Source organism: Rana temporaria, chromosome 13 (assembly GCF_905171775.1).
Source record: "Rana temporaria chromosome 13, aRanTem1.1, whole genome shotgun sequence".
In the NCBI taxonomy this organism is placed as follows: domain Eukaryota; kingdom Metazoa; phylum Chordata; class Amphibia; order Anura; family Ranidae; genus Rana; species Rana temporaria.
The window spans coordinates 116,637,422-116,687,978 of record NC_053501.1 but is presented as its reverse complement, the minus strand read 5'-3'; the positions used below and the strand labels follow the sequence as shown (position 1 = coordinate 116,687,978).

Below are 50,557 nucleotides of genomic sequence, written 5' to 3'. Positions count from 1 at the left end.
GTATTATTATAATCACATTTTTAACATTAATATATTATCACATTAATTACATTATTTATTATACTACATTTTATATTATCTATTGTATCACATTTATTACTTTAGTATATTACAATTATTATACATGACATTTTAACATTATTTATCGTGTTACATTTATTACAATATTATTTATTATTATTTGTTGTATCACGTGCAATACATTATAATACAATATATCACATTTATTACAATGTTTCTCACGTTTTACATTATTATTTAGTGTATCACATTTATTACGTTGTTTTATACAATGTAGTTTTAACCACTTCAATACCGGGCATTCTCACCCCCTTCCTGTCCAGGGAAAAAAAAAAAAAAAAAACGCTGATTGCCGCCATTACTAGTAATAACAATAAAAATTCCATAAACCTATCTCCTATTTTGTAGACATGATAACCTTTGCACAAACCAATCAATATACACTTATATTGATGAAGAAATTCGATATATTTTTTTTAATTATTGGATGTATTTTATAGCAGAAAGCAAAATTGTCGCTCTTTTTTTGTTTATAGCGCAAAAAATAAATACCACCAAAAAGAAAGCTCAATTTTTTTTTTTCACAAAAAGGGACATCAATTTTATTTGGGCACAGCTCGGCACGATCGTGTGCAATTGCAATGAATGGCCTGGTCATGAAGGGGGGGGGGGGTAAAGCTTCTGGAGCTGAAGGGGAAAATGGTCAGGTTGTTTTTGCCTTCTTGGTTACTGTGTGAACGATGATTTGTCACTGGAATCTGACTGAATGAGTATCTGTATAATTGTTGGATGTGATACCATAAAAAATCATAAACCCCCCCCCCCCCCAAAAAAAAAAAAAAAAAAAAAAAAGAAGATTATATATATATATATATATATATATATATAAAAAACTTCAATAAATCACATGGTCAGGCAGCTTGTGAAACAGACTTTTATTTCCAATGTGGAACAGATAGGACAGCGTTATATTCAGAAGACGGTGGGTGATGAACAAGCTCCTCCTCCTACTCCTCCCCCGCTCAGGGTCTGGCCTTTGTGCTGTTAATATAAGACTCCAGTATAAAGATGGTGTCATCCACCTGAATCTCACTGGCGTCCAACCTGGAGAGGGAGACAAAACAAATCAAAATAAATAAATATGGATGCCTTCGGCCTCATTCACACTGGCGTACTACAGTGCATGCCCACACGAGGGCAGTGTTTACCCGCATTAGGGATGGACAGGTGTTCCATGCAGGCAATTTATTTCTTATACACTTAGAATTTATTTTTCTATATATCTATCAAGTTCTATTGGCATGTTTTTAAAAGTATTTTCTTTTAGCTTCATCTATAATATAATTATATATATATACACAATTATTAGGATGTGCACCCGCCTATGGGGTGTGTGTCTATATATATTATATTGAAAAGTTGTTCCAACTTTATCAGGCCCTTTCTTTTTCTCTATTCCTCCTCTCTCCCTCTCCTTCTTTCTCTCCTTTATCTCTCTCTCTCTCTCTCTTCCTCCTCCCTCTTATTCCCCCCTCTCTTCCTCCCTCTCTCTATTCCTCCTCTCTCTCTTCCCCCTTCACCCCATCTTCCTCCTTCTCATTCATCTCTCTCTGTCTTTCTCCTTCTCTCTCACTCTCTCTTCCTCCTCTCTCTCTCTCCCTCCTCCTTCTCTCTCTCCTCCTCCTTTTCTCCCTCTTCCTCATTTTCTCTCTCTCTCTTCCTCCTCCTTCTCTCTTCCTCCTCCTTCTCTCTTCCTCCTCCTTCTCTCTTCCTCCTTCGCTCTCTCTCTTCCTCCTCTCTCTCTTCCTCCTCCTCCTTTTCTCCCTCTTCCTCCTCATTTTCTCTCTCTCTTCCTCCTCCTTCTCTCTCTCTCTCTCTCTTCCTCCTCTCTCTCTTCCTTCTCCTCTCTCTTCCTTCTCCTCTCTCTTCCTCCTTCCCTCTCTCTTCTCCCCCTTCCTCCTCATTTTCTCTCTCTCTCTTCCTCCTCCTCTCTTCCTCCTTCTCCTCTCTCTCTATTCCTCCTTCTCCTCTCTCTCTTCTTCCTTCTCCTCTCTCTCTTCTTCCTTCTCCTCTCTCTCTTCTTCCTTCCCCTCTCTCTCTTCTTCCTTCCCCTCTCTCTTCTTCCTTCTCCTCTCTCTCCCTCTTCCTCCTCATTTTCTCTCTCTCTCTTCCTCCTCCTCTCTTCCTCCTTCTCCTCTCTCTCTATTCCTCCTTCTCCTCTCTCTCTTCTTCCTTCTCCTCTCTCTCTTCTTCCTTCTCCTCTCTCTCTTCTTCCTTCCCTCTCTCTCTTCTTCCTTCCCCTCTCTCTTCTTCCTTCTCCTCTCTCTCCCTCTTCCTCCTCATTTTCTCTCTCTCTCTTCCTCCTCCTCTCTTCCTCCTTCTCCTCTCTCTCTATTCCTCCTTCTCCTCTCTCTCTTCTTCCTTCTCCTCTCTCTCTTCTTCCTTCTCCTCTCTCTCTTCTTCCTTCCCCTCTCTCTCTTCTTCCTTCCCCTCTCTCTTCTTCCTTCTCCTCTCTCTCCCTCTTCCTCCTCATTTTCTCTCTCTCTCTCTCTTCCTCCTCCTCCTCTCTTCTTCCTCCTCCTCCTCCTCTCTCTCTTCCTCCTCTCTCTCTTCTTCCTCCTCCTCTCTCTCTCTTCCTTCTCCTCTCTCTCTCTTCTTCCTTCTCCTCTCTCTCTCTCTCTTCTTCCTTCTCCTCTCTTCTTCCTTCTCCTCTCTCTCTCTCTTCTTCCTTCTCCTCTCTCTCTCTTCCTCCCTCTCTCTCTCTCTCCCTCTTCCTCCCTCTCTCTCCCTCTTCCTCCCTCTCTCTCCCTCCCTCTCTTCCTCCCTCTCTTCCTCCTTCTCCTATCTCTCTCTTCTTCCTTCTCCTCATTTTCTCTCTCTCTCTCTTCCTCCTCCTTCTCTCTTCCTTCTCTCTCTCTTCCTCTCTTCCATCTCCTCTCTTCTTCCTTCTCCTCTCTCTCTCTTGTTCCTTCTCATCTCTCTCTCTCTTCTTCCTTCTCTCTCTCTTACTCCTCTCTCTTCCCTCTCTCTTCCTCCTTCCCTCTCTCTTCCTCCTTCCTTCCCTCCCTCTTCCTCCTCCTCTCCCTCTCTTCCTCCTCTCCCTCTCTTCCTCCTCTCCCTCCTCCTCTCTCCCTCCTCCTCCTCCTCTCTCTCTTCCTCCCCCTCTCTCTCTTCCTCCCCCTCTCTCCCTCCTCCTTCTCTCTCTCCTCCTCCTTTTCTCCCTCTTCCTCATTTTCTCTCTCTCTCTTCTTCCTTCTCCTCTCTCTCTCTCTTCTTCCTTCTCCTCTCTCCCTCTTCCTCCCTCTCTCTCTCTCCCTCTCTCTCCCTCTTCCTCCCTCTCTTCCTCCTTCTCCTATCTCTCTCTTCTTCCTTCTCCTCTCTCTCCCTCTTCCTCATTTTCTCTCTCTCTCTCTCTCTCTCTCTCTCTCTCTTCCTCCTCCTTCTCTCTTCCCTCTCTCTCTCTTCCATCTCCTCTCTTCTTCCTTCTCCTCTCTCTCTCTTGTTCCTTCTCATCTCTCTCTCTCCTTCCTTCTCTCTCTCTTACTCCTCTCTCTCTTCCCTCTCTCTTCCTCCTTCCCTCTCTTCCTCATTCCCTCTCTCTTCCTCCTTCCTTCCCTCCCTCTTCCTCCTCCTCTCCCTCTCTTCCTCCTCTCCCTCTTCCTCCTCTCCCTCCTCCTCTCTCTCTTCCTCCCCCTCTCTCTCTTCCTCCTCCTCTCCCTCTCTCTTCCTTCTCCTCCTCTCCCTCTCTCTTCCTTCTCCTCCTCTCCCTCTCTCTTCCTTCTCCTCCTCTCCCTCTCTCTTCCTTCTCCTCCTCTCCCTCTCTCTCTCTCTTCCTCCTCCTCCTCTCCCTCTCTCTCTTCCTCTCTCTCTTCCTCCCCCTCTCCCTCTCTCTCTTCCTCCTCCTCTCCCTCTTCCTCCTCCTCTCCCTCTCCCTCTTCCTCCTCCTCTCCCTCTTCCTCCTCCTCTCCCTCTCCCTCCTCCTCCTCCTCTCCCTCCTCCTCCTCCTCTCCCTCCTCCTCCTCCTCTCCCTCTTCCTCCTCCTCTCCCTCTTCCTCCTCCTCTCCCTCTCTCTTCCCCTCATGATCTTCAGGAGCTAATTTACTGACCTATTAGCTCTGAAGAAGAGGGGGGGAGGGGGGCTGTTCCCCAAAAACACATGGAAGCTCCTGCAAGCTTTGTCACTCCGATAAAGTTCTATGATACACAAGGCGACATGACCATCTGTTACCCGGGGGCTCCTCGATACTGATGTCACCCGGGGGCTCCTCGATACTGATGTCACCCGGGGGCTCCTCGATACTGATGTCACCCGGGGGCCACACATAATATATGTAACTAGGGAAAACTGTAAAGGGCTACATAGATATAAAGAGAAGAGGAGAGGAGATTGGTGGGCACACTGCTAGAGAATAGCAGGACTCTACGTTTCATTGGTGACATTACTGGCTTCTTGGGTGGGAGGGGCCACAACAGGTACTAAAGGGCCGCGGGTCGGGGGCCCCAGGACCCTAGAGGGTCTTACTTGTTGACGTTGCGTTTGAGGCTCTCCAGCTGCTGTCGTTCGGGCGCTGTGATCATCTCCTCGATCTCCTGGAGTTGGGCCTCCTCGGCCCCCGTGGCCTGCATGGAAGCGATGATCGCCTCGATCCTCTGAGACTTCTCCAGCAGGCGCCTAAAAACCACCAAAACAAACATTTTTAATTCATTTTTTATTTTATTTGCCGCAGTCTTTTTTTTTCCTGTGCAATACAGCCAGGGCTACCAATAGGAAGGGGGCGGGGGCATTCTCACACCAGGCTGGGGTCCCATTGGGTCAGCGGGGTCGTCTGACCCCAGAAATGGCTACCTGTGTGTGTGTCCCCACCTGCTACTGACCCCTCTAGTACAGTAAAGTATTAAAGGCTCTGTTGTCAGAGGACGGGGGAGGGGAATGGAGGGGGGGGGAGAGAGGGAGGGGCTGTGTGGGGTCCCACAAATCAAGCTGCAGTAGCAACTATAATGTTTTAATGCCCTTCTGTAGTAAGTAGTCAGTCCTACGGGTGACATTATGAGGCAGCAGCCACAGCCAGAGCTCTTTGCTATTGGCTGAAAACACAGCAACAGCCACGCCCACGGGCATGTTGAACTGGACAGAACCCTGGGACATGTAGTCTCCACGTCACCCCTGCTCCTTGCCCATTGCCATTCCACAGGAAGGAGAAGAATGGGACTGGAGAGGTCACTCGAGGAGGAGAAAAAAAAAAAAATAATAATAATAATAATAATAATAATTAAAAAAAAAGCACAAGGGACATAATCTTAAGTTGCTATGATGTGTCCCTTATGGTGATGCCCCTTCTACTAAATTAAATCTTCCTCCGTCCATGCCCACCCAACCCCCACCATTGTAATCATCTGGCATGCTGGAGGTTAATAGAACTAAGGGGGCTGTCATTAGTAGAGCCCGACTAAGCCCACCCTTGAAAATGATTCAATTTGAAGCCCAACTTTAACCAAAACCTTTCATTCTCGATGGATCAGTCGGTCAAGGGGCAGAGCCTCTGTCAGGTTTTTATTGCGGTCTGTGTCCCCATTGACTGTCACTTCCTGCCAGGACAGGAAGTGATTGACCAATTTTCCTTTCACTTCCTGCCAGGAGAGGAAGTGATTGACCAGTTTTCCTATCACTTCCTGTCCTGGCAGGAAGTGACAGTCAACGGGGGACACAGATACAGCGAAACCTCGGATTGCGAGTAACGCGATTAACGCAATTAGAGCAATATATATGTTGTCTCGCCAACACGAGCAGGATTCAAGCCACGGCGGTGTGCAGTACCGCGTTTGGCCTGAGGTGCCAGGGTGGAGCTGTTCGGAAATACTCGGTTCTCGAGCCTTTCCGAGTTCAGCTGCGCCGTCCCCGAGAATTTTCGAGGCTCTCCGGCGCCCCCCCCTCACCTCTGGCCACATGCGGTATTGCATGCCATGCGGAACGAATTATCTTGGTTTCCATTGACTTCTATGGGGAAACTCGCTTTGATATGCAAGTGCTTTGGATTACGAGCATTCCCCTGGAACCGATCATGCTCGTAATCCGAGGTTCCGCTGTAAAGCCATTACAAAAGGAAAAGAGATCCAGGAACGTACTTGTTTTCTTTGGTCTCGGACTGTCTTCTCTCAATCAGGTTGGCGACCGTCTGTATGGAAAAGACAAGATAGTGTGCATTTAACATATTTTATGTGTTATTTATACTACAACCCCCCTCCCCCCCCCTCGGAAGTTCACTGGCCCTTCTATTGTTAGAGACACTGGGAAGAGCGGCTGACGCTCGCGGCACGGATACCTTGTAGCATCGGTGTAGTAGCATGCGCGCGGTGGGTAACGGCTTCACTGTGTACAGGTAGAATGTTCTGGAGGGGGCGTGGTCAGGGGTTTTGGGGATTTCCTGTACAATGCAAGAAAAAAAAAAAAGAATACGTAATTAGTGCGATGATTGAATCAAATGAAAAATCATGCATTGGTTGTCAATGTGCCAACCCCTCCCCCAAAATCCCATCCTTAAATAATGGTCAATGGAGATCCCCCAGTAACATCCCTTTTTTATACTGGTGGTCAGCGAGGAGCCCCAGTAATAATCCCTTACATTGGTGGTCAACAGAAAGCACCAGTGGCATCCTCTCCTACATTGGTGGTCAGCGAGGAGCCCCAGTAACATCTCCTCTTAAATTTGGTGGTCGGTGAGGAGCTCCCATTATAGTGCCACTATGATGTCACAATTCTCCTTTTTGGAGAGTTTCCCTCTTGCCTCCAGTTTCTTCAGGCCACAGAGTGAAGGGAAATCTCTCCAAGGGCTTTAGATATACCATGTTTAGGCAAAGCTATGGTGAGCTCCAGTAACATCTCTTCTTACATTGGTGGTCAGTGAGGAGCTCCAGTAACATCTCCTCTTACATTGGTGGTCAGTGAGGAGCTCCCATTATAGTGCCACTATGATGTCACAATTGTTCTCCTTTTTTAGGGAGTTTCCCTCTTGCCTCCAGTTTCTTCAGGCTAGGAAGTGAAGGGAAATCTCTCTGAAGGGCTTTAGATATACCATGTTTAGGCAAAGCTATGGTGAGCTCCAGTAACCCCTCCTCTTACATTGGTGGTCAGTGAGGGGCCCAGTAACATCTCCTCTTACATTGGTGGTCAGCGAGGAGCCCCAGTAACATCTCCCCTTACATTGGTTGTCAGTGGAGCCCCAGTACCATCTTCTCTTACATTGGTGGTCAGTGGGGAGCCCCAGTAACATCTCCTCTTACATTGGTGGTCAGTGGGGAGCTCCAGTAACATCTCCTCTTACATTGGAGGTCAGTGAGGAGCCCAAGTAACATCTCCTCTTACATTGGTGGTCAGTGAGGAGCTCCAGTAACATCTCCTCTTACATTGGTGGTCAGTGAGGAGCTCCAGTAACATCTCCTCTTACATTGGTGGTCAGTGGAGCCCCAGTAACATCTCCTCTTACATTGGTGGTCAGTGAGGGGGCCCCAGTAACATCCCCTCTTACATTGGTGGTCAGTGAGGAGCCCCAGTAACATCTCCTCTTAAATTTGGTGATCGGTGAGGAGCTCCCATTATAGTGCCACTATGATGTCACAATTGTTCGCCTTTTTTAGGGAGTTTCCCTCTTGCCTCCAGTTTCTTCAGGCTAGGAAGTGAAGGGACATCTCTCTGAAGGGCTTTAGATATACCATGTTTAGGCAAAGCTATGGTGAGCTCCAGTAACCTCTTCTCTTACATTGGTGGTCAGTGAGTAGCTCCAGTAACATCCCTTGTTATACTGGTGGTCAGTGGGGAGCCCCAGTAACATCTCCTCTTACATTGGTGGTCAGTGAGGAGCCCCAGTAACATCTCCCTTTAAATTGGTTGTCAGTGAGAAGCCCCGGTAACATCTCCTCTTACATTGGTGGTCAGTGGGGAGCCCCAGTAACAACTCCTCTTACATTGGTGGTCAACAGAAAGCACCAGTGGCATCCTCTCCTACATTGGTGGTCAGCGAGGAGCCCCAGTAACATCTCCTCTTAGATTTGGTGGCCAGTGAGGAGCCCCCATTATAGTGCCACTATGATGTCACAATTGTTCTCCTTGTTGGAGAGTTTCCCTCTTGCCTCCAGTTTCTTCAGGCCAGGAAGTGAAGGGAAATCTCTCCAAGGGCTTTAGATATACCATGTTTAGGCAAAGCTATGGTGAGCTCCAGTAACATCTCCTCTTACATTGGTGGTCGAAACGTTAGCTTTTGTTCCAATCTTTTTGCTGCGGCATGTTCATTTTGTGATCGATTTTAATTAAAAGAACATTTTTGGAGTGATGCTGTCCAAGTTTCCTTCGTATCTTTGCATTACTTTGGTGGTCAGTGAGGAGCCCCAGTAACATCTCCTCTTACATTGGAGGTCAGTGGAGCCCCAGTAACATCTCCTCTTACATTGGTGGTCAGTGAGGAGCCCCAGTAACATCTCCTCTTACATTGGAGGTCAGTGGAGCCCCAGTAACATCTCTTCTTACATTGGAGGTCAGTGAGGAACTCCAGTAACATCTCCTCTTAGATTTGGTGACCAGTGAGAAGCCCCCATTATAGTGCCACTATGATGTCACAATTGTTCGCCTCTTGGCTCCAGTTTCTTCAGGCCAGGAAGTGAAGGGAAATCTCTCCAAGGGCTTTAGATATACCATGTTTAGGCAAAACTATGGTGAGCTCCAGCAACATCTCTTCTTACATTGGTGGTCAGTGAGGAGCTCCTGACCTCCTCTTACATTGGAGGTCAGTGAGGGGGCCCAGTAACATCTCCTCTTACATTGGTGGTCAGTGGGGAGCCCCAGTAACATCTCTTCTTATACTGGTGGTCAGCTCCAGTAACATCTCCTTTTACATTGGTGGTCACTGGGGGAGCCCCCAGTAAGATCCCTTGTTATACTGGTGGTCAGTTAGGAGCCCCAGTAACACCCCCCCTTACATTAGTGGTCAGTGGAGCCCCAGTAACATCTCCTCTTAAATTTGGTGGTCGGTGAGGAGCTCCCATTATGATGTCACAATTGTTCTCCTTTTTGGGGAGTTTCCCTCTTGCCTCCAGTTTCTTCAGGCCAGGAAGTGAAGGGAAATCTCTCTGAAGGGCTTTAGATATACCATGTTTAGGCAAAGCTATAGTGAGCTCCAGTAACATCTCCTCTTACAGTGGTGGTCAGTGGAGCCTCAGTAACATCCAATCTTACGTTGATGGTCAGGGAGGAGCCCCAGGAACATCTCCTCTTACATTGGTGGTCAGTGAGGAGCCCCAATAACATCTCTTCTTATACTGGTATTCAGCTCCAGTAACATCTCCTTTTACATTGGTGGTCACTGGGGCGCCCCCAGTAAGATCCCTGGTTATACTGGTGGTCAGTGAGGAGCCCCAGTAACATCTCCTCTTACATTTGTGGTCAGTGAGGAGCTCCAGTGACATCTCCTCTTAAATTTGGTGGTCTGTGAGGAGCTCCCATTATAGTGCCACTATGATGTCACAATTGTTCTCCCCTTTTGGAGAGTTTCCCTCTTGCCTCCAGTTTCTTCAGGCCAGGAAGTGAAGGGAAATGTCTCCAAGGGCTTTAGATATACCATGTTTAGGCAAAGCTATGGTGAGCTCCAGTAACATCTCTTCTTACATTGGTGGTCAGCGAGGAGCCCCAGTAACATCTCCTCTTAGATTTGGTGGTTAGTGAGGATCCCCCATTATAGTGCCACTATGATGTCACAATTGTGGAGCGTTTCCCTCTTGCCTCCAGTTTCTTCAGGCCAAGTAGTGAAGGGAAATCTCTCCAAGGGCTTTAGATATACCATGTTTAGGCAAAGCTATGGTGAGCTCCAGTAACCTCTTCTCTTACATTGGTGGTCAGTGAGTACCTCCAACCAACATGCAAAACCAGGCAGGGAGGCAATTCTACCCATTCTGGTACCTGCTGATCCACCAATTGCATCCATCCCAGCTGATTGTATGTGACGCCATATACAAAGACTTGGGATGGAGGGGAGTGGGACCAGTGTGCCAGGACCGGTGGCCATGTCTCGCTGCAGAGGGTTGACCTGGCAGGGGAGCGAGCGATTTACCAGTCACAAGGCTTTTTCGATCGACCTGTTGCCACCCCCCCTGGGCTACAGAGAGGACAAATAACCACTGACCTGCAGGCTGATGAGGTTGACGGACAGCATCTTGTACAGCATGTCCTTGGCTTCCTTGGCCGGGATCATGGCGAAATCCTCCACCTGTTTCTGCTCCAGGTGCCTCTTCCTCAGCAGGAGACGGAATATCCGGGCACATCGCGAGCCGAACCTCCACAAAAGCAAGCCACAGAGGAAGAGAGACCGTCAAACCAACTGAGCAGGAGGAGGAGGTCACTGAAAACTGTCTACTCTACAGCTAAAGACCAAATAGGGGATTAAAAGCATTAAACATGCTAATGACAGAAATAAAACCTTGGCTTAGATCAGGGGGGGGTTTCAAACCTGGCGTCCCTCCAGCTGTTGCAGAACTACAAGTCCCACGAGGCATTGCAAGGCCGACAGTTACAAGCATGACTCCTCCCCACAGGCAGAGGCATGATGGGACTTGTAGTTCCGCAACAGCTGGAGGGTGGCTAGTTTGAGACCCCCCTGGCTTAGATCGATCCTTACAATACTTTGATCGAATTGAAATACGAACTTTACTTTCTTCTGTTCTCCGAGTCTTTCTCGCCACGTATGTTCAATGTTACAGCGTTTATTTTTTTTTAAACAAATACAAAAAACTATTTTCAAGCTTAAAATTTACCAAACGAGCGTCCAGCCGAATTATCCTGTCTAACAATATGCGTTAATAACAGGGGGGGGGGGGTCTAGTCTGCACACATGTGCAAATACAATGCGTAAGCTGAAGGCCCCATCAAGGCACCCTGTGATCTGTAGTCCCCCCCCCCCTACTCCAAACACACACCTTTCCACTTTCATTACAAAAAAAAAAAAATATTCTTTCCAATGTTTTTTACTGGAATGCGGGCAGATCATGGCTGGCGAGGTAGAAAAGAAAGAAAAAGGAGAAAAAAAAACAAACCACAACAAGGAAGGAGAGACAGAAAGAGAGAGAGAGAGAGAGAGAGAGAGAGAGAGAGAGAGAGAGAGAGAGAGAGAGAGAGAGAGAGAGAGAGAGAGAGAAAAAGGAGAGACGAGAGAGAGACAGAGCGAGAGAGAGAGAGAGAGAGAGAGAAAAGGGAGAGAGAGAGAGAGACAGACAGACACAGAGAGACAGAACGAGAGAGAGAGAGAGAGAGAGAGAGAGAGACAGAACGAGAGAGAGAGAGAGAGAGAACGAGAGAGAGAGAGAGAACGAGATAGAGAGAGAGAACGAGAGAGAGAGAGAGAACGAGAGAGAGAGAACGAGAGAACGAGAGAGAGAAAGAGAGAACGAGAGAGAGAGAGAGAGAGAGAACGAGAGAGAGAACGAGAGAGAGAACGAGAGAGAGAACGAGAGAGAGAACGAGAGAGAGAACGAGAGAGAGAGATAGACAGAACGAGAGACAGAACGAGAGACAGAACGAGACAGAGCGAGAGAGAGACAGAGCGAGAGAGAGACACAGAGCGAGAGAGAGACAGAGCGAGAGAGAGACAGAGCGAGAGAGAGACAGAGCGAGAGAGAGACAGAGCGAGAGAGAGACAGAGCGAGAGAGAGACAGAGCGAGAGAGAGACAGAGCGAGAGAGAGACAGAGCGAGCAACAGAGACAGAGAGAGAGACACACAGACACAGAGCGAGAGAGAGACACAGAGCGAGAGAGAGACACAGAGCGAGAGAGCGAGAGAGAGAGACACAGAGCGAGAGAGCGAGACACAGAGCGACAGAGCGAGAGAGAGAGACACAGAGCGACAGAGCGAGAGAGAGAGACACAGAGCGACAGAGCGAGAGAGAGACACAGAGCGACAGAGAGACACAGAGCGACAGAGAGACACAGAGCGACAGAGAGACACAGAGCGACAGAGAGACACAGAGCGACAGAGAGACACAGAGCGACAGAGAGACACAGAGCGACAGAGAGACACAGAGCGACAGAGAGACACAGAGCGAGAGAGAGACACACAGAGCGACAGAGCGAGACATACACACACACACACACACACACACACACACACACACACAGAGCGTGACAGACAGAGGGAAAAAAAAAAAAAAAGAGTAAAAAAGAGAAAGAAAGAAAAAGAAAAAAAAAGGGTGAAGAGGGAGGCGGGTGTTTTTGTTTCCCTGGTAACGCTCACCTTTCCTGTACAATGGACTCCAGGTTGGCGGTGGCCAGCGTTGCTACAGCTTTGTGTAGATCTTATAGTGGAAAGTTAAGCGGAAAAAAAATACCTAAAACCAATATACAGTATATACACACACACACATACTAAAAAAGGATACTGATGAGGAACATCCCTCCTCCGCTGTCCCCGGACCTCCCAACAAACTCCAACTGTAATGAGAAGCGGAGACAGAATTCAGAATTCTAACACACCGATCTGACGGGACACGCCCCTCTACCTGTGAAGATAAGCCCCACCCCCAGAATGCTCTCTGCTCACCGGGTCGTCTGCCAGCAGTGTCAGGTACTGGTCCAGAACTTGCTTGGAGATATTGTACCCCTGTGGGAAGGATCTGAAGATCTGCAAAGAAAACAGACAACAAAAATGATCTGTCACCCTTAAGGCTGGGACACCTCCCACTGTCACCCTTAAGGCCAGGACACCTCCCACTGTCACCCTTAAGGCCGGGGAGACCTCCCACTGTCACCCTTAAGGCCGGGAGACCTTCCACTGTCACCCTTAAGGCCGGGACACCTCCCGCTGTCGCCCTTAAGGCCGGAAGACCTCCCACTGTCACCCTTAAGGCTGGGACACCTCCCACTGTCACCCTTAAGGCTGGGACACCTCCCACTGTCACGCTTAAGGACGGGAGACCTCCCACTGTCACCCTTAAGGGCGGGACACCTCCCACTGTCACGCTTAAGGACGGGAGACCTCCCACTGTCACCCTTAAGGCCGGGACACCTCCCACTGTCACCCTTAAGGCCGGGACACCTCCCACTGTCACCCTTAAGGCCGGGGACACCTCCCACTGTCACCCTTAAGGCCGGGACACCTCCCACTGTCACCCTTAAGGCCGGGACACCTCACACCGTCACCCTTAAGGTCGGGACACCTCCCACTGTCACCCTTAAGGCCGGGACACCTCCCACTGTCACCCTTAAGGCCGGGGACACCTCCCACTGTCACCCTTAAGGCCGGGGACACCTCCCACTGTCACCCTTAAGGCCGGGGACACCTCCCACTGTCACCCTTAAGGCCGGGGACACCTCCCACTGTCACCCTTAAGGCCGGGGACACCTCCCACTGTCACCCTTAAGGCCGGGGACACCTCCCACTGTCACCCTTAAGGACGGGACACCTCCCACTGTCACCCTTAAGGCCGGGACAACTCCCACTGTCACCCTTAAGGCCGGGGACACCTCCCACTGTCACCCTTAAGGCCGGGGACACCTCCCACTGTCACCCTTAAGGCCGGGGACACCTCCCACTGTCACCCTTAAGGCCGGGGACACCTCCCACTGTCACCCTTAAGGCCGGGACACCTCCCACTGTCACCCTTAAGGCCGGGACACCTCCCACTGTCACCCTTAAGGCTGGGACACCTCCCACTGTCACCCTTAAGGCTGGGACACCTCCCACTGTCACCCTTAAGGCCGGGGACACCTCCCACTGTCACCCTTAAGGCCGGAAGACCTCCCACTGTCACCCTTAAGGCCAGGACACCTCCCACTGTCACCCTTAAGGCCGGAAGACCTCCCACTGTCACCCTTAAGGCCGGGACACCTCCCGCTGTCGCCCTTAAGGCCGGAAGATCTCCCACTGTCACCCTTAAGGCTGGGACACCTCCCACTGTCACCCTTAAGGCCGGGACACCTCCCACTGTCACCCTTAAGGCTGGGACACCTCCCACTGTCACCCTTAAGGCCGGGGACACCTCCCACTGTCACCCTTAAGGCCGGGGACACCTCCCACTGTCACCCTTAAGGCCGGGGACACCTCCCACTGTCACCCTTAAGGCCGGGGACACCTCCCACTGTCACCCTTAAGGCCGGGGACACCTCCCACTGTCACCCTTAAGGCCGGGGACACCTCCCACTGTCACCCTTAAGGCCGGGGACACCTCCCACTGTCACCCTTAAGGCCGGGGACACCTCCCACTGTCACCCTTAAGGCCGGGGACACCTCCCACTGTCACCCTTAAGGTCGGAAGACCTCCCACTGTCAACCTTACTCCAGGGAGACCTCCCACTGCCGCCTCTAAGGCAGGGTGACAACACAGAAGAAGACAGGGACAAGCGTTGTCACCCTGTAACAGGAAGTAGAAGAGGTGAGACAGCGCTGCATGCTTCTCTAAAATCCAGAGCCCCAAGTATTGGGAGCTCCGGCTGAAAGGTCCCCGATAACCTCCATAGCTACACAACAGCTCAGAGAAAAAAATCTGGCACCCCAGTGAGGCTGGGTTCACACTACGGTTTTCCCGTCCGTCAGCCGCATACGATTTCAGTATTGAAAACGTACGGGCCCGGACGGGAAAACGTAGAGATAGACAATGCATTGCAAATCGTATGCACTCGGATGCATCCGGGTGCGTACGATTTGCTGGCAAAACGTTTTTTAAACGTACGCAAAACCGTGTTCAACCACGGTTTTGCGGTCGTTTTTAAAACAGTATGGCAAACGCATACGTTTTCCTTTAACATTAATGTTAATGGAAAACGCACATATGTGCGGTGCCATACGTTCCCGTCCGTTTCAGCCGCATACGGTTTTTCATATAAATCGTATGCGGCTGACGGACGGGAAAACCGTAGTGTGAACCCAGCCTAAGTCAGCATATACAGCCATCCTTTGTTACAAAATAGTGGCAGACAGCTGAATAGAATCCTACGCGTTTCGTCCACTAGGCCGCAACATGTTTTTTAGGTCGGCTGTATTCCACTATTTTGTAATAAAGGATGACCGTATATCCTCCAGAGCTACACAGTCCAGAGAAGAAGCAGGTACCACAGTAAGTCAACACATGCCATCATCCTTTATTACAAAATAATGGCAATGCAGCCAAATACGGCCTTTAGGACGAAACACGTTGTTTTTTTTAGGTCGGCTGTATTCCACCATTTTGTAATAAAGGATGGCTGTATATCCTCCAGAGCTACACAGTCCACAGAAGAAGCCGGCACCCCAGTAAATCAACACATACCATCGTCCTTTATTACAAAATAGTGGCAAGGCGGCCAAAGACGGCCTTCAGGACGAAACGCGTTTTTTTCCCCCAGCTGTATTCCACCGTTTTGTAGTAAAAGACTGTATATTTTGACGTACTGGGGTGCCGGCTTCTTCTGTGGTCTGTAGATCAGGAAGTGCCTGAACACGGAGCACCTATGGCTGTATACAGTCCTAAGCCTATGATCCTGGCGCACTGGGCGGGGCATTACCTCATTGGAGGAGAGCGGCTGGGTGTGAGCGGCGTTGGAGGAGGTGGTCACTTCGCTCATCCTCAGCATGGTCCTCACGATCTCGCTGCTGGTCTGCAATGGAAGAAGAGAAGCTTGTAACGACCACACATGGCACTGCGGTACAATCTGATTGGACAATCTCCTTTAGATCTACCAACAGCTTTGCAGTACGAGACGTTGCCTGATTGGATACACATTGAGGCCCAGATTCTCAAAGACTTACGACGGCGTATCTCCAGATACGCCGTCGTAAGTCCGAATGGCCGCCGTCGTATCTACGCGCCTGATTCATAGAATCAATTACGCATAAATTCTGCCAAGATACGAGCGGCGTAAGTCTCCTACGCCGTCGTATCTTGGGGTGCAGGTTTACGCTGGCCGCTAGGTGGCGCTTCCGTTGATTTCAGCGTTGAATATGTAAATGATCAGATACGCCGATTCACGAACGTACGTACGCCCGTCGCAATTAGTTACGCCGTTTACGTAAGACATACGCCGGCGTAAAGTTAAAGCTGCTCTCTAGGTTAGCGCAGCCCATGCAAGGTATGGACGTCGGAACAAGCGTATCTTTTTACGTCGTTTACGTAAGTCGTACGCGAATAGGGCTGTGCGTAAGTTACGTTCACGTCGTAGGCATTGAGCCGGCGTATCTAAGGCATTCTATCCGACGCATGCGCACTGGGATACGTCCACGGACGGCGCATGCGCCGTTCGTTCGAAGCGTCATTTACGTGGGGTCAAGATTAATTTACATAAGACACGCCCACCTCTTCATCGTTTGAATTACGCGCGCTTACGCCGGCACATTTACGCTACGCTGCCGTAACTTAGGACGCAAGTGCTTTGTGAATACTGCACTTGCCTCTCTAAGTTGCGGCGGCGTAGCGTAAATACGATACGCTACGCCCGCTCGATGCAACGCCGCCCTACGTGAATCTGGGCCTGAATGTCTTGCATCTCATATTGCATAGTTTTGGGTCAATGTAAAGACGATCGGTGTGGTCAGCTTATAGGGAGATTGTACCTGATCCATCTTATTGGAGACGGCGCTGATAATCGCCTGGTCCCGGAAGTGCTGGTGGAAGCGCTCGGTGTTTATCTGCCAGTAAATCCCGTCATCCTGGCTGGTCTGCAAGAAGAGGACAGGGAGTCACGCCACGGCCTCGTTAACATTCGGCTTTCATTACATTACCTTATTCTACACTGTGCTTCTCTATGCAATGCAGGCAGATCATGGCTGGTGGGAGGGGCTGTACATAGCTTCCCTGATAACATCACAGTACCCGGCCTCAGTACTCCTCCCAAGAGCCCTCAGTCCTGATGTAAGCAGTGGGAGGAGTTTATATAAAAATCTCTTAATGGGTGGGTGTCAGTCTGGAGGAGTGGGCGTTCCTAGGCAGGCTGTATAGGCAACTCCCACATGTGATGCTGAGCCTTCATGATTGAAAGAACTGAAATCCAGTGAATGAAAGGGGCGGGGTTAGGTACAGTCAGTCTGTGGAACTGAGTCTGGGGCACGAGTCCCTTATGCCCCCCCAGCTCTGATGAAAGGGGCAGGCCAGGGACAGTCAATATGGGGCACATTCCCCTTCAAACCCCCCCCATTCCAGCTCTGAAAAAAGGGGCGGGGTCAAAGACAGGCAATCTGTGGCCCTGAATCTAGAGCACATGCCCCTTTACATTCCAGCTCTGATGAAAGGGGCGGTGCCAGGGGGATCTGGCACCGCCCCTGAGGGAATCTGGGGCACCTTCCCCTCATGCTCCCCCTTCCCACAGCTCTGATAAATGGGGCTGGGCCAGGAATAGTCAGCCTGTGGCACTCCCATCCCTAATGAAAGGGGTGGTGCCAGTCAATCTGGGGCACGTGCCCCTCATTCTCCCCCTTCTTACAGCTCTGATGAAAGGGGCAGGGCCAGGAATAGTCAGCCTGTGGCACTGGGTCTGGGGCACATGCCCCTTCTGCCCCTCCCATCCCAGCTCTGATGAAAGGAGTGGTGCTAGGGGGACAGTCAATATGGGGCACATGCCCCCCCCCCTTTGTACCACCTCTGATGAAAGGGGCGGGCCAGGGACAGACAGGCTGTGGCCCCAAATCTGGAGCACATTCCCCTTCTGCCCCCTCCCATCCCTAATTAAAGTGGCAGTGCTAAGGGGACAGTCAATCTAAAGGCACATGCCCCTTATTATCCCCCTTGTCACAGCTCTGATGAAAGGGGCGGGCCAGGGTCAACCTGTGGTACTGAGTCTGGGGCACGAGTTCCTCTTGCCCCCCCCTTATACCAGCTTTGATGAAAGGGGTGGGGCCAGGGTCAATATGGGGCACATTCCCCTTCTGACCCGCCCATCCCAGCTCTGATGAAAGGGGCGGCTCAAGGGACAGTCAGGCTGTGGCCCTGAATCTGGAGCACATGCCCCTTCTGCCCCCTCCCATCCCAGCTCTAATGAAAGGGGCGGTGCCAGGGGGACAGTCAATCTGGAGCATGTGGCCCTCATGCGCCCCCTTCTTACAGCTCTGATGAAAGGGGCAGGGCCAGGAATAGTCAGCCTGTGGCACATGTCCCTTCTGCCCCTCCCATCCTAGCTCTGATGAAAGGGGCGGGGTCAGGCTGTGGCTCTGAATCTGGAGCAAATGCGCCTTCTGCCCCCTCCCATTCCAGCTCTCATGAAAGGGGCGGTGCCCGGGGGACAGCTAATCTGGGGCATGTGCCCCTCATACCCCCTCCCCCTTGTCACAGCTCTGATGAAAAGGGTGAGGCCAGGTATAGTCAGCCTGTGGCACTGGGTCTGGGGCACATGACCCTTCTGTCCCTCCCATCCCAGCTCTGATGAAAGGGGCCGTGCTAGGGGGACAGTCAATCTGGGGCACTTTCCCCTCATGCTCCCTCCTTGTACCATCTCTGATGAAAGTGGCGGGCCAGGGACAGTCAGTCTGGGGCGGGCCCCTTCTGCCCGTCTCATCCTAGCTCTATTGAAAGGGGCAGGGCCAGGGAAAGTCAGCCTGTGGCACCGAGTCTGGGGCACATGCCCCTTCTGTCCCCTCTCCCATCCCAGCTCTGATGAAAGGGATGGGGACAGGGAAAGTCAGTGTGTGGCACAGAGTCTGGGGCACGTGCCCCTTCTGCTGCCCATCCCCCCTCCCTTGTCGCAGCTCTGATGAAGGGGGTGGGGCCAAAGACACTGAGTCTGTGGCACATGTCCCTTCTGCCCCCCCCCCCCCCACCCCCATCCCAGCTCTAATGAAAGGGGTGGCCCATGGACAGTCAGTCTGTGGCACCGAGTCTGGGGCACGTGCCCCTCCTGCCCCCTCTCCCATCCCATCTCTGATTAGAGAGGTGGGGTCAGGGACAAACAGGCTGCTAAGGAAAGGGGCTGGAGGACAGGAAATGAGGCGGGCTCTGACGTGCTGCAGCTTCTAACGCACATTGTGAGAAGCTCGCAGCGTGCGGTGAAAATCAGAGGGAGACATTTCAGTTCAGGAGAGGAGCGGGTACACCTGGGAGGTCAGAGGTCAGGTATAATAAAAGAGCCAATACGAATTAACGATCGATATAAAAAAAAAATTGCGTTCAATCAATTGTGACAGACTGCGTTGTGACCCGTGGAGGAGGCAAGTCACTCACGTCCGGCTCTTTCTTCGGTCTCTTGCTCTGGCTGGCACCTTCGTCCTCATCGGAGGATCTCCGCCGCTTCCCCCGACCTGCAGGAACCAATCAGAGTCCATTATACTCAGATAAGAGGAACGCCAAGGATTGATCAGAGCTTGTCTTACCGACCAGGACGACCCGGGGGACGCAGAACATCTCCTTCTCATTCATCACAAGGGAAGGGATGGGCGGCCGGCGGCCTTCTGTGCCTTCTTTCTCCTCGACCACCGGGCAGCGCTGTACAAAGTGTGTGTCTGCCAGCTGGGTGAAGGTGGTCGAGACGTCGCTGTACTCCATACTCTTCCCATCTGCAGGACAAGGGGACATATTGTATATGAGAAGGCAGCCTATCCAATCACTAGAGAGCATGAGAAGGCAGCCTATCCAATCACTAGAGAGCATGAGAAGGCAGCCTATCCAATCACTAGAGAGCATGAGAATGCAGCCTATCCAATCACTAGAGAGCATAAGAATGCAGCTTATCCAATCACTAGAGAGCATAAGAATGCAGCCTATCCAATCACTAGAGAGCGGTGACATCACTGAGAATGCAGCCTATCCAATCACTAGAGAGCATGAGAATGCAGCCTATCCAATCACTAGAGAGCGGTGACATCACTGAGAATGCAGCCTATCCAATCACTAGAGAGCGATGAGAATGCAGCCTATCCAATCACTAGAGAGCGGTGAGAATGCAGCCTATCCAATCACTAGAGAGCGGTGAGAATGCAGCCTATCCAATCACTAGAGAGCGGTGAGAATGCAGCCTATCCAATCACTAGAGAGCGGTGAGAATGCAGCCTATCCAATCACTAGAGAGCGGTGAGAAGGCAGCCTATCCAATCACTAGAGAGCGGTGAGAATGCAGTCTATCCAATCACTAGAGAGCATGAGAATGCAGCCTATCCAATCACTAGAGAGCATAAGAATGCAGCCTATCCAATCATTAGAGAGCGGTGACATCACTGAGAATTTTGCCTATCCAATCACTAGAGAGCGGTGAGAATGCAGCCTATCCAATCACTAGAGAGTGGTGAGAATGCAGCCTATCCAATCACTAGAGAGCGGTGAGAATGCAGCCTATCCAATCACTAGAGAGCGGTGAGAATGCAGCCTATCCAATCACTAGAGAGCATAAGAATGCAGCCTATCCAATCACTAGAGAGCGGTGACATCACTGAGAATGCAGCCTATCCAATCACTAGAGAGCGGTGACATCACTGAGAGAGCAGCCTATCCAATCACTAGAGAGCGGTGACATCACTGAGAGAGCAGCCTATCCAATCACTAGAGAGCGGTGACATCACTGAGAATGCAGCCTATCCAATCACTATAGAGAGGTGACATCACTGAGAATGCAGCCTATCCAATCACTAGAGAGCGGTGACATCACTGAGAATGCAGCCTATCCAATCACTAGAGAGCGATGACATCACGACTTTTCCCACCATTTTTATCTTTACCCTCCATAGTCTCGGTCAGGCGGTCGGCGACTTTCTTCACCACGGCGGTGAGGGTCATCTTGCCGTTCAGCAGCAGCTCCTCCACGATCAGCTCTCCGGTGTCACCGTACAAAGTCTTCGCCGTGTATATATAGCGAGGAGAGCGCAGCATGCGCAGGCAGGACTCACACTGCGCCGCGTACTCCACAAATCCACGCTTGTGCATCTGATAGGTCACCAGATTGTGCTGGATGAGGACACACAGCGCTTTCTTCACCTGAGGGGGACATTAGAGTGTAAGCTCCTCTGGTGGGGAGGAGGATTGGTATACCAGATCCAGGGGGGTGTCGGGGGGTCAGTATACCTGATCCAGGGGGGTGTCGGTATACCTGATCCAAGGGGGGGGTGTCGGTATACCTGATCCAGGGGGGGGGGGGGTCAGTATACCTGATCCAAGGGGGGGGTGTCGGTATACCTGATCCAGGGGGGGGGGTCAGTATACCTGATCCAGGTGGGTGTCGGGGGAGGGTCAGTATACCTGATCCAGGTGGGTGTCGGGGGGGGGGGGGGGTCAGTATACCTGATCCAGGTGGGTGTCGGGGGGGGGGGGGGGTCAGTATACCTGATCCAGGTGGGTGTCGGGGGGGGGGGGGGGGTTAGTATACCTGATCCAGGGGGTGTCGGGGGGGGGTCAGTATACCTGATCCAGGGGGGTGTCGGGGGGTCAGTATACCTGATCCAGAGGGGTGTCGGGGGGATGAGTATACCTGATCCAGGGGGGTGTCGGGGGGGGTCAGTATACCTGATGCAGGGGGGTGTCGGGGGGGGGGGGGGGGTCAGTATACCTGATCCAGGGGGGTGTCGGGGGGGGTGAGTATACCTGATCCAGGGGGGTGTCGGGGGGGGGGGGTGAGTATACCTGATTCAGGGGGGTGTCGGGGGGGGGGGGGGGTGTGTCAGTATACCTGATCCAGGGGGGTGTCGGGGGGTCAGTATACCTGATCCAGGGGGGTGTCGGGGGGTCAGTATACCTGATCCAGGGGGGTGTCGGGGGGTCAGTATACCTGATCCAGGGGGGTGTCGGGGGGGGTCAGTATACCTGATCCAGGGGGGTGTCGGGGGGGGGTGGGGTCAGTATACCTGATCCAGGGGGGTGTCGGGGGGATGAGTATACCTGATCCAGGGGGGTGTCGGGGGGGGGGGGGTCAGTATACCTGATCCAGGGGGGTGTCGGGGGGGTGAGTATACCTGATCCAGGGGGGGTGTCGGGGTGGGGGTGAGTATACCTGATCCAGGGGGGTGTCGGGGGGGTGAGTATACCTGATCCAGGGGGGTGTCGGGGGGGGGAGTATACCTGATCCAGGGGGGTGTCGGGGGGGGGGGGGGTCAGTATACCTGATCCAGGGGGGTGTCGGGGGGGTGAGTATACCTGATCCAGGGGGGTGTCGGGGGGGTGTCAGTATACCTGATCCAGGGGGGTGTCGGGGGGGGGGGGGTGAGTATACCTGATCCAGGGGGGGGGGCGAGTATACCTGATCCAGGGGGGTGTCGGGGGGGTTAGTATACCTGATCCAGGGGGGTGTCGGGGGGGGGGTGAGTATACCTGATCCAGGGGGGGGGGGTGAGTATACCTGATCCAGGGGGGTGTCGGGGGGTGAGTATACCTGATCCAGGGGGGTGTCGGGGGGGTTAGTATACCTGATCCAGGGGGGTGTTGGGGGGGGTGAGTATACCTGATCCAGGGGGGTGTCGGGGGGGTGAGTATACCTGATCCAGGGGGGTGTCGGGGGGGTCAGTATACCTGATCCAGGGGGGTGTCGGGGGGGTCAGTATACCTGATCCAGGGGGGTCAGTATACCTGATCCAGGGGGGTGTCGGGGGGGTCAGTATACCTGATCCAGGGGGGTGTCGGGGGGTCAGTATACCTGATCCAGGGGGGTGTCGGGGGGTCAGTATACCTGATCCAGGGGGGTGAGTATACCTGATCCAGGGGGGTGTCGGGGGGGTGAGTATACCTGATCCAGGGGGGTGTCGGGGGGGTTAGTATACCTGATCCAAGGGGGTGTCGGGGGGGGGGAGTACACCTGATCCAGGGGGGTGTCGGGGTGGGGGTGAGTATACCTGATCCAGGGGGGTGTCGGGGGGATGAGTATACCTGATCCAGGGGGGTGTCGGGGGGATGAGTATACCTGATCCAGGGGGGGGGGGGGGTCGGTATACCTGATCCAGGGGGGTGTCGGGGGGGGTGAGTATACCTGATCCAGGGGGGTGTCGGGGGGGTGTCAGTATACCTGATCCAGGGGGGTGTCGGGGGGGTCAGTATACCTGATCCGGGGGGGGGGGGAGTATACCTGATCCAGGGGGGTGTCGGGGGGTCAGTATACCTGATCCAGGGGGGTGGGGGTGAGTATACCTGATCCAGGGGGGTGTCGGGGGGATGAGTATACCTGATCCAGGGGGGTGTCGGGGGGATGAGTATACCTGATCCAGGGGGGGGGGGGGGTCGGTATACCTGATCCAGGGGGGTGTCGGGGGGGTGAGTATACCTGATCCAGGGGGGTGTCGGGGGGGTTAGTATACCTGATCCAAGGGGGTGTCGGGGGGATGAGTATACCTGATCCAGGGGGGTGTCGGGGGGATGAGTATACCTGATCCAGGGGGGGGGGGGGTCGGTATACCTGATCCAGGGGGGTGTCGGGGGGGGTGAGTATACCTGATCCAGGGGGGTGTCGGGGGGGGGCAGTATACCTGATCCAGGGGGGTGTCGGGGGGGTCAGTATACCTGATCCGGGGGGGGGGGGTGAGTATACCTGATCCAGGGGGGTGTCGGGGGGTGAGTATACCTGATCCAGGGGGGTGTCGGGGTGGGGGTGAGTATACCTGATCCAGGGGGGTGTCGGGGGGATGAGTATACCTGATCCAGGGGGGTGTCGGGGGGATGAGTATACCTGATCCAGGGGGGGGGGGGGGGTCGGTATACCTGATCCAGGGGGGTGTCGGGGGGGGGTGAGTATACCTGATCCAGGGGGGTGTCGGGGGGGGTCAGTATACCTGATCCAGGGGGGTGTCGGGGGGGGGTCAGTATACCTGATCCAGGGGGGTGTCGGGGGGGTCAGTATACCTGATCCGGGGGGGGGGTGAGTATACCTGATCCAGGGGGGTGTCGGGGGGTGAGTATACCTGATCCAGGGGGGGTGTCGGGGTGGGGGTGAGTATACCTGATCCAGGGGGGTGTCGGGGGGATGAGTATACCTGATCCAGGGGGGTGTCGGGGGGATGAGTATACCTGATCCAGGGGGGGGGGGTCGGTATACCTGATCCAGGGGGGTGTCGGGGGGGGTGAGTATACCTGATCCAGGGGGGTGTCGGGGGGGGTCAGTATACCTGATCCAGGGGGGTGTCGGGGGGGGGCAGTATACCTGATCCAGGGGGGTGTCGGGGGGGGTCAGTATACCTGATCCAGGGGGCAGTATACCTGATCCAGGGGGGTGTCGGGGGGGTCAGTATACCTGATCCAGGGGGGTGTCGGGGTCAGTATACCTGATCCAGGGGGGTGTCGGGGTCAGTATACCTGATCCAGGGGGGTGTCGGGGTCAGTATACCTGATCCAGGGGGGTGTCGGGGGGTCAGTATACCTGATCCAGGGGGGTGTCGGGGGGGTATACCTGATCCAGGGGGGTGTCGGGGTGTCAGTATACCTGATCCAGGGGGGTGTCGGGGGGGGGTGAGTATACCTGATCCAGGGGGGTGTCGGGGTGTCAGTATACCTGATCCAGGGGGGTGTCGGGGGGGGGGGGAGTATACCTGATCCAGGGGGTGTCGGGGGGTGAGTATACCTGATCCAGGGGGGTGTCGGGGGGGGGTGAGTATACCTGATCCAGGGGGGTGTCGGGGGGGATGAGTATACCTGATCCAGGGGGGTGTCGGGGGGGGTGAGTATACCTGATCCAGGGGGGTGTCGGGGGGGGGTGATTATACCTGATCCAGGGGGGTGTCGGGGGGGGTGAGTATACCTGATCCAGGGGGGTGAGTATACCTGATCCAGGGGGGTGTCGGGGGGTCAGTATACCTGATCCAGGGGGGTGTCGGGGGGTCAGTATACCTGATCCAGGGGGGTGTCGGGGGGTCAGTATACCTGATCCAGGGGGGTGTCGGGGGGTCAGTATACCTGATCCAGGGGGGTGTCGGGGGGTCAGTATACCTGATCCAGGGGAGTGTCGGGGGGTCAGTATACCTGATCCAGGGGGGTGTCGGGGGGTCAGTATACCTGATCCAGGGGGGTGTCGGGGGGGGTGAGTATACCTGATCCAGGGGGGTGTCGGGGGGGGTGAGTATACCTGATCCAGGGGGGTGTCGGGGTGTCAGTATACCTGATCCAGGGGGGTGTCGGGGGGGGGGGGTGAGTACACCTGATCCAGGGGGGTGTCGGGGGGATGAGTATACCTGATCCAGGGGGGTGTCGGGGGGATGAGTATACCTGATCCAGGGGGGGGTCGGTATACCTGATCCAGGGGGGTGTCGGGGGGGGTCAGTATACCTGATCCAGGGGGGTGTCGGGGGGGGTCAGTATACCTGATCCAGGGGGGTGTCGGGGGGGTCAGTATACCTGATCCGGGGGGGGGGGTGAGTATACCTGATCCAGGGGGGTGTCGGGGGGGGTGAGTATACCTGATCCAGGGGGGTGTCGGGGGGATGAGTATACCTGATCCAGGGGGGTGTCGGGGGGTCAGTATACCTGATCCAGGGGGGTGTCGGGGGGTGAGTATACCTGATCCAGGGGGGGGGGGGTCGGTATACCTGATCCAGGGGGGTGTCGGGGGGGTGAGTATACCTGATCCAGGGGGGTGTCGGGGGGTCAGTATACCTGATCCAGGGGGGTGTCGGGGGGGGTCAGTATACCTGATCCAGGGGGGTGTCGGGGGGGGGGTGAGTATACCTGATCCAGGGGGCAGTATACCTGATCCAGGGGGGTGTCGGGGGGGTCAGTATACCTGATCCAGGGGGGTGTCGGGGGGTGAGTATACCTGATCCAGGGGGGTGTCGGGGGGTGTCAGTATACCTGATCCAGGGGGGTGTCGGGGGGGGGTCAGTATACCTGATCCAGGGGGGTGTTGGGGGGTCAGTATACCTGATCCAGGGGGGTGTCGGGGGGGTCAGTATACCTGATCCAGGGGGGTGTCGGGGGGTGAGTATACCTGATCCAGGGGGGTGTCGGGGGGGGGGGGTCAGTATACCTGATCCAGGGGGGTGTCGGGGGGTCAGTATACCTGATCCAGGGGGGTGTCGGGGGGGTCGGTATACCTGATCCAGGGGGGTGTCGGGGGGTGTCAGTATACCTGATCCAGGGGGGTGTCAGGGGGGTGAGTATACCTGATCCAGGGGGGTGTCGGGGGGTCAGTATACCTGATCCAGGGGGGTGTCGGGGGGGTCGGTATACCTGATCCAGGGGGGTGTCGGGGGGTGTCAGTATACCTGATCCAGGGGGGTGTCGGGGGGGGTCAGTATACCTGATCCAGGGGGGTGTCAGGGGGGTGAGTATACCTGATCCAGGGGGGTGTCGGGGGGGTCAGTATACCTGATCCAGGGGGGTGTCGGGGGGGGTCAGTATACCTGATCCAGGGGGGTGTCGGGGGGGGTCAGTATACCTGATCCAGGGGGGTGTCGGGGGGGGGTCAGTATACCTGATCCAGGGGGGTGTCGGGGGGTGTCAGTATACCTGATCCAGGGGGGTGTCGGGGGGTGTCAGTATACCTGATCCAGGGGGGTGTCGGGGGGGGTCAGTATACCTGATCCAGGGGGGTGTCGGGGGGGTCAGTATACCTGATCCAGGGGGGTGTCGGGGGGGTCAGTATACCTGATCCAGGGGGGTGTCGGGGGGGTCAGTATACCTGATCCAGGGGGGTGTCGGGGGTCAGTATACCTGATCCAGGGGGGTGTCGGGGGTCAGTATACCTGATCCAGGGGGGTGTCGGGGGGGGATGAGTATACCTGATCCAGGGGGGTGTCGGGGGATGAGTATACCTGATCCAGGGGGGTGTCGGGGGGGTGAGTATACCTGATCCAGGGGGGTGTCGGGGGGGTCAGTATACCTGATCCAGGGGGGTGTCGGGGGGGGGGGAGTATACCTGATCCAGGGGGGTGTCGGGGGGGGGGGCAGTATACCTGATCCAGGGGGGTGTCGGGGGGGGGTCAGTATACCTGATCCAGGGGGGGGGCGGGGGGGGGTCAGTATACCTGATCCAGGGGGGTGTCGGGGGGGTGAGTATACCTGATCCAGGGGGGTGTCGGGGGTCAGTATACCTGATCCAGGGGGGTGTCGGGGGGGGGGGGGGTCAGTATACCTGATCCAGGGGGGTGTCGGGGGATGAGTATACCTGATCCAGGGGGGTGTCGGGGGGGTGAGTATACCTGATCCAGGGGGGTGTCGGGGGGTGTCAGTATACCTGATCCAGGGGGGTGTCGGGGGGGTCAGTATACCTGATCCAGGGGGGTGTCGGGGGTCAGTATACCTGATCCAGGGGGGTGTCGGGGGGGGATGAGTATACCTGATCCAGGGGGGTGTCGGGGGATGAGTATACCTGATCCAGGGGGGTGTCGGGGGGGTGAGTATACCTGATCCAGGGGGGTGTCGGGGGGGTCAGTATACCTGATCCAGGGGGGTGTCGGGGGGGGGTCAGTATACCTGATCCAGGGGGGTGTCGGGGGGGGGTCAGTATACCTGATCCAGGGGGGTGTCGGGGGGGGGTCAGTATACCTGATCCAGGGGGGTGTCGGGGGGGGGGCAGTATACCTGATCCAGGGGGGTGTCGGGGGGGGGAGTATACCTGATCCAGGGGGGTGTCGGGGGTCAGTATACCTGATCCAGGGGGGTGTCGGGGGGGGGGGGGGTCAGTATACCTGATCCAGGGGGGTGTCGGGGGATGAGTATACCTGATCCAGGGGGGTGTCGGGGGGGTGAGTATACCTGATCCAGGGGGGTGTCGGGGGGTGTCAGTATACCTGATCCAGGGGGGTGTCAGGGGGGTCAGTATACCTGATCCAGGGGGGTGTCGGGGGGGGGATGAGTATACCTGATCCAGGGGGGGTGTCGGGGGGGGGGGTGAGTATACCTGATCCAGGGGGGTCAGTATACCTGATCCAGGGGGGTGTCAGTATACCTGATCCAGGGGGGTGTCAGGGGGGTCAGTATACCTGATCCAGGGGGGTGTCGGGGGGGGATGAGTATACCTGATCCAGGGGGGGTGTCGGGGGGGGGGATGAGTATACCTGATCCAGGGGGGTCAGTATACCTGATCCAGGGGGGTGTCGGGGGGTGTCAGTATACCTGATCCAGGGGGGTGTCGGGGGGGGTCAGTATACCTGATCCAGGGGGGTGTCAGGGGGGTGAGTATACCTGATCCAGGGGGGTGTCGGGGTGGGGGTGAGTATACCTGATCCAGGGGGTTGTCGGGGGGGTGAGTATACCTGATCCAGGGGGGTGTCGGGGGGTCAGTATACCTGATCCAGGGGGGTGTCGGGGGGGGTGAGTATACCTGATCCAGGGGGGTGTCGGGGGGGGGTCAGTATACCTGATCCAGGGGGGTGTCGGGGGGTCAGTATACCTGATCCAGGGGGGTGTCGGTATCCTTAGCGATGACTCTCAGCGGTTGGCAGCCGGTATGGATCAGGAAGGTTCCCACGCGGGAGACGATCTCCCCGAAGTGTTCCTGCAGGAGAAGGGAGATGAGCTGCAACTCGGCCTGTGTCATGGCTGCCGGGAGTCTAGGAAAGAACATGAGGACTATGAAGGAATGCAGTCACAGAGGGGGGGGGGCTGTACAATAATGTATGGAGAGGAAGGCATTCACCATGGGAACGTGTTCCATGCACCCTGTTCATTCTGTGTCCTTTTCTATTAAGGAACAGATTAGCAAATGTCCCTACAATTCTCCCTAGGAGGGAGGGGGGGTCGTATACCTGATCAGGGGGGGGGGTCGTATACCTGATCGGGGGGGGGGTCGGTATACCTGATCGGGGGCTTCCCATCGCTTCCTGTCCTGATGACACCCTTTTGGGGGAGAAGAGAGGTTGTCACCAAGACAATAAGTCACACCCTCCCTCCCCCCACTATAATAAAAAGGTGTTATTGTTTTAAAGAGATTTGCCATAACTTCCTGTCCAGACAGGAAGTGATGAGAAGTCTCCCCAATGGGGACACAGATGGAAATATCCCCTCCTCCGCCCAAAGGGAAATGTTTTGCGGCTTTATCTCCCTCTATTCTCTGTACAGACAGATAAGGGGGTCCCCCTGACCTCCCCCCCGCTGCTTCTGACAGGAACTGCTGGGATTTGTTGTCCTCCACTCACCTGAGCCAGCGGCATGTGTCTCTGTTATTCTTGTTAATAAAGTTTACTGAAGCATCTCGCTGGTGATTTTCGTGGCTAGAGCGGCGCTGCGCTCTCGTTAGTGTTGGGAGGACCGTGCCGTTTCGCTGGTCTTTTTGGGGGGACAGAGAGCGCGTATCGTGGGAGGCGCTCTATCTCGGGATCTCGCTGGTGTTGGCGGAGTGACATCACTCGTTGGTCTCGGGCTGGCTAGAGCGGCGCTGTGAAGGTGGGCGATCTATCCTGTGTCTCGGTGGTGTTGGCGGAGTGAGGTGACGGGGAGAAGAAATGGCGGAGGCGGCGGCGGTGTCTCAGCATCGCTTCTTCTGTCATCACTGTAAGGGGGAGGTCAGCCCCAAACTGCCGGTGAGTGATGAGCTACTGGGGGGGATGGGGACACCGGGACACCGGGGGGGGGGCCCTTCCTGTCTGACTGACAAGTCCCCCGGTACTGTGTGTTGTCATTCACATTATGGGGCCCCATAGGGGGCTGTCAGGTATGGGGGTGGGGCTCATGTCATTGTCTGCTCTGATGGAGAGGCTGGGGCCCCTGGCAGGGTCATGTCTGATATGGGGCCCCTGGCAGGGTCATGTCTGATATGGGGCCCCTGGCAGGGTCATGTCTGATATGGGGCCCCTGGCAGGGTCATGTCTGATATGGGGCCCCTGGCAGGGTCATGTCTGATATGGGGCCCCTGGCAGGGTCATGTCTGATATGGGGCCCCTGGCAGGGTCACATCATATCACATCTGAAGTGTGGGTGGCCCCTGGCGGGTTCACATCTTATGTGGGGGTCCCCTGGGGGGTGGTGGTGCCTGAAGTGGGGGGGCCCCCGGCGGGCTGGTGTCTGGTAATGGGGGGCCCCCTTAGCGGGGTGGTGCCTGAAAAGGGGGGGCCCCCTGGCGAGGCGGTACATGGTGTGGGGGCCCCCGTTGGGCTCGTGTCTGTTATAGGGGCTTTGGAAGAGTAATGGGGGGGGGGGTGCCCCCTGGCGAGGTGGTGCCTGAAGTGGGGGGCCCCTGGCAAGGTGGTGCCTGAAATGGGGGGGCCCCGGCGGGCTCGTCTGGTATAGGGGCCTTGGAAGAGTAATGGGGGGGCCCCCCTGGCGAGGTGGTGCCTGAAGTTGGGGGCCCCTCTGGCGAGGTGGTGCATGGTGTGGGGGCCCCCGGTGGGCTGGTGTCTGGTATAGGGGCCCCAGGAAGAGTAATGAGGGGGGGGGCCCTGGCAGGGTCTGTTTGATGTTGGGGGTCCATTGGCAGGGTAATGACTCCTCCTCCCTCCCTGGCCATTCCCGGGGCCCTCCATGTGTGTGATCTGTCATTGTGGGGCCCCCTGGAGTCATGGCTGTCAGCACTGGTGATTGTGGCCCCTGATGTGTCGCCGGGCTCCTATATTGGGGGTCCGGGTATCACCTGGATGAGAGCCCTATCCCTCCATCCTGTGTCATGGTGGATGTGGCCCCCCCAATGAAAGAATCCTTTGATATGACATCAGGGGCCCCTGAGCTCCCTTCCGCCCTCCTTGTAAGGGTACTGTGGCCCCTGATATGTGCAATTAAGGGCCCCGCCGAGTATAAGTGTAATGGTTACTTGGGCCCCCGTCGTGACCTCTTCTTCTTTCTGTGGCCCCGAAGATGACAAACTTCTACACCTGAACCCTGTGATTGGGGGAGGGGCTGTCCTGTGTCCTCTGCAGTGTTATCTACAGAACACCTACTGTAGGTAATGAGGAGAGGGGGAGGTGTCCTATAGTCCTGTCCCCGGGTGACAACACTACCCCCCCCCCCCCCCCCCCATATAATGTAGTAAGGGAGTGTAGTCACCGGAGATTAGGGAGATGTTTCTGGCGGGATCACCAGGTGAATGTAAATAAAGAAGAAAACAAATGCAGCCGACATTTCTCGGGTAAGCTGCAAAAATAAGACGTTCCCGGCTAAGCCAGCCAATCGGGTTACAGTGGGGGCGTGGTCTGAGAGTGACCGGTCCTCAGCTTTGTCAGCCGTGGTGGGTAGTGAAACTGCACAGACATTACGGGGGGGGGGGGGGGTGAGCCTATAGTTCTTGCTGAGGGGGGAGTGGCCTCAGAAGAAGATGTAGGGCAGCAGTGTGGCCTGAGGGGGAGGGGGGAGTCTTGGCTGAGAAAATATAAAGTGAAGGGCAGTGGTATGGCCCAGGGTTTAGAAGGGGGGTGATCTGCGGTTCCTGAAGATGAGAAGGGGGGGCAGCGGTGTAGGCCCATGGGGGGGGGGGTCATGCATTGCTCGGGGATGAGGAAGGGGGTTCATGGTTGAGGAGAGGTGGTGAGTTGGATAGGCTGGAGATGAGGGGAGGGATGGGCTGTGTGGCCCGGGATGAGGAGAGGGGGGCGAGTTGCGTGGCCCGGGGATGAGGTGAGGGGGGAGAGTTGCGTGGCCCATGGGAATGAGGAGAGGGGTGAGCTGCGTGGCTCGGCGAGGGGGGTGAGTTGGATAGGCCAGAGATGAGGAGAGAGGGGAGGGATGAGTTGCGTGGCCCGGGGATGAGGAGAGAAGGGAGGGATGAGTTGCGTGGCCCGGGGGTGAAGAGAGAGGGGAGGGATGAGTTGCGTGGCCCGGGGATGAGGAGAGGGGGGTGAGTTGGGTCACCCGGGGATGAGGAGAGGGGGGTGAGTTGGGTCACCCGGGGATGAGGAGAGGGGGGTGAGTTGGGTCACCCGGGGATGAGGAGAGGGGGGTGAGTTGGGTCACCCGGGGATGAGGAGAGAGGGGCGAGTTGCGTGGCCCGGGGATGAGGAGAGGGGGGCGAGTTGCGTGGCCCGGGGATGAGGAGAGGGGGGCGAGTTGCGTGGCCCGGGGATGAGGAGAGGGGGGCGAGTTGCGTGGCCCGGGGATGAGGAGAGGGGGGTGAGTTGCGTGGCCCGGGGATGAGGAGAGGGGGGCGAGTTGCGTGGCCCGGGGATGAGGAGAGGGGGGCGAGTTGCGTGGCCCGGGGATGAGGAGAGGGGAGCGAGTTGCGTGGCCCGGGGATGAGGAGAGGGGAGCGAGTTGCGTGGCACGGGGATGAGGAGAGGGGCGTGAGTTGCGTGGCCCGGGGATGAGGAGAGGGGGGCGAGTTGCGTGGCCCGGGGATGAGGAGAGGGGGGCGAGTTGGGTCACCCGGGGATGAGGAGAGAGGGGCGAGTTGCGTGGCCCGGGGATGAGGAGAGGGGGGCGAGTTGCGTGGCCCGGGGATGAGGAGAGGGGGGCGAGTTGCGTGGCCCGGGGATGAGGAGAGGGGGGTGAGTTGCGTGGCCCGGGGATGAGGAGAGGGGGGCGAGTTGCGTGGCCCGGGGATGAGGAGAGGGGAGCGAGTTGCGTGGCACAGGGATGAGGAGAGGGGCGTGAGTTGCGTGGCCCGGGGATGAGGAGAGGGGGGCGAGTTGCGTGGCCCGGGGATGAGGAGAGGGGGGGTGAGTTGCGTGGCCCGGGGATGAGTTGCGTGGCCCGGGGATGAGGAGAGGGGGGCGAGTTGCGTGGCCCGGGGATGAGTTGGGTGGCCCGGGGATGAGGAGAGGGGGGTGAGTTGCGTGGCCCGGGGATGAGGAGAGGGGAGTGAGCTACGTGGCCCGGGGATGAGGAGAGGGGAGCGAGTTGCGTGGCCCGGGGATGAGGAGAGGGGGGCGAGTTGCGTGGCCCGGGGATTAGGAGAGGGGGGTGAGTTGCGTGGCCCGGGGATGAGGAGAGGGGCGAGTTGCGTGGCCCGGGGATTAGGAGAGGGGGGTGAGTTGGGTGGCCCGGGGATGAGGAGAGGGGGGACGAGTTGTGTGGCCCCGGAGATGAGGAGAGGGGGGGCGAGTTGGGTGGCCTGGGGATGAGGGGAGTGAGTTGCGTGGCCCGGGGATGAGGAGAGGGGGGTGAGTTGCGTGGCCCGGAGATGAGGAGAGGGGGGGTGAGTTGCGTGGCCCGGGGATGAGGAGAAGGGGGCGAGTTGCGTGGCCCGGGGATGAGGAGAGGGGGGGGGCGAGTTGCGTGGCCCGGGGATGAGGAGAGGGGGGTGAGTTGCGTGGCCCGGGGATGAGGAGAGGGGGGTGAGTTGCGTGGCCCGGGGATGAGGAGAGGGGGGTGAGTTGCGTGGCCCGGGGATGAGGAGAGGGGGGTGAGTTGCGTGGCCCGGGGATGAGGAGAGGGGGGTGAGTTGCGTGGCCCGGGGATGAGGAGAGGGGCGAGTTGCGTGGCCCGGGGATTAGGAGAGGGGGGTGAGTTGCGTGGCCCGGGGATGAGGAGAGGGGCGAGTTGCGTGGCCCGGGGATTAGGAGAGGGGGGGGAGTTGCGTGGCCCGGGGATGAGGAGAGGGGGGTGAGTTGCGTGGCCCGGGGATGAGTTGCGTGGCCCGGGGATGAGGAGAGGGGGGTGAGTTGGGTGGCCCGGGGATGAGGAGAGGGGGGTGAGTTGCGTGGCCCGGGGATGAGGAGAGGGGGGCGAGTTGCGCGGCCCGGGGATGAGGAGAGGGGGGCGAGTTGCGTGGCCCGGGGATGAGGAGAGGGGGGCGAGTTGCGTGGCCCGGGGATGAGGAGAGGGGGGCGAGTTGGGTGGCCCGGGGATGAGGAGAGGGGGGCGAGTTGGGTGGCCCGGGGATGAGGGGAGGGGAGCGAGTTTTGTGGCCCGTGGATGAGGAGAGGGGAGCGAGTTGCGTGGCCCGGGGATGAGGAGAGGGGGGCGAGTTGTGTGGCCCGGGATGAGGAGAGGGGGGTGAGTTGCGCGGCCCGGGGATGAGGAGAGGGGGGCGAGTTGCGCGGCCCGGGGATGAGGAGAGGGGGGCGAGTTGCGTGGCCCGGGGATGAGGAGAGGGGGGCGAGTTGCGTGGCCCGGGGATGAGGAGAGGGGGGCGAGTTGCGTGGCCCGGGGATGAGGAGAGGGGGGCGAGTTGGGTGGCCCGGGGATGAGGAGAGGGGGGCGAGTTGCGTGGCCCGGGGATGAGGGGAGGGGAGCGAGTTTTGTGGCCCGTGGATGAGGAGAGGGGAGCGAGTTGCGTGGCCCGGGGATGAGGAGAGGGGGGCGAGTTGCGTGGCCCCGGGGATGAGGAGAGGGGGGCGAGTTGCGTGGCCCCGGGGATGAGGAGAGGGGGGCGAGTTGGGTGGCCCGGGGATGAGGAGAGGGGGGCGAGTTGCGTGGCCCGGGGATGAGGAGAGGGGGGCGAGTTGTGTGGCCCGGGATGAGGAGAGGGGGGTGAGTTGCGTGGCCCGGGGATGAGGAGAGGGGGGTGAGTTGCGTGGCACGGGGATGAGGAGAGGGGGGTGAGTTGCGTGGCACGGGGATGAGGAGAGGGGGGGGTGAGTTGCGTGGCCCGGGGTTGAAGAGGGGAGCGAGTTGCGTGGCCCGGGGATGAGGAGAGGGGGGTGAGTTGCGTGGCCCGGGGATGAGGAGAGGGGGGTGAGTTGCGTGGCCCGGGGATGAGGAGGGGGGGTGAGTGGCGTGGCCCGGGGATGAGGAGGGGGGGTGAGTGGCGTGGCCCGGGGATGAGGAGAGGGGGGCGAGTTGCGTGGCCCGGGGATGAGGAGGGGGGGTGAGTGGCGTGGCCCGGGGATGAGGAGGGGGGGTGAGTGGCGTGGCCCGGGATGAGGAGGGGGGGTGAGTGGCGTGGCCCGGGGATGAGGAGGGGGGTGAGTGGCGTGGCCCGGGGATGAGGAGGGGGGGTGAGTGGCGTGGCCCGGGGATGAGGAGGGGGGGTGAGTGGCGTGGCCCGGGGATGAGGGGGGGTAGGTGGGATGGCCCGGAGGTGATCTTTTTATTCCATGTGTTGATTTTCGGTTGGGGGGGGGGGGGGAGAGTCTGTGGAGCGTCACGTTGGGGGGGGGGGGGGAGAGAGTCTGTGGGGGGGGTGAAGTCTGTGGAGCGTCACGTTGGGGGGGGGGGGGGGGGTATAAATCCCTCGCTGAGCGCCAGCCGGGAGCGTTGGCAGAGGTGTCGGGAGCCACTTAAAATAACTCCGGAGAGACGTTGGCACGTCTTGTGACTCCTCTAATCCACATTCCCTTTCACTTTCCACCTCCCTCAGGCCTCGGAGCCGCTCCTCGGAGCCGGCGGGTCACATCATCGCAGGAGGAGATCAGTCATCTCCTGAAATAAGCACTGTCTGTGCTGCTCCCTGTCACTCCGACTTTCACTTTCACAGCCAATGTAATGGGATCAGAGGCAGCGACCTCCTTCCCGGGTTCAGGGAGGATGAACACAACGGGAGCAACAATGTATCGTTCTACAAAGAATGATCGGAATCTGTCTGTACATACAACGCCACAGCATAGGTCGGCATTTCCCAATCGCGTTACTGAGTAAAAAAATATTTGTAGATAAAAAAAAGTACAATCTACACGGTGAGAGAAGACGGGGCCTTGTGAGTGTTTCACCTCGTTAGAGACTGCGGAGGTCTGTAGTTGGTTATACTCGTCTTGTGGATCAGGAATCTCCAAACTTTCTATACAAGGGGCCCGGTTATCGTCCTTCGGACCTCGGGGGGGCCCCGACCAGAAAATGTCCCGGCATCAGTGGTAATCAATGGCCCATCTCTGGTGTCTGAGGAATAGTGCCCCTTTATTGGTGTCATTGGGAGGAATCGTGCCCCTTTTATTGAGGGGTATTGTGCCCCTTCATTGGTGACATTGGAAGGAATAGTCCTCCCTTATTGGTGTCTTTGGGGGGAATTGTGCCCCATCATTGGGAGGAATTGTGCCCCATTGTTGGTGTCTTTGGGGGGAATTGTGCCCCATCATTGGGAGGAATTGTGCCCCTTTATTGGTGTCCTTAGGGTAATTGTGCCCCATCATTTGGAGGAATTGTTGGTGTCATTGGGAGGCATTGTGCCCCGCTGTTGGTGTCATTGGGAGGCATTGTGCCCCGCTGTTGGTGTCATTGGGAGGCATTGTGCCCCCTTGTTGGTGTATTTGGGGGTAATTGTGCCCCATCATTGGGATGAATTGTGCCCCTTTATTGATGTCATTGGGGGTAATTGTGCCACATCATTGGGTGAAATTGTGCCCCCTTATTGGTGTCTTTAGGGTAATTGTGCCTCATTATTGGGAGAAATTGTGCCCCCTAATTGGTGTCATTGGGCCCAACTGTTGGTGTCTTAGGGAGGAATTGTGCCCCTTCGTTGGTATCATTGGGAGGAATTGTGTCCCTTTTATTGAGGGGTATTGTGCCCCTTCATTGGTGACATTGGATGGAATAGTTCCCCCTTATTGGTGTCTTTAGGGTAATTGTGCCCCATCATTGGGAGGAATTGTGCCCCTTTATTGATGTCATTGGGGGTAATTGTGCCTCATCATTGGGTGGAATTGTTGGTGTCTTGGGGAGGAATTGTGCCCCTTCGTTGGTATCATTGGGAGGAATCGGGCCCCTCCATTGGTGTCTTTGGGCCCCATTGTTGGTGTCATTGGGGGTAACTGGGCCCTTTTTATTGAGAGGAATTGTGTCCCTTTATTGGTGACATTGGGCCCCATTCTTGGTGTCTTGGGGAGGAATCGTGCCCCCTTATTGGGGGGAATTGTGCCCCTTTGTTGGTATCATTGGGAGGAATTGGGCCCCATTGTTGGGGTAATTTAGCCACATCATTGGGAGGTATTATGCCCCTTCATTGGTGTCATCGGGCCCCATTCTGGGTGTCTTCGGGAGGAATTGTGCCTCTTCATTGGTATCATTTGGAGGAATCGGGCCCCTCCATTGGTGTCATTGGGCCCCATTGTTGGTGTAATTGGGGGTAATTGGGCCCCTTTTATTGAGAGGAATTGTGCCCCCCTATTGATGTCATTGGGGGTAATTCTGCCCCATTGTTGGTGTCAGTGGATGAAATGGGGCCCCAAAGGCTGCTTAACAGCAAGTAAGGGGCCACATTGTGCCCCTGGACCCCAGTTTGGAGAGGGGTGAGGCGTCATGAATGCGCACATTGTAGAGGTTTATAGGACTTCTTTATTATGCGAGTTTAATTACTTCCCTTATTCTAGAGCCGGTGATGTCATCATTGGGTCTCTGTGCTTCTCTATGCAATGCAGGCAGATCATGGCTGGTGGGAGGGGCCTGTGAGGGGGGGCCTCTACATACCTTCCTGAAGAAATCTCGGCGCCCGGCCTCGGTACTCGGCAAATATCAGAATGTCTTCCTAGGTGGGTGTCTTCTGCGTGTCCGTCATCGCGGCGGCGGCTCCCTCCCCTCCCCCGGAGGTGCGCTCTGCCTTTTCAGGTGTTTATGGCGTTTACAGAGGCGGGATTTACATAATCCTCGGGGTTGTTGTTGTGTTTACGTCCCTGAGCGAGGAGCGCCGCCGCCGCAGGCTGTTGTCGTCTTCACAGAAAACAAATATGGCGTCCTTCGTCTTTTCAGGGACCGATCACGCGCGTCTGTCTGTGTGTGTGTGCTGGCTTTTTTGTAAATGTGAAAAGGTGTAAAAAAATTTAAAAAAAAAAAAGTTTTTAAATATTGCTGAATAAAAGAGAGAAATAAAGAAAAAATTAAATCTCAGCAGGAAAATAAGAGGGGGAGGGGCAAGGAGAAAAAGGAGTTCATTGGGGCGGATCAGAGTAAGCGAAGGGTTAATGAGGAAAACTTTATTGAGAAAAAACAAACTGATTAGTGCAGATCCGTGGTCATCTCTTAGATCTGCAGATGAATGAACAGAAAGATACAAAAGTAAAGATGTGTTGCATTGTATCTTTCTATTCACTTGAACTCCGCCCCCTTCATGACCAGGCAAGATTTTGCTGTTCAGCACCCTGCTGATGAGGCGATGCTAATTATGCGCTGCTGAGGCTTCCCTCGCGGGCACTGAGGCTGCTCTGGCATGCGCTGCTGAGGCGGCACTGATGAGGCTTCCCTGGCGGGCACTGATGAGGCTTCCCTGGCGGGCACTGATGAGGCTTCCCTGGCGGGCACTGATGAGGCTTCTCTGGCGTGTGCTGATGAGGGGGCGCTGCTGAGGCTTCCCTGGCGGGCGCTGCTGAGGCTTCCCTGGCGGGCGCTGCTGAGGCTTCCCTGGCGGGCGCTGCTGGGGGGGCTGATGAGGGGGCGCTGCTGAGGCTTCCCTGGCGGGCTCTGCGGGGGCTTCGCTGGCGGGCGCTGCTGGGGCTTCGCTGGCGGGCGCTGCTGGGGCTTCCCTGGCGGGCGCTGCGGGGGCTTCCCTGGCGGGCGCTGCGGGGGCTTCCCTGGCGGGTGCTGATGATTCTTCCCTGGTCTGTGCTGATGAGGCTACCCTGGTCGTGCTGCTCTGGCATGCGCTGATGAGGCTACCCCGGTCGTGCTGCTCTGGTGTGTGCTGATGAGGCTTCCCTGGCGTGCGCTGCTGAGGTGGCACTGACTCTGGCGGGCGCCGATGTTAAATGCGGATTTCAATAGATGCCCTTCCAGAACTGGACAGCCGTGCTGTAGCGGTCTTTCGGATAATGCGCGGTTGGCGTTTGATTAATAAAAAAATAAGCAAAATAAATCCTGACATAAATTGTAGTTGAGGGGAGAAGGGGAATAAGGAGTTAATTGGGGCTCATTAGAGAAAGTGAGGAAATACCAGAGAGAGAAAACACAACTCGGGTTACGTTTCCTGACCTGTGCAGATCCAAGTTCATCTCTTTGATCTGCAGATGAATGAACAGAAAGATACAAAAGTAACAATATGTAACATTGTATCTTTCTGTATTCACCTGGAGAAGTGTTTATAAACAATGATTGAGACCCAAATTTCTGCACCCAGTTGAAGCCGAACCAAAGGCCCCTCCCCCCCTCATGTATTTCTTGTTCTGTGATCGCACTGTCCCCCTGTATATTGTACTGCGCTACACAGATTGCTGGCGCTCTGTGAGTCCCGTATAATGAGATCACAAGGCCGGGAGCTCCTCTGATATTCAATGACGTTGTTTCTCATGTCCTTCATTCTTGCTGTGTACACCGTGTCCCCGGCGCCCCTCCTCCGGCTGTCCCCCCCCCCGGCTGACATAGATTCCCAGCGTTTGGCTTCAAGGTGACTCCGCAGAAAGGCCGATCGACACATCCTCCGTTTATAGTGTGCAGGTGATCGTCCTCTGCGTGTCTCTCATCCCCCTCCCCCCCTGTATGAATTGTGGTCATAATATCCCAAATACAGCATGTTGGGGAACTACAAGTCCCAGAAATCGGTAGTTCATCAGCGATCACACTGAACGGGTCCCCCAGCAGCAACAACTAGAAGGGAATCCTGGGACTTGTAGTCCTTCCTTGGCATTCAGAAAGAGAGACTGGGACTTGTAGTTCTTCGTTGGCATCCAGAAAGAGAGGCTGGGACTTGTAGTCCTTCGTTGGCATCCAGAAAGAGAGGCTGGGACTTGTAGTCCTTCGTTGGCATCCAGAAAGAGAGGCTGGGACTTGTAGTCCTTCGTTGGCATCCAGAAAGAGAGGCTGGGACTTGTAGTCCTTCGTTGGCATCCAGAAAGTGGGTCTGGGACTTGTAGTTTCTACTTGTATAGATTGGGACTTTGAGTTCATCACTGGCACTCAGAGAGGCTGGGACTTGTAGTCCTTCATTGGTATCCATAAAGAGAGGCTGGGACTTGTAGTCCTTTGTTGGCATACAGAAAGAGAGGCTGGGACTTGTAGTACTTGGCATCTAAAAAGAGAGGCTGGGACTTGTAGTCCTTCACTGGCATCCAGAAAGAGAGGCTGGGACTTGTAGTCCTTCACTGGCATCCAGAAAGAGAGGCTGGGACTTGTAGTCCTTCCTTGGCATCCAGAAAGAGAGGCTGGGACTTGTAGTCCTTCGTTGGCATCCAGAAAGAGAGGCTGGGACTTGTAGTCCTTCCTTGGCATCCAGAAAGAGAGGCTGGGACTTGTAGTCCTTCGTTGGCATCCAGAAAGAGAGGCTGGGACTTGTAGTCCTTCGTTGGCATCCAGAAAGAGAGGCTGGGACTTGTAGTCCTTTGTTGGCATCCAGAAAGAGAGGCTGGGACTTGTAGTCCTTCACTAGTGTCCTTTCATTCATTGGACTCCAGTTCTTTCAGTCATGGATGCTGGGACTTGTAGTTCTTCTCTGGAAAGGCCTGGAAGTACTTTCCTTTCCCATGATGCACCTGGAAGGTATTTCCCGGCTCGGTCTTCCCTTATCTATAAGATGCTGAAGGAGGTTCTGCGCCGCTCACTAATATTCCGACCTCTGTCCGGGTACCGGAAGCGCGGCGTCACGTAATAATCTACGCTTTATGTGCGGATAACTTTTATGGGTGTAAAATTTCCCCATCGGCCCCGGTACAGGTCGGCCAATGTCCTCCTATCTCCCTCTGCGCCGGGCGCTTGGCGTTCTTCTATTTTCGCTCCGTGACTCCTCACTGCAGCGAAGAAATGACGCGGCGCTTCTGAGGGAAGACGGTCCGTTGGGAGATCTAAAAATACCTCCCGCTTCTTCCTATCTGTGCGGAGAAGCCGCTGCTTCCTTTGTCGGGCCTGTCAGCCGTCACCTGCTCCCGCCTGGAGATCCCCGGAGCTTCTGGCGTACAAACTTCCGATATTTCACAGCGCTTATCGCCGCCGCCGCCGCCTGTCCTCAGATGAATACCGCTCCCCGTCTTCTGTCTACTCTGACAGCCCGGAGCCGCTTTCATCTCCTTATTATACACACGCCGGGGTCTGCGCTCTTCCTTCTATCCGCGCCGGGGTCTGCGCTCTTCATTATACACACGCCGGGGTCTGCGCTCTTCATTGTATCCGCGCCGGGGTCTGCGCTCTTCATTATACACACGCCGGGGTCTGCGCTCTTCATTGTATCCGCGCCGGGGTCTGCGCTCTTCATTCTATCCGCGCCGGGGTCTGCGCTCTTCATTCTATCCGCGCCGGGGTCTGCGCTATTCATTCTATCCGCGCCGGGGTCTGCGCTCTTCATTCTATCCGCGCCGGGGTCTGCGCTCTTCATTCTATCCGCGCCGGGGGTCTGCGCTCTTCATTCTATCCGCGCCGGGGGTCTGCGCTCTTCATTCTATCCGCGCCGGGGTCTGCGCTCTTCATTCTATCCGCGCCGGGGTCTGCGCTCTTCATTCTATCCGCGCCGGGGTCTGCGCTCTTCATTCTATCCGCGCCGGGGGTCTGCGCTCTTCATTCTATCCGCGCCGGGGGTCTGCGCTCTTCATTCTATCCGCGCCGGGGGTCTGCGCTCTTCATTCTATACGCGCCGGGGGTCTGCGCTCTTCATTCTATACGCGCCGGGGGGGTCTGCGCTCTTCCTTGTATACGCTCACCGGGGGGGGGGCCTGCGCTCTTCCTTGTATACGCTCACCGGGGGGGGGTCTGCGCTCTTCCTTGTATACGCTCACCGGGGGGGTCTGCGCTCTTCCTTGTATACGCTCGCCGGGGGGGTCTGCGCTCTTCCTTGTATACGCTCGCCGGGGGGTCTGCGCTCTTCCTTGTATACGCTCGCCGGGGGGTCTGCGCTCTTCCTTGTATACGCTCGCCGGGGGGTCTGCGCTCTTCCTTGTATACGATCACTGGGGGGTCTGCGCTCTTCCTTGTATACGATCACTGGGGGGGGTGTGTCTGCGCTCTTCCTTATAATGTATCTGGATGTTGTGATTTTGATTGGATAGTGAATGAGCAGCGGCACGCTGTTGAGGTCAGCTCTCTGCTCCTTCTGTCAATCAAGGAAGACAAAATATAAGCAGATTAAAGTTGATCTTTAAATGTTACAAATCAGAGTTCAGAGAGGGAAGACGTGTGACCTCCGACCTTCACCAACTGACAACGTTTCTCTTCTCTCCTGGAACATCGGTGTGATGTTTGGTAACTTCCTCCTCCTGAGTCACGGCGCTCCGTTTCCACCGAGTCTGATTTATGTTGTTTGTGCTGCTTCCCCTTTTTTTGTTTGTTGTCTTTGGATAGAAAACAGAAAATCGTCTTCTCTGTGATTCCGGGTCTCCAGACTTGTGCGGGCTGCAAACCCCCCATCCCCCCCCCCCCTTACATCAGGATTCCTACTAGAGTCCCCCTTACATCAGGTCTCCTGTCCCCCTTTCTTATGGACCCTCATCAGGGGTCCCCCTTTATATCGGATTTCCCATCAGAGTCCTCTCGCCGCCTTTGCATCAGGGTCCCCGTCTCTCATGGAGAGAGGGATCGAGGGATCAACCCTTTGCATCAGGTTTCCCCTTCGACCCCCCCCCCCTTTTTGCATCAGGTTTCCCCTTCGTTCCCCCTTTTTGCATCAGGTTTCCCCTTCGTTCCCCCTTTTTGCATCAGGTTTCCCCTTCGTTCCCCCTTTTTGCATCAGGTTTCCCCTTCGACCACCCCCCCTTTTTGCATCAGGTTTCTTCTTCGACCCCCCCCCCTTTTTTGAATCAGGTTTCTCCTTCGACCCCCCCCCCCCTTTTTTGCATCAGGTTTCCCCTTCGACCCCCCCACCTTTTTTTTTAATTGGGTTTCCCCTTTCGACCTCCCCCTTTTTTTTGAATGGTGTTTCCCCTTCTACCACCCCCCCTTTTTTTAATCGGGTTTCTCCTTCAACCCCCCCTTTTGCATCAGGTTTCCCCCCTTTTTTGAATCGGGTTTCCCCTTTGACATCCCCCCCCCCTTTTTTGAATGGGGTTTCCCCTTCGATCCCCCCCCCTTTTTTGAATCGGGTTTCCCCTTTGACCTCCCCCTTTTTTTGCATCAGGTTTTCCCCTTTTGACCCCCCCCTTTTTTGATCGTTTCCCCTTCGCCCCCCCCCCCCACCTTTTTTGAATTGGGTTTCCCCTTTCGACCTCCCCCTTTTTTTTGAATGGGGTTTCTCCTTCAACCCCCCCCCCCTTTTGCATCAGGTTTCCCCCCTTTTTTGAATGGGGTTTCCCCTTTGACCCCCCTTTTTTGAATGGGGTTTCCCCTTCGACCTCCCCCTTTTTTGCATCAGGTTTCCCCTTTTGACCCCCCTTTTTTGATCGGGTTTCCTCTTTGGCCCCCCCACCTTTTTTGAATTGGGTTTCCCCTTCGCCCCCCCCCCTTTTTTGAATTGGGTTTCTCCTTCGACCCCCCCCCCCCTTTTGCATCAGGTTTCCCCCCTTTTTTGAATTGGGTTTCCCCTTTGACCCCCCTCACCCCCTTTTTTTGAATCCGGTTTCCCCTTTGACCCCCCCCTTCTTCTTCTTTTTTTTTTTCTTTTTTTTTTTTGCATCGGGTTCCCCATTGACCTCCCTCCCCCTTTTGCATCAGGTTCCCCCATCCATGCCCCCCCTTATGCATTGGGGTCCCTATTGGAGTCCCGCCTTTACGTTGGACTCCCCACCAGAGTCCGCCCCCTCCCAAGCTTCCTTTTCCATTAAGGTTCCTATCCGCATCCCTTCTAATACCAGAGTCCGCCCTCATGATGGGGGGGGGGGGGTCCCGTGCGGGTGATTTATAGAAGTGGAGTCTCCTCAGTGACTGGCTGGGGACTGGAGGAAATCCTTGTATGGGATTTCAGGATTTCAGGTGGGCGGGGTCAGGATTCTGCCAATCGCATGATGGAGGTCAGTTATTGATCACTTTCTGTGCGTTGTGTCGGGGCGCCCGTTTCCATTATTTTGCCAGTTGGAGGATCAGACGTCCGCTGGAAGCGATTTGCTCGTCTGGGATTCATTTTCCGAGGGCGGCGCGAAGGTGACGGATGGGGGTGTCGTATCTCACAGGGGGTCTCGAGCAGCAGCTGCTCCACACACAGATATCATCGGTTGCCGAGCAACTGTCACACTTCACCCCACTCTCCTCCTTACCTGCCTGCTGATAGATCTGCCTGGGGGCCAACGGTACGCCGGTCACATGACGCCTCGCCTGCTTGTGAACTGTATCATTGGAGGGGGGGTGGGGGAGGTCCACATTATCAGTGAGAGACAGATGCTTCCTGTGCCGAGTTCCCGGGTCTGTACACCCGCTGTGCCCATTATGAGGGGTTCCCACCATCCCTGTGCTGAGTTCCCGGGTCTGTACACCCGCTGTGCCCATTATGAGGGGTTCCCACCATCCCTGTGCTGTTCCCGGGTCTGTACACCCGCTGTGCCCATTATGAGGGGTTCCCACCATCCCTGTGCGGAGTTCCTGGGTCTGTACACACGCTGTGCCCCATTATGAGGGGTTCCCACCATCCCTGTGCTGAGTTCCCGGGTCTGTACACCCGCTGTGCCCATTATGAGGGCTTCCCACCATCCCTGTGCTGAGTTCACGGGTCTGTACACCCGCTGTGCCCATTATGAGGGTTCCCACCATCCCTGTGCTGAGTTCACGGGTCTGTACACCCGCTGTGCCCATTATGAGGGGTTCTCACCATCCCTGTGCTGAGTTCACGGGTCTGTACACCCGCTGTGCCCATTATGAGGGGTTCTCACCGTCCCTGTGCTGAGTTCACGGGTCTGTACACCCGCTGTGCCCATTATGAGGGGTTCCCACCATCCCTGTGCTGAGTTCCTGGGTCTGTACACCCGCTGTGCCCATTATGAGGGTTCCCACCATCCCTGTGCTGAGTTCCCGGGTCTGTACACCCGCTGTGCCCATTATGAGGGGTTCCCACCATCCCTGTGCTGAGTTCCCGGGTCTGTACACCCGCTGTGCCCATTATGAGGGGTTCCCACCATCCCTGTGATGAGTTTCTGGGTATGTACCCCCCGCTGTGCCCATTATGAAGGGTTCCCACCATCCCTGTGCTGAGTTCCCGGGTCTGTACACCCGCTGTGCCCATTATGAGGGGTTCCCACCATCCCTGTGCTGAGTTCCCGGGTCTGTACATCCGCTGTGCCCATTATGAGGGGTTCCCACCATCCCTGTGCCGAGTTCCCGGGTCTGTACACCCACTGTGCCCCATTATGAGGGGTTCCCACCATCCCTGTGCCGAGTTCCCGGGTCTGTACACCCACTGTGCCCCATTATGAGGGGTTCCCACCATCCCTGTGCCGAGTTCCCGGGTCTATACACCCGCTGTGCCCATTATGAGGGGTTCCCACAATCCCTGTGCTGAGTTCCCGGGTCTGTACACCCGCTGTGCCCATTATGAGGAGTTCCCACCATCCCTGTGCCGAGTTCCCGGGTCTGTACACCCGCTGTGCCCATTATGATGGGTTCCCACCATCCCTGTGCTTAGTTCCCGGGTCTGTACACCGGCTGTGCCCATTATGAGGGGTTCCCACCATCCCTGTGCCGAGTTCCCGGGTCTGTGCCCATTATGAGAGGTTCCCACCATCCCTGTGCCAAATTCCTGGGTCTGTACACCGGCTGTGCCCATTATGAGGGGTTCCCACCATCCCTGTGCCGAGTTCCCGGGTCTGTACACACACTGTGCCCATTATGAGGGGTTCCCACCATCCCTGTGCTGAGTTCCCGGGTCTGTACACCCGCTGTGCCCATTATGAGGGGTTCCCACCATCCCTGTGCTGAGTTCCCGGGTCTGTACACCCGCTGTGCCCATTATAAGGGGTTCCCACCATCCCTGTGCTGAGTTCCCGGGTCTGTACACCCGCTGTGCCCATTATGAGGGGGTTCCCACCATCCCTGTGCTGAGTTCCCGGGTCTGTACACCCGCTGTGCCCATTATGAGGGGTTCCCACCATCCCTGTGCTGAGTTCCCGGGTCTGTACACCCGCTGTGCCCATTATGAGGGGTTCCCACCATCCCTGTGCTGAGTTCCCGGGTCTGTACACCCGCTGTGCCCATTATAAGGGGTTCCCACCATCCCTGTGCTGAGTTCCCGGGTCTGTACACCCGCTGTGCCCATTATGAGGGGATCGTCGACAGTCACTGTAAGGACATAATAATTTTCTATGTTCCTGGTTCATACCACAAGATCGGCGCGGTGTGAAGAAATGCAGACAGGCAGCATTTTTCTGCCACACGTGGAATGACGTGTCGGGTCATCGCGGGTTCATTGTGATACCTTGGTGATCAGGGATCCAGAATGACATGTACATTTTGTCATGTTTAAATAAAGTTGAAAAGAAAACAAGTAAATAAAAAAAAAAAAGTAAATAAAAAAGAAAACAAATAAGCAATACGATGGGCTGAAATAGCCAATTACACCGATATGAGCCTCACTCAGCCAAATATTTTAGGGGTGCAGTTTTTAGTGGTGCTCCTCTGTGATGTCATCACTGGCTCCCTGGGGGCGGGGCCAGGGACAGTCAAGGCTGGGGGAGGAAAGAACTAGATGATGGTCGTTCTCCAGCCAGGAGTTGGGATTGGACAGGAAGGCAGAGTGTCTGTCCTGAAGATCCCCCGACATGTACATAGATCTGCACCGCTCAGTGTCCTCTCCGGGTTCTCAGAAGTCGGGCGGCTGATGTAATGAGTGAGGTCACTGTGATGTATGAGGGATCAGGCCTGGTAAAGCCGGTAATTGTCATCTCCGGGATGTATCTGATCCGTGGCCTATGTGGATTTGTGTTTATGGAACCCTTGCTTTGGGTCGGTGCTGACTGATCCCCGTCCCGTTTTTCCTCCATATTCAGTCGGCATCAGATGTGAACGGTAACCCTCTGCCTCGGGGGGGGGGGGGGGGCAGGTGGCGGGCCCTCTGCCTGGGGGGGGTGCAGGTGGCGGGCCCTCTGCCTCAGGGGGGGTGCAGGTGGCGGGCCCTCTGCCTCGTGGGGGAGAGCAGGTGGCGGGCCCTCTGCCTCAGGGGGGGTGCAGGCGGCGGGCCCTCTGCCTCAGGGGGGGTGCAGGCGGCGGGCCCTCTGCCTCAGGGGGGGTGCAGGCGGCGGGCCCTCTGCCTCGGGGGGGGGGTGCAGGCGGCGGGCCCTCTGCCTCGGGGGGGGGGCAGTGCAGGCGGCTGGCCCTCTGGGGGGGGGGTGCAGGCGGCGGGCCCTCTGCCTCGGGGGGGTGCAAGCGACGGGCCCTCTGCCTCGGGGGGGGGGGGGTGCAGGCGGCGGGCCCTCTGCCTCGGGTGGGGGGGTGCAGGCGGCGGGCCCTCTGCCTCGGGGGGGTGCAGGCGGCGGGCCCTCTGCCTCGGCTTGCAGAGGGTGACTTCCACTTCCAAGACATAGTTGGCCTCCACCTTGGGTACTGGTGGTGACCAACTCCAATACATAGTGTGACCCTCCATCTCAGGTGGCAGCCCTCGGCCTCGGGGTGCAGAGGTTGGTTCTCACGTCTGCTACAGGTGGTGGTCACCTCTGGTACATAGTTGCCCTCTGCCTCCAGATATAGAATGTGGCCCTCCAGCCTGGATACGGATGGTGACCACCTTCAGTACGTAGTGTGACTCTCCGCCTCGAGGTGCAGTGGGTGATTCCTACTTCTGGTACAGGTGGTGGTCACCTCCGGTACGTAGAGTTACCCTCTGCCTCAGATGCGGACTGTGGCCCTCCACCCTTGGTACGGATGGTGATCACCTCCAGTACATAGTGACTCTTTGCCTCGGGGGGCAGTGGGTGAGTCCTACTTCAGGTACACATGGTGGTCACCTCCGGTACCTAGAGTTGCCCTCTGCCTCATCAAATACTGACTGTGGCTTTCCATCTTGGGTATGGATGATAACCACCTTCAGTACGTAGTGTGACTCTCCGCCTCGGGGGTGCAGTGGGTGATTCCTACTTCTGGTACAGGTGGTGGGCACCTCCGGTACGTAGAGTTACCCTCTGTCTCCAGATACGGACTGTGGCCCTCCACCTTGCGTACGGATGGTGACTTTCTGTCTTGGGGTGCAGGCGGCGGCTCTTTACCCCAGGGTGCAAAGAGTGACTTTCGGTACAAGTGGTGACCACCTCCAGTATGAGAGTTACCCTCTGCCTGGGGTACGGACTGTGGCCCCCCCCCCCTCTACCCTGGATATGGGTGGTGACCACCTTTTAGTATGTAGCATTTATCCTATAGGGGGTGCGGGCGGCAGCCCACTGCCTCGGGTGCGGAGAGTGATTCCCACCCCTGGTACATAGTTATCCTCCTGCCTGGGGTACGAACTGTGGTCCTCTACCTTGGCTACAGATGGTGACCATCTTCAGTATGTAGTGTGACTCTCCGCCTCGGGGTGCAGAGGGTGATTGCTACGTCTGGTACAAGTGGTGATCACCTCCAGTACATAGCATTACCCTCTGCCTCAGATACGGACTGTGGCCCTCCCACCTTGCATACGGATGGTGTCTTTCCGCCTCGGGGTGCAGAGGGTGATTCCTACTTCCGGTGGAGGTGTTGACCACCTCCAGGATGTAGAGTTACCCTCGGGCTGTGGTCCTCCCACCTTGGGCTGGATGGTGACCACCTTCAGTACATAAAGTGACCCTATAGGAGGGTGCAGACAGCAGCCCTCTGCCTCAGGGTGCAGAGAGTGACTCCCACTTCCGGTAGAGGGGGTGATGGTGACCACCTCCAGGAAGTAGAGTAACCCTTTGCTAGGGGTACAAACTGTAGTCTTCTATCTTGGGAATGGGTGGTGGCCACCTTTTAGTACATAGAGTGACCCTATAGGGGGGTGATTCCCATTCCCGGTACAGGTGGTGACCACCTCCGAGTTGTAGAGTTACCCTCTGCCTGGGGTACGGACTGTGGCCCTCCACCTTGGGTTTTGATAGTGACCACCTTCAGTACAGAGTGACCCTATAGGGGGTGCAGGGGGCCGCCCTCCACCTCAGGGTACCGAGGGTGACTTTCAGTAGAGGTGGTGACCACCTCCAGGATGTAGAGTAACCCTTTGCCAGGGGTACGGACTGTGGCCCTTTATCTTGGGTATGAGTGGTGACCGCCTTCAGTACATAGTGACCCGTTAGGGGGTGCAGCCAGCAGCCCTCCACTTCAGGGTGCAGAGAGTAACTCCCACTTCCGGTAGAGGTGGTGACCACCTTCCAGGACGTAGAGTTACCCTGCGGCCTGGGGTACGGACTGTGGCCCTCCACCTTGGGTATGGGTGGTGACCACCTTCCTGGACGTAGAGTTACCCTGCGGCCTGGGGTACGGACTGTGGCCCTCCACCTTGGGTATGGGTGGTGACCACCTTCCAGGACGTAGAGTTACCCTGCTGCCTGGGGTACGGACTGTGGCCCTCCACCTTGGGTATGGGTGGTGACCACCTTCAGTACAGAGTGACCCTATAGGGGGTGCAGGTGGCGGACGATAATAGAACCTGTCATGGATCTCTGTCCTGTCCCGTTTCTCACAATGTCCCCTCTCTCTTGTTTCAGGAATACATCTGCCCCCGATGTGACTCTGGTTTTATCGAGGAGGTGACAGAAGACTCCGGGTAGGTGTCGGCTCACATGGTAACTTGCCTCTCTGAGGGAATGTATTCTGAGATCAGGTGTTGTTTCTGTATATCGTGATATGTTTCTTTGTAGGTCACAGTTCCCGGCAATCTGTCTGGTTAAATTGGGTTACCGTTGACGTGACAATTCCGGAGTGGTGCTATTTTCTCACCCCCTGTGCTGGGTATGGCGCCCCCTGTCTGAGGAAATGTCTCAAGAATTAAGCTTTTTTTTTAAATTATTTTGGATGGAGTAGGCTGTACCCCCCTCCCCCTCCCCAAAGGGGACCTTCAGAAATCCCATTGAGGGCTCCAGCCCTACGCGTTTCAATGGATGACGTCTCTCTCCACCTTCTTCAGGGCTCTACTCTCCTCCAGTTACCCTTCCACATGTACTGCATCCTTATCCCACCAATCAGACCCCTTGTAGTCCCGTATGAACCTGATTTATTTTCCTCATCAATGAAATATTGGATTAGAGGTCAGCCGATATTTGGCCGTTTTGGAGAAATCGCCATCGGACGATATTTATCCAAATTAGGTCGATATTTTTCATGGCCGCTAGCGGTGCCACGGATCCGGAGCTAGGCCGAAGCCGCGGCCTTTTCCTGATGCTGTGACCGCGGCGGCAATCCGCGGATTGCCGCCGCGGTCACAGCATCAGGAAAGGCCGCGGCTTCGGCCTAGCTCCGGAGCCGCGGCCATCTAGGTACACCCATTGCGGCGGCCCTCCTCTCTGTTTACACTCACAGAGGAGGAGGGGCCCGCGCTCGTGGGACACACACCGCTCTCTGGTGTCTGTACTACGGGGGGTGGGGGGGGTGTCTGTACTGGAGGGAGAGGGGGTCCGACACCATTTTTTTTTTTTTGCACTGGTGCCACTTGCCATCCAGTGCCATCTGCCAGTGCCAACTAAAGCCATCAGTGCCACCTGCCAATGCCAACCAGTGCCACTTGCCAGTGCTAACTATTGCCATCCAGTGCCACCTGCCAATGCCAACCAGTGCCACGTGCCAGTGCTAACTATTGCCATCCAGGGCCACGTGCCATCTGCCAATCAGTGCCACCTGCCAATCAGTGCCATCTGCTAGTACCATCTTTCAGTGCCATCCAGTGCAACCTGCCAGTGCCAATAAGTGCCACCTGCTAGTACCATCTTTCAGTGCCATCTAGTGCCACCTGCCAATCAGTGCCACCTGCTAGTGCCACGAGCCAGTGCCACCAAAAAAAAATCGGCCGCAAAATTCGACATCATATATCAGCCACCGGCCGCCCAGATTTATAAATATCGGCATCGGCCGGAGAAAAACCCGTATCGGTCGCCCTCTATATTGGATAATTGTATCAATAAGAACCTGACGGGACTCTAACCCCCCACCCCCCCATGTGGAAGTTTTGCCCAAAGATGCACTTCAATTGTATTTTTCACATTCAAT

General features: G+C 55.9%; 1 protein-coding gene across 3 annotated transcripts; it reads right to left on the bottom strand.

Annotated features, from left to right (window-relative positions):
- Window positions 1-939: 939 nt before the first annotated feature.
- POLR3C (RNA polymerase III subunit C) lies at window positions 940-29,070 on the bottom strand. 3 transcript variants are annotated; one of them, XM_040333936.1, is made up of 15 exons: window positions 28,987-29,070; window positions 28,242-28,401; window positions 20,647-20,917; window positions 19,324-19,506; window positions 19,175-19,251; window positions 16,579-16,683; window positions 15,534-15,626; window positions 12,595-12,675; window positions 12,434-12,485; window positions 12,289-12,349; window positions 10,188-10,338; window positions 6,342-6,443; window positions 6,145-6,194; window positions 4,544-4,693; window positions 940-1,125 (listed from the first exon to the last, which is right to left on the bottom strand). In XM_040333936.1, exons 2-15 carry the CDS (start codon window positions 28,386-28,388, stop codon window positions 1,044-1,046), a joined length of 1,605 nt encoding a protein of 534 aa, XP_040189870.1. In that variant the 5' UTR covers window positions 28,389-28,401; window positions 28,987-29,070; the 3' UTR covers window positions 940-1,043. The 3 variants fall into 3 exon arrangements, with proteins under 3 accessions (XP_040189870.1, XP_040189871.1, XP_040189872.1); XM_040333937.1 differs by having other exon boundaries at window positions 20,662-20,917; XM_040333938.1 differs by lacking the exon at window positions 6,342-6,443.
- Between the last annotated feature and the right edge of the window lie 21,487 nt (window positions 29,071-50,557).

Coding starts and splice junctions, on each gene's coding strand:
- POLR3C (XM_040333936.1), bottom strand. CDS start 28,388: ATGACACAGGCCGAGTTGCAGCTCATCTCCCTTCTCCTGCAGGAACAC. Junction 6,195..6,341: donor TACTACACCGATGCTACAAG/GTATCCGTGCCG, acceptor TTTTCCATACAG/ACGGTCGCCAACCTGATTGA. Junction 1,126..4,543: donor CTCAAACGCAACGTCAACAA/GTAAGACCCTCT, acceptor CTCCCTCTCCAG/GTTGGACGCCAGTGAGATTC.